Source organism: Helianthus annuus, chromosome 11, assembly GCF_002127325.2.
Source record: "Helianthus annuus cultivar XRQ/B chromosome 11, HanXRQr2.0-SUNRISE, whole genome shotgun sequence".
NCBI lineage: Eukaryota > Viridiplantae > Streptophyta > Magnoliopsida > Asterales > Asteraceae > Helianthus > Helianthus annuus.
The window spans coordinates 81661418-81733506 of record NC_035443.2 but is presented as its reverse complement, the minus strand read 5'-3'; the positions used below and the strand labels follow the sequence as shown (position 1 = coordinate 81733506).

At 40.0% G+C, this 72089-nt stretch overlaps 2 protein-coding genes and 1 long non-coding RNA gene across 8 annotated transcripts; all 3 read right to left on the bottom strand.

Moving 5' to 3' along the window:
* Nucleotides 1-11618: 11618 nt before the first annotated feature.
* Nucleotides 11619-16562, bottom strand: LOC110882737. Its single transcript, XM_022130683.1, has 4 exons — nt 16124-16562; nt 15346-16037; nt 15030-15267; nt 11619-14926 (listed from the first exon to the last, which is right to left on the bottom strand). Exons 1-4 carry the CDS (start codon nt 16560-16562, stop codon nt 11619-11621), a joined length of 4677 nt encoding a protein of 1558 aa, XP_021986375.1.
* Nucleotides 16563-16806: 244 nt separating this feature from the next.
* LOC110882738 (putative F-box only protein 15) lies at nt 16807-17865 on the bottom strand. The gene has a single exon (XM_022130685.1). The coding sequence runs from the start codon at nt 17863-17865 to the stop codon at nt 16807-16809; it is 1059 nt and encodes a 352-aa protein (XP_021986377.1).
* Nucleotides 17866-21338: 3473 nt separating this feature from the next.
* LOC110882756 lies at nt 21339-26278 on the bottom strand. Of its 6 annotated transcripts, XR_004872459.1 has the most exons (16): nt 25510-25588; nt 25327-25406; nt 25180-25240; nt 25069-25102; nt 24530-24926; nt 24347-24411; nt 24226-24275; nt 24102-24136; nt 23967-24018; nt 23710-23889; nt 23238-23461; nt 23078-23151; nt 22910-23033; nt 22704-22820; nt 22312-22480; nt 21339-22235 (listed from the first exon to the last, which is right to left on the bottom strand). It is a non-coding gene; the product is annotated as an uncharacterized LOC110882756 (long non-coding RNA). The 6 variants fall into 6 exon arrangements; XR_004872456.1 differs by having other exon boundaries at nt 22910-23151; nt 24530-24987; XR_004872458.1 differs by having other exon boundaries at nt 21340-22235; nt 22910-23151; nt 24222-24275.
* Between the last annotated feature and the right edge of the window lie 45811 nt (nt 26279-72089).

The following is a 72089-nucleotide window of genomic DNA, read 5'->3' as shown; positions in this document are numbered from 1 at the left end:
CGTACAACTTATTAATGATAATTAAAGTGCTTGATGAGTGTGCTGAATCATTTAACTGCTTTCTGATATCTGTGTTATACTTACATGTGCTTGTTAACACACTAGTAGTGTACAGAAAAGTCATTAAATAGTCCTGTGTGTTTTCCTAAGTGTTAGAAATCAAAAGTGTTACAAAAATATATATATATAAGACACTCTACGGAATAATTAAGCACTTTAACGGAACAGTGTCAAACCGAACAACCGGACATTACCCGAAACATGAAAATATTGTCAGACACATTGTTTTTATGTTCTGAGCTAGTTAGGGTCCCCGAACACCCTAACACACTATATATTATATAATACACCATAAAACACAAACTAGATACTTAATCTCCTAACTAGATTTGTAACTAAACTAGTAACCAATACTTGAGACCCAACCAAGTACCCCCCCCCCCATGACCGGTTCTAGACAAGGGCCCCACCCTTGTCTTTCTTTGATTATTTTATTAGTGTTGATGTTGGATAAAGGGACATGATGTATGTTGGACAAAGAGTATACTTGGATTATAAATAAACACACAAGTTAGACATTTCATTTCACCAAACACTCACCACCAACAACTCTCTCCTTTCCTCTACACCACCATTCGGCCGCCACCCTCCTCCACCATACCACCACCCTCACTTCACCTTCCAAGCAATCTACATACATCTAGAGGTGCAAGAGATCATACAACGAAGCTTGGCGCTCTCGGAAGTGGAAGGACCTTCTCCATTCGCTTTTAACCACCACTTTTCTTCACTCGAACTCCCCTAGTCTTGAACTAGTGGTAAGAACATAGATCCGTTCATTCTTCATGTGATTTAAGTGGTTAATAGTTGTTTGATGATGAAAATCCATGAACATTAAAGAACCATGTACAAAGTCTTGCATATAAACTAACTTGTAATGAAATATTGATGAAACATAATGTAGTGATGATAAACTGAAGTTGTCTTGATTATGTCACTGATTTACTTGCTGATCTACTTGTAATATTGATGTTTGATGTTGTTTTGATCGCTAAACATGTTAACGGAATCAATCGAACACAAGTTAAAAAGATAAAAGCTGAAACCGTAGGCTGTTTGGTTTTTACAGCCAACTTCAGTTGGCTGTAACCAGACCGTAACTTAACGAAAAACTGATTTTCTGAAGTCCAGAGTTATGTATTATGAAATACGGTTCTAATGGCACTGGAATCGTAATTTTTGGACTTCTTTTACTATTTTTAAAGTGTCATTTTGTAACAGCAGCTAGAGCTGCATTTTTACTGCTGAAAATATGCATTCTGTTGTCTGTCATAACCTGAGTTCTGTGTAGGGTTAGATCATGAAATTGGTACTGTAGATGGACACTGATGTCATAGTAATTGTCCCACTGGAATTTCATCAATCCGACTTACAATGAATTTTTAATGAATTATTCCGTGGACTGCAGTCAGAAAAAGATAAATCTGAGTGCAGTCCGGAAAATGATTTTTACTAAAATATTGATAATGAATCGGATCCCGAGATTTTTACATTGTAATATTTGGATCGTTTAGCACCTTCTGTAAAAAGTTTGGAATTTTTGAAATAAGATGACTATTTTATTAAAATGCTCGAAAACAGCCCAGTTTTGGATATTTAAGATGAAATGACATAAGTAGTAGTTTGCGTGTCTAAATGTCGAGTATGTTATCTGTGAATGATCTAACATGTTATGTGTCAATAAAAGTGTTATGTTCAATGTCATATGTTTATTTGTGAATGGGAATAGATGGGGAGTTTACATGGGCAAAAACCGTTAAAGTGATGCATGTTATGTGCTAGATGCGTGTAGGAATTTTTGTGCTTCTTTGAAGTCACTAATAAACTAAGTAGTAATCCTACTAGGACGTGATTGACCGACTTTGACTATTAGCTATATTTGAGAATCTAACCGAGCAAACCAAGGTGAGTTCACACACTTTCTAAGGCATGGGATTCCCGGTGGTTTGGGAATGGGTTAAAGAATTAAAACGGGATCTACATATCTTACTTAGGTAGGATATGTACGGCCATCCTCCTTGGGAAGGATGCCAATATTAATCCTGCGTATTCTCTTTGGGAGAACTACGTACGTTCGTCCTCCTTGGGTAGGACAACAACCTTAAAACTTACTAGACAAAACTCTATCATAAGTCCCTAATTTTATATCGACTTAATCGCATAGGCCAATGGCGAGCGGGTCATTAGTTAATAGCGCTATTAGGTTTAACAAACCACACACCGTGTCGTCCGAACAGGAGTGCACTAATGGACTAAGGCAAAGGGTCAATGCTAATAGACATTGACTTAGGGCACAACTTACTTTCGTTAGTAGTCGATATCATACCGTCTAGTAGTTCACATGGGGAAGCCCCCACTAATCATGGATATGGTTTGGGTAATAAGAATGAACTGGTTAATCATGCTTTCAACTACGGGGTAACCCCCACGGCAATTACGCCAACGAAAGACAAACCACGTTTTCAGAAAACAACTTAAAACTAAACAACCAAACGTGAACTCACTCAACTTTGTTGTTGACTCGTTGTTACATGCCTTACAGGTCACTAAATGCTTGGAGCTTGCACGAGGAATGAGTCGTTGTGGTGTACGGACTGTTATGTTCCGTGCTTAAATATTAAATCCTTATGAACCTATTAAACTTACGCCTTGGCTTTAAACTTATAACCCATGGACTTATGTTTTTGGATTTTACGTTTATACTTCCGTTGTTTAATTTAAAACTTGGTTAACTAGCTTTTGGTCACCAATCATATTGTGGTTGGCTTTATTTACTTAAATACGTTGTTCAGTATGATTGGTGGCTCGATCCTGGTCACGTCACGCCTCCAAGCGGTGGTACTCCGCATGGTGGATTTTGGGGTTGTGACAGATTGGTATCAGAGCCATTGGTTATAGTGAACTTGGTTTTAAAAAGGGGAAAAGCTTTTTGATAAAACCAGACTATAACCTGTACAGTGCTCAACGATCCACAACGACGCTTCGCTCCACGTGCAAGACTCAACATCCTAGGTGATATGGTTTATGTTTATATTACCTACTTGTTAGTTACATGGTACATTGTTCATGGTATACATTAGTTAATGTGATAACTGCTATTTGAACCTTGTGTGCTTACTCTCTTCTGTCGCTCCACACTTACGCACATTTCGACACCTTTCTTACGTGTATTCCTTCGATGTGAAGATCATGAGTGGACGTCTCGACTTAACCCAGGGTCAGCTGACGGCCTTGATTAACGAACAGATTGCTGAAGCCTTAGCAATCCAATCAGGGAGTCAACCCGTGCACCCTCAAACACGCATGGGCACCTTCAAGGCGTTCCTAGAATGCAAACCCCCCACTTTCGATGGGACACTGGAGGTGCAAGCAGCCTTCTACACTGGATCCAAAGAATCAAATATACATTCGGAGAGAGTGAAAGCCCTGCCAGCAAACGAGTAGAGTACGCTACTGGCATGTTGCAAGGGAAAGCGTATTCTTGGTGGAACGCACAAGTTCAGATGCTCGGGTTGGCAGACGCGAATGCCATCCTGTGGAGCGACTTCAAGGATTGGATTAAGGAAGAATTCTGCCACCTGGATGACATTCTGGAACTGGAAATAGAGTATTATGGTTTGAAGATGGAAGGATCAGAGATTGAGGCGTACACAAAGAGGTCCAACGACTTGGCTGCCTTATGTCCTAACATGTCACAACCCATATCTAGGCGAATCAAGCTATACCTCAGAGGCTTAGTCCCGGAAATCCAAGGGTCTGTGAGTACGGCCAACCTTCCCACAATCCAGCAAGTCGTTCATTTGGCGCACCAACTCACCAATCAGGCGGTGGAAGAGGGCAAGTTGCCCAAGCGTAGCTCTACCAATGCAAATGCTCTTATTAGTAACAAGTACATTTGGGGTGAGCACCAAGGTGAGGGTCCTAGCTCTATACGACGGGAACCGCACATTAAACTCGGGCTGAACTACCAAAATCAGGGGGGATACCTAGGGAATAAACCGAGATGCCGCAAGTACCAACGACACCACAACGGGTCATGTACGGAATCGTGTAGTCATCGGTGCAAGAAGTTGGGACATATGGCTAGAGACTGTAGGAGCCCATATCCTGCAAACCGGAACCAACGGCAACACCAGCAGGGTAATGAGAGATGTTACCAGTGCGGTGCTGATAGTCACTTCAAGAGGAACTGTCCGCAGATGAGACAGAATCATGACAACAGCGGCAACCAGGGCAACGGGAACAATAACGGAGACAATAAGGATAACCGCAGGACTGGTAAGCATGAATTCCTGAATGGACAAGAGGAAGAAGGAAACAACCCCAACGTTGTGGCGGGTAAGTTCCTACCCGACAATTTCCTTGTTTCTATTTTAGTTAATTCGGGTACAGATGTTAGATACGTGTCCTTAAAAGTTAGTCAGATGCTTAAGCGTACTCCAACACTTTTGAACACCAAGCACATCGTAGAGTTAGCAAATGGTAAAAGTTTAGAGGCTTCACATGTAGTTACGGGTTGCAAGCTTGTCCTTGCCGATCAGACCTTTTCTATCGACCTCATCCCTATCGTCCTGGGTAGTTTTGACGTTGTCATTGGGATGGATTGGCTATCTCAGCATCAAGCGGAAATTCTTTGCAACAAGAAGATTGTCCGCATCCCTCGTCCTGGTAGAGAACCCCTCGTAATTCGTGGCGACAAGAGTGGCACTGTTGTAGGCATCATCTCTTTCCTTAAGGCCCAGAAGTGTTTGCGAAAGGGCCACACCGCTATTCTAGCTCTCGTTTCGGATACATCCACGGAAGAAAGGAAGACAGAAGACATTCCTATTGTGCGCGACTTTCCTGAGGTATTTCCTGAGGAATTACCTGGTCTTCCGCCTCATAGGCAAGTCGAGTTTCAGATCGAGTTAGCCCCTGGGGCAACGCCCATCGCTCGAGCACCATATCGTCTAGCTCCATCAGAGCTCGAAGAACTGTCTATGCAACTACAAGAACTCTTGGAAAAGGGTTTCATACGTCCTAGCTCTTCGCCTTGGGGACCTCCAGTGCTATTCGTAAAGAAGAAAGACGGTACCTTCAGAATGTGCATTGACTACCGCGAGCTCAACAAGGTGACTGTGAAGAATCGTTATCCTCTTCCACGCATTGATGACTTATTCGACCAGTTGCAAGGATCGAGTTTCTATTCTATGATTGACCTAAGGTCAGGCTACCATCAGCTGAGAGTCCGAGAGGAGGACGTCTCCAAAACAGCATTCAGAACTCGTTAAGGCCATTACGAGTTTTTGGTTATGCCTTTCGGATTAACGAATGCACCTGCGGTCTTCATGGACCTCATGAACCGAGTGTGCAAGCCTTACCTGGATAAGTTTGTCATAGTGTTCATCGATGACATCCTGATCTATTCTAAGAGTCAGGAGGAACACGAGCAACATCTGAGGCTTATTTTGGAACTTCTTCGGAAAGAGCAGTTGTATGCCAAGTTTTCGAAATGCGACTTCTGGCTTCGCGAAGTCCATTTTCTAGGCTACGTGGTAAACAAGGATGGGATTCATGTAGATCCATCCAAGGTTGACTCGATCAAGAACTGGCCTGCTCCCCGCACACCAACAGAAATCCACCAAATCTTGGGTTTGGCAGGATACTACAGAAGATTCATCAAGGATTTCTCCAAGATTGCGCAACCCCTCACTTCACTGACTCAGAAGGGTGTCACCTATCGCTGGGGTGATGCACAGCAGTCCGCATTTCAGCACTTAAAGGATAGACTTTGTAGCGCACCTATCCTCTCATTGCCTGAAGGCACAGGTGATTTTGTGGTTTATTGCGACGCTTCCATCCAAGGACTTGGTTGTGTGTTGATGCAACGTGACAAGGTCATTGCCTACGCATCGTGCCAACTTAAGGTTCACGAAAAGAACTACACTACCCATGATCTGGAATTGGGAGCAGTTGTTTTCGCGCTTAAGATATGAAGACATTACCTGTACGGTACCAAGTGCACCATTTACACCGATCACAGGAGTCTCGAGCATATCTTCAAGCAAAAGGAATTGAACATGCGACAACGCCGATGGGTCGAACTTTTGAACGATTATGAATGCGCTATCAAATACCATCCGGGCAAAGCCAATGTGGTGGCTGACGCACTCAGTCGAAAGGATACTATACCCAAGCGTGTACGTGCTTTACAGCTTACCATCCAATCCAACCTTCCCGCTCAGATTCGCGATCCTGAGGTTGAAGTATTGAAGGTAGAGAACATCAGGGCCGAGTCCTTACGAGGATCGAGGCAACGACTAGAACAAAAGGAAAATGACGCCTACTATGTTAACGGACGCATCTGGGTTCCGCTGTATGGAGACTTAGCGAGCTTGTGATGGATGAAGCACATAAGTCTCGTTATTCAGTACATCCTGGTTCCGATAAGATGTACCACGATCTAAAGACTACATATTGGTGGCCTGGTATGAAAGCCAGCATAGCAACCTACGTCAGTAAATGCTTGACCTGTGCTAGGGTCAAGGTCGAATACCAGATACCATCAGGCCCACTCCAACAGCCAGAGATACCTAAATGGAAATGGGAGCAAATTTCCATGGATTTCGTTACTGGCCTGCCTAGATCTCAACGCGGTAATGATACCATTTGGGTAATCGTGGATCGACTAACCAAGTCTGCACATTTTCTGGCCATCAAGGAAACGGATAAGTTTTCCACCCTAGCAGACATCTACCTAAAGGAAATGGTATCAAGGCACGGAGTGCCAACCTCCATCATTTCTGATCGTGACGCGCGTTTTACCTCTGAACTATGGCAAGCTATGCACAAGTCTTTTGGCTCACGTTTGGATATGAGCACTGCTTATCACCCGCAAACGGATGGGCAATCTGAGCGCACCATACAAACCCTTGAAGACATGCTTCGGGCATGTGTAATCGACTTTGGTAATGGCTGGGAGAAGCACCTCCCGCTAGTGGAGTTTTCGTATAACAAAAGCTACCACCCCAGCATCCAAGCCACTTCGTTCGAGGCGTTCTATGGACGGAAATGCCGATCACCTCTCTGTTGGGCAGAAGTTGGTGACAGTTAAATCACTGGCCCATAAGTCGTAGTAGATACAACCGAGAAAATTGCTCAGATACGACAACGAATGGCGGCAGCTCGTGACCGTCAGAAAAGCTATGCTGATAAGCGAAGAAAGCGACTCGAGTTCCAGGTTGGGGATCGAGTGCTACTCAAAGTCTCACCTTGGAAAGATGTAGTTCGTTTTGGCAAACGAGTCAAACTCAACCCGCGATACGTTGGACCCTTTGAAATCATAGAGAGGATTGGCAAAGTGGCCTACAGGTTGAATCTACCTGAAGAACTCAGCGGAGTTCACAACGTATAACCTGAAGAAGTGCCTCTCAGATGAGACCCTCATAGTTCCTCTCAAGGAACTCACTATCGACGACCAGCTGCGATTCGTCGAGGAACCAGTAGAGATTACGGATCGAGATGTTAAGATTCTCAAGCGTACCAGAATACCTCTCGTCCGAGTCCGTTGGGATTCCCGTCGTGGCCCAAAGTACACCTGGGAACGAGAAGACCAAATGAAACTCAAGTATCCCCAGCTGTTTAAGAAAAACACGACCACTACTGAGACTGAAGCTACTATGGAATTTCGGGACGAAATTCCAAATCAACGGGGGGATGATGTTACACCCCAGGAAAACCAGGAAACCAACGCAACTTAACTAGCTTCCTCAGTAACCACGTGCTAAATTTCGGGACGAAATTTTCTTAACAGGGGGAGAATGTGACAACCCTCAAAATTCCATGTATTCCGTACAACTTATTAATGATAATTAAAGTGCTTGATGACTGTGCTGAATCATTTAACTGCTTTCTGATATTTGTGTAATACTTACATGTGCTTGTTAACACACTAGTAGTGTACAGAAAAGTCATTAAATAGTCATGTGTGTTTTCCTAAGTGTTAGAAATCAAAAGTGTTACAAAAATATATATAAAAGACACTCTACGGAATAATTAAGCACTTTAACGGAACAGTGTCAAACCGAACAACCGGACATTACCCGGAACATGAAAATATTGTCAGACACATTGTTTTTATGTTCTGAGCTAGTTAGGGTCCCCGAACACCCTAACACACTATATATTATATAATACACCATAAAACACAAACTAGATACTTAATCTCCTAACTAGATTTGTAACTAAACTAGTAACCAATACTTGAGAGCCAACCAAGTACCACCCCCCCCCATGACCAGTTCTAGACAAAGGCCCCACCCCTTGTCTTTCTTGGATTATTTTATTAGTGTTGATGTTGGATAAAGGGACATGATGTATGTTGGACAAAGAGTATACTTGGATTATAAATAAACACACAAGCTAGACATTTCATTTCACCAAACACTCACCGCCAACAACTCTCTCCTTTCCTCTACACCACCATTCAGCCGCCACCCTCCTCCACCATACCACCACCCTCACTTCACCTTCCAAGCAATCTACATACATCTAGAGGTGCAAGAGATCATACAACGAAGCTTGGCGCTCTCAGAAGTGGAAGGACCTTCTCCATTCACTTTTAACCACCACTTTTTTTCACTCGAACTCCCCTAGTCTTGAACTAGTGGTAAGAACATAGATCCGTTCATTCTTCATGTAATTTATGTGGTTAATAGTTGTTTGATGATGAAAATCCATGAACATTAAAGAACCATGAACAAAGTCTTGCATATAAACTAACTTGTAATGAAATATTGATGAAACATAATGAAGTGATGATAAACTGAAGTTGTCTTGATTATGTTACTGATTTACTTGCTGATCTACTTGTAATATTGATGTTTGATGTTGTTGTGATCACTAAACATGTTAACAGAATCAATCGAACACAAGTTAAAAAGATAAAAGCTGAAACAGTAGGCTGTTTGGTTTTTACAGCCAACTTCAGTTGGTTGTAACCAGACCGTAACTTAACGAAAAACTAATTTTCTGAAGTCTAGAGTTATGTATTATGAAATACGGTTCTAACGGCACTAGAATCGTAATTTTTGGACTTCGTTTACTATTTTTAAAGTGTCATTTTGTAACAACAGCTAGAGCTTCATTTTTACTACTGAAAATATGCATTCTGTTGTCTGTCATAACCTGAGTTCTGTGTAGAGTTAGATCATGAAATTGGTACTATAGATGGACACTGATGTCTAGTAATTGTCCCACTGGAATTTCGTCAATCCGACTTACAATGAATTTTTAATGAATTATTCCGTGGACTGCAGTCAGAAAAAGATAAATCTGAGTGCAGTCCGGAAAATGATTTTTAATAAAATATTGGTAATGAATCGGATCCCAAGATATTTACACAATAATATTTGGATCGTTTAGCACCTTTAGTAAAAAGTTAGGAATTTTTGAAATAAGATGACTATTTTATTAAAATGCTCGAAAACAGCCCAGTTTTGGATATTTAAGATGAAATGACATAAGTAGTAGTTTGCGTGTCTAAATGTCGAGTATGTTATCTGTGAATGATCTAACATGTTATGTGTCAATAAATGTGTTATGTGCAATGTCGTATGTTTATTTGTGAATGGGAATAGATGGGGAGTTTACATGGGCAAAAACCGTTAAAGTGATGCATGTTATGTGCAAGATGCGTGTAGGAATTTTTGTGCTTATTTGAAGTCACTAATAAACTAAGTGGTAATCCTACTAGGACGTGATTGACCGAATTTGACTATTAGCTATATTTGAGAATCTAACCGAGCAAACCAAGTTGAGTTCACACACTTTCTAAGGCATGGGATTCTCGGTGGTTTGGGAATAGGTTAAAGAATTAAAACGGGATCTACATAACTTACTTAGGTAGGATATGTACGGCCATCCTCCTTGGGTAGGATGCCAATATTAATCCTGCGTATTCTCTTTGGGAGAACTACGTACGTTCGTCCTCCTTGGGTAGGACAACAACCTTAAAACTTACTAGACAAAACTCTATCATAAGTCCCTCATTTTATAGCGACTTAATCGCCGAGGCCAATGGCGAGCGGGTCATTAGTTAATAGCGCTATTAGGTTTAACAAACCTCACACCGTGTCGTCCGGACGGGAGTGTACTAATGGACTAAGGCAAAGGGTCTATGCTGATAGACGTTGACTTAGGGCACAACTTACTTTCGTTAGTAGTCGATATCATACCGTCTAGTAGTTCACATGGGGAAGCCCCCACTAATCATGGATATGGTTTGGGTAATAAAGAATGAACTGGTTAATCATACTTTCAACTACGGGGTAACCCCCACAGCAATTACGCCAACGAAAGACAAACCATGTTTTCAGAGAACAACTTAAAACTAAACAACCAAACGTGAACTCACTCAACTTTGTTGTTGACTGGTTGTTACATGCCTTACAGGTCGCTAAATGCTTGGAGCTTGCACGAGGAACGAGTTGTTGTGGTGTACGGACTGTTATGTTCCGTGCTTAAATATTAAATCCTTATGAACCTATTAAACTTACGCTTTGGACTTTAAACTTATAACCCGTGGACTTATGTTTTTGGATTTTACGTTTATGCTTTCACTGTTTAATTTAAAACTTGGTTAACTAGATTTTGGTCACCAATCGTATTGTGGTCGGATTTATTTACTTAAATACGTTGTTCAGTATGATTCGTGGTTTGATCATGGTCACGTCACGCCTCCAAGCGGTGGTACTCCGCATGGTGGATTTTGGGGGTGTGACACCTTAATTTTCTCATCTCTTAACTCTCTCTATCTCTCTCATTTTTAATTATTTCTCCATTATTTTAATTATAAGAAATTGAAGGGCTTTAAATTTTGGTAGACCATTATGGATTACGACACTATTATTCTACATATTCAGCTAATATGTTGAAGTTGATTAATGAATATTGCATGTATTCTTATCACTCAAGAAGATGATAAAGACAAAACTATTATTTTTTTCAAATGCTTTTTTTTGAAAATATTCTATTTACAAATTATTTAATTTCCAAATATTCGTAGCACTCATTTCTTTATCTATAGATTTTGTTTTAATTTTTACTTTAAAATTGTTTTTCTTTTATTATCCGTATATATAGACTAGTCACTTACCCGCGCGATGCGGCGGGAGTGGCGATTTACAATAGGATACTCGTTTACCATTAGTTTATCCGTTGTCTCGTGATATATCGTATAGTACTTAAGTTAGTTTTCTTATTCGTGATCTTCTACAAGAATAGTACAAAACAAGGAAGTAGATGTAATTAAAAACAAGAAGAGTTGAAAACAGTCAAGTAGCTGGACAAAACAATAAAAACAAAATGCGGGGAGTCTCTTGTATCTCTTCCTGTTTTACCAATACATCCGTTCGCTTATGACTTTCTTGTATCTTCTCCTGTCCTGTACCAGATTTCGACACATAAAAAAATGTTACACGCTTACAGGTGCTTTAAAATAGTAATTAAAAAGTAATTTCTGGAAGCAAATAAGGCACAAAATCACTAACTTACCTTCGTTTTGATACGGATGCGATTAATTAATCACGCAACACTTCCTGGTAGACAACATTTGATGTGTAAACTCCGCGTTGTTTGAATTCTTTGGCGAGATGTACCAACACCTTCGTACTTTGTCTTGAAATCCCTCTTGATAACGCGACATAAAGTTGTCCATGTGAAAATACAGAATCCGGTAGATAAATACCAACGTTCGGAATTGTTTGACCTTGAGCTTTATTAATCGTCATGGAAAAGCTAAGTCGAATTGGAAATTGTTTTCTTTTCAGCTTGAATGGGAACATGTCATCTTCAGAAAGGGTTAGAGGGATTCTTGGCAAAAAAACTCTTTTTCCGGCATGTTGACCGACTGCAATTTCCGCATCAATAACATTTCGCATGAAACCCTTACATATCAACCGCGTGCCATTACACAGGCCATGTGATGGATCGATATTACGTAACAATATTATTGGGCATCCAATTTTTAAACGAAGCTTATGAGGCGGCAAACCACTAACATTTAGCGAATTTAAGAACTCGACCGGATAGAAGTTGCGCTGATCGTCTTCAGCTTCATCAAAACTGTAATAAACTTTTTCCTCCCCTTGAAAAATTTCAATCATTTGATTATTAATCTCGTCAACACTATCATTTTTAGTGGACAATATTGCTCTAGAGATTATATAATCCGAAGAATATACATTATCTTCAATTGATGGAAAGATGGCATGGATCAATTCTTTTATTGCGTTTTCTCTGTTGTTGCACTGAATTGTCATGTCATCGGGTATGCGGATAAAGTTTCCCTCGATTGGTTCTTCAGTTCCATCGCCGACTCTTAAAAGAAATTTAGAAAACCATGGATCTTTCAGCGCTCTCATATTTATGGTCAACCGCATCTTCTTAGTCAAAGACCAAAGAGGTGACATTCGTACGCTGGAGTCTACAATCTGTGCTCGAGTGCCACGTTTAATAACCGGCAACACCTGTCTGAAGTCACCTCCCATAACCATTATCTTTCCACCAAATGGGAGACTAACACCTATAATGTCTTGGAATGTACGATCGACTGCCTCTATCGCTTGTCGTTTAGCCATCGACGCTTCATCCCATATGATTATTTTGGCAGAGCGAATCAGTTTAGCGGCCCCACTCTGCTTTTTAATATTGCACATTGAATTATTTTCAAGATTAAGAGGAATCTTGAATCTCGAGTGAGCCGTTCTACCTCCTGGCATATTATTAGCCGCTGCACCTGATGAAGCTGTTGCGAGAGCAATAAGACCACGTGACCGAATTTCAGCAAGCAAGGCAATGTACAAAAATGTTTTTCCAGTTCCACCTGGACCATCAATAAAGAACACGCCTGGAAGATCATTATCAACATGCATCATGATCTCATCAAACACGTTTTTTTGGTCCGGATTAAGTGAATGTTTGGCACTCAAGTGTTCAGGTTCCAAAACAATCCCATACTCTTCTTGTAACTCACGATAACCTGCATCTTGTAAGTTAACATCGTCTGTTATCTTAGGAAGGTCGAACTCATTGAAATTTTTACCCATGGATTGTACCAAGACACTAATTTCGGTAAGAACCATATTTTGAACTCGTTCTATACTTTGACAGTGTAACCGATGATCTTCAGACAGTGAATCAAAGTGGTCATTCCATAACTTCCGAATATCTCCAGGTTGGCAAAAAATCATTATGGTCGCAAATAACCTTCTAAGAGCATTGGGAAATTGAAACGTAGAGGCTTCTTCGAGACATTGTGATAGATATTCATCGTCTTCTATTAAGCCTAACTCAAGAGCTGCTTTCCGAAATGTCGCACACTGTTGACCATTAACTGTGCAAAGATGTTCAAATGAAGTAGGCCCTCTGACATTTGACAAAAGTAGGCGTAAGTAGTACCTTTCTCCTTCGGCTGGATTAGCGGAAACGATACGACCTCTTTGTTTTTTACCGAAACGACGACTCCAACGGCGTGTGCTTCCATTCCACGTAAAGTGTTTTGGAAAATCTTTATACAAATGTACCCTTGCTGTTTCATCGTTTCTATTTATCTCAAAAAATGCTGTTAGCATGGTTCTCTTATCCCTTTCCCTATCAACAATATTAGGCATCAAGTCATCATCTCTAAATCTAACCATCTGATTATTTGGGAGATGAAGTTGTAAGGCTAGAACAGCAGGAAAGATTTGAGAAAGAGAGAAGGAAAAAATGCGCCACATAGCTTCTGGGGGCGATATGTAGCGTGCATCTTGAAATCTTTTTATCTCATTAATAACAACCCCTGGCTCACTTTGATCGACTTGAATAACCTGTTTGTCATGTCCTTTATAAACATATTTGAAAAGATATTTCACAGATTTTATACTTGAGCAAACTTCAACATTCATGTGGCAGTTAAACATCATCAAAAGCCTTGGGTTATATGGGACCACCCATCTATTATCAAGTGTTTGTCCTCGTAGGTCCACTTCTATCCCGGTGTCTCTCCTTCGATACAACGGATACGAATCTTCTCCTTGTGTCGTCTGTTCGTTAAATTGTCTAGGATAGTGAAAACGACAAATTTTAGGATCACCCTGCATACAAGGACTGCTTGATCGTAAATTGCCGCAAGGACCGTGAATCATGTGCTTGACAACCATCTCATGCAATCTGGGATGTGTTAGTTTGTTAGGAATTTCAGCACACACAACCTTATCATAATGGTCCGCGTTATTGATCTTGTGTTGCGGGTACATGATTAGGAGAAAATGTGCATGCGGCAAACCCCGCTTTTGAAATTCAATGACATAGACGTATGCCTTAACTTCCCCGAGGACATGTTTCTTGAAGAGTTGATCCTTAAGATCTTCTAATTTAGCCCGGAACACTCTTGAAACAAGGTCTGGACGATCTGTAGCAGTTTGACCAACATGTAAGTTATCACATATCTCAGGCCACTTAGGATTGCATGTCATTGTAAGGAATACATCAGGCTTGCCGTCATCTTGAACTAACGTCATCGCGTCTAGAAACCGACGTCGCATGTCGCGAGGCCCCCCGATGAAAGATGCAGGCAACACAATTCTTTTCCCGACTCTGTTTGCATGAACCTCACCAGTATTGACGCAATCCACAATACCTTGGTACAATTCGGCCCGAATCTTAGCCTGGTTTCTCTCACAAAATTCTAAGCGTGACGTCTCAATTTTGATGTAAACATCAACCACAAACTGCTGTAGCAGTCTACCACCGAACAAAAGCAAATTATCGGTAGATCGAATCTGGAACTTGTAACAGTAGTACTCTCGCATAGCCACGGTTGTTCTACCACTTCGTGTGTTTGCCTCTGAACGATGAAGATGTATTAAAAACAAACAGATAATAAAAATAAAACGCATTACGCTATTTTTATGATCTTCACTTAAAAAAGGATAACAAATTGTTGGTACCTTCCATTTCTCCTTCGATGTTGTCATTGTTGCGAACCTCATTGATTGATACTCCGTGACGTGGTATGTTAGCATGCCAACCCGACTCACCATTAGGAAAAAATAGAGGATACGACAATGGATCGTAACAGCTGAAGTACGGCTGAATTGTTTGACTATATTCAGACCTACCGTACACAACAATACTTCGTTTATACGAAGTGATATTGTCATTACCTTCAACCCAAATACCAGCAACCTATATAATTGTGAACTATAAGTACGTAAAATAAGCAATACAATTAAATAATTGCAATTAATATAATATTATATATACCTCCGATGTCGTTGGTCGGTTGTACACCCTTTGGTCAAGTTCAACCGAAGTATTCAAAGTGACTCTATAGTTGTCCAGAGGTCCTAGTTCCGCAAGTCTTCTAAATGTATCGACATATGGGTTTGTAGAAAGAACGCGTGTTAAAATCTGGGTAATACGCCGATCAAGATTTGGCCATCGGAGTCTGTGATCTAACTCAGTATCAGGATCGTAAAAATACAACTGCAAGTACCTAGGGGTCCCATCCCTCGGAACTAATTGGTCGATTCTGTGATATATTCCTTTATGTGCACGAAAAGTATATACGCCGTCTCTCATATTGTTCAATGTATCATCCAATGTCACACCCATTGAGGCAAAAGAAAAATTGGTGTTATAAGCACGGATGTTTTGCCTAAACATATCTCCAATTTCATCTTGAGACGTGAAAAGTCGGTACAATTCCCTTGGAATTTCTAAGTTTGCTAACACAGTTTTCCCACTCATACAACAAAAGGTATCAAATTCATATTGAAATCGTTTTGCTCCACAATTAGGACATGCACCTCGTTCCTTTAAAACACGATGCTCTCCAGGTACACCATTGTAAACAAAATTATAAGGATCATCTTGCACGCTCCCATCTTGGAAGGAAGGTTGATCAACTACTTCAGCAAATTGGGGTAATAAAGTACGCGGATGAATTCGAATACCTAAAAAATTGGTGTATTAAGTAATGAAGGTTGTAAAAGATGTCGAGTTCGAAAAAAAAAGAAATCATTGTTAAATAAATAGAAACCTCGTGATGTTCTATGCCTGACTACGTCAATTACAGATGGGAATGTGGTTGTCGGCGTAACATCATCTATCGGGGTTTGGTTGACTTGACTGCCAGTTGAAATACGCATTCCATTATCGTTTCGTGTATTAGAATATCCTTTATTGTACTCCTTGCGTTTTATAGTAGAAACACTTGAGGCGTTCTCATTTGTTGTTTGTGTAAATTGAGTAATATTAGTTTGTAAACTTCTTAACGGTGTCCTTTCTGTTGACCTATTACTCATTAAAGATATTGATGAAGCACTTTGGGAGGCATCACCACTCCCAAATTTAGATACTTTGTTATTTTCTTTGCGTGCAGCATAGTATCTTTTGTGATACTCTTTTCGTTTTTCAGCTTTAGTAGATCCGCTCGAGCTAGAAGCATGATTACGATGGTTTGGTTGTCCATTAGTCATTGTAAATTGACAAAGTGACAAATACCTTGCAAATTAAATAAAAGAGAGTTATCATAGATGATGAAATTCTCAAATCATTACAACATTCAAACACATGACTTAGAGAAAAACAAACCGAATGATAACATTGAAATACATAATGATAACATTAAAATACATGACTGAAGCCGAATATCATGACTTAGAGAAAAAAAAATCCTTAAAATATTGACATACATAATGATAACATTAAGTGAAAGCCAAACTAAATACTTGGTGAAACAATGGTCTCCACAAACACCGCACCCTTAAAACCTCGAAACCAAGTAACGGGATAAAAACATTCGAAGGGCTTCATATCCATTTCAATTGTAAACAACTTCCCTAATTTAGTCATCACAAACCAATTACCATTTGTCACATAATGTGTTATATCGCACCACAATGACAATGATATCGGGGGGATCGGAGGACATGATAAGACCTTAATCCAGTAATCTCCTTGTAGCGTCCATAGGTCAATTGTCATCTCAAACATGCCAGTGCTAGCAAACATGTGAAGCTCATTTTTTACATTCACTAAAACACCTTGAACCATTCCTGTAGAAGGAACGGGTGGAAAGCTTATCTCCTTGAACTGCTCCGAATTAACATCAAAACAAATCACCCTGTTCGTACCTCCAAGCCAACATTCGCAAACAGTGAAATATAGAGTACCACCACAAAATGTGCCAGCTGACCAATTGAAATGAGGGCTTAGGTACTCTTGTCTTGTTATGAAAGGAATATTTCTCCAAGAGTCTACTTCCCTAGAATAAAGATGGACACCAAGTACACCACTCCTACGCTTTATATGCAAGACCTTGTAATCATCGTCAGCGTCAACGTACAAACCAACGGCATCAAGGTTATTTATATAGAATCCATGAGAATCAGGAGTTGACAAACGCTTGAAAGCAGTAGTTGTTGGATTCCAAAGAAGCAGCTCGTATGTATGATTCAAGCAAACACACAACAATCCGTTCAAATGTGAAAGTATTGAGACATCATTATTTTGGTGATGGAATGGAAATGTAACTATGGAGCTTGGCCCATAGTCATTGGATTGAAAGATGATCGGACGAACGGAGCACGTTAGGTCGTCAATTAGTAGAACTCTCTGGTTAGATGAAACTAATGAGCGAGAACAATGTATCCTTACGAAATCTTTTGTTGACAGTAACGCGTACCATTGCTTACACACACTCTTAGAACGACCTACATCCTTTGCTGGCACCCTCGTTAATATCTCAAACACGATTGTATGAATAGGAAGGTCAGCCATGGTTATACCTTTGTTTAACACAGATAATGATTATTTAGTTGTCCAATCTAAGAAGATTATAGTTTGGTGAAAAATAGGTGTAACCATTACATGTAAATCAAGTAATATAACATAATTGTTATAACAAAGTAAAGTATACTTCTACAATTACATCAATATGAGGGAAACAAAAGGCAAAACACGAAACACCAAGAGAGACTTTAATATTCAACAACTAAACATATAACAACACCAAATGTTTCTAACTTAAACACAAACTTGGATAACGATCCATAATTTAAATATCCCGTGCCTCGACCATATCCGGTTCGTACGTAATCGTACTCAACTCCGTAGACTTCAAAATATTAACTGAAATAACAAATAAAATATAACTTTTATTAAACTACATGAGCCACTAAATCTAACTAATTATTAGAATGTTCATGTGTAAAGCATAACATACTATCTGGTAGATGAACCAACTTGAGACGTGATACATATATGATAGACCTTTCTTGCACGGCTCGAATGGAACGTATAACATCGGAAGGCTTCAGGGAAGACAAAAACAATTGTATTGTGTGACCACTGTATATTACGATTTTGGGTTAAAGTTCTTCTAATAATAATATTTTCTTACATATAATGTAAATATTATGTTTGTAATATGTTAATAATAAATAATAACGTACGTCTTATCTTGAAGAGAAAGTTCAAAACAACATCGATCACGTTTGCCTTCTGTTATTCTCCCAACCACATCTAAAACCAAATCAGTTAAATCGTATAGACCATATATAAAGTTTTATATATTTAATAAAAATTATAGATAGAGAATTAATATGTACCAACAATATCCATTTGAGGTCTCCTGTCATGCTTCAATTCCATAATGGAAGGGACCAATGGATATAAAGAAGCACCCCTTGGAATCGTAAGCGTAAGTGAAGAAAGCTTTGTATATTCGTTGATTACAATTTTCTTCTCGGACCAAACTAACACGTAATTCTGGTACTTTGGGCACTCAAGATAGTTGAGATTCTCAATTTGGAAATGATTCAAGGAAAAAAAACCACCCATCAATGACGCGTCATTATATTTGTGTATCAAATGTTGTGGGACGAACGCAACAATTTTTTGTCTCTAAAATGAAAAGAAATTTAGTGGTGGAAAAACGCTTACTCGTATAACACAAAGTAAATTAAAATAATGTTCTTACGTGTTGATCAAGAAATATAACCACTAATCTTTTTCCATCGACGTCATGCCAAATAAACTCCACCTTAACAAAGATTATATTATACCATGCTCTATCATTTCTCAATGATGAAAATTCTTCAACGGAAAAATGATCAGACATATCCTATTAAGTGTTCAATGTTAGTTAACTAAAAAAATAAAAACTCCAGAAATTAAATTTAAACTAAAACATGATTAAAATTAAACAACAACAAATTTAAATTTAAACTAATACATAATTAAAAGTTAAATAATTAAGATTCAAACTAATTCGAGAAAACAAAAAGTACAGTCATCATAAAAGTTGTTCTAAGGTTCCCAAACCATTTCTTCATCCAATGGTGGTTCGTAAACTGCCCCAGGGTCAGTTTCGTACCCTTCGGCCCAGGTCGGTAGTTCTTGTGTTTGACTGTGGTTTTCCACATAAGGGGGGTTTGAAGGTGGAGGATGCATAGGCAGTATAGGAGTGTTTGGCACCGGACGATGGCACCCCTCAATTTGTAGTCCACCAAATTGTAGTTGAGCGAAGGTATAGTCATACGCCCAATTCAGCTCTTCATCCGTCCAACCAAATGGATCATCATGTTCAGGGTTTGCCACTGGAGGTGGGGTTGAAACCGGAGGTGGGGTTGAAACCGGAGGTGGAGTTGACACCGGATGTGGGTTTGCCACCGGACGAAAAGGGTTTCTAACTTCAGGGTTTGAAGTTAGAGGGTTTGAATCAGGAAGGTTTAAATGGCGATGGGATGATCGTCCATGGTTTGTTGATCCTAGTGGTTCAACAGGAATTGGATAACCACCACCCATACCTCTCAATTGATATGTGTTTGGAGTGATTTGTAAACTGAAAAATACAAAAAGAAAAATAGATAATACTTGAATTTAGAGTATCCAATTTATTTAACTACTTACTTTTTATACTTGTGTACTAATATGGTTAGAAACTATAGGTTTACTTTTTATACTTTTTATACTCAGATGGCATAGCAGAAAATATAGGTTTACTCGACTTTAGTTTTGAGTTTTAACTTATATGGTTAGAAACTAATGCTGTTAACGGAAGATACTTTTAAATCTTATAAATTGTGGTAGTTTGATGTGTAAAAAACAAAATTGACCAGTGTGGAGTATTTGGTCAAACTTCTACTTTCTGTGAAAGCAACAGATGAGAGAACTTCTGCCTGTTTTAGATACTACACATGATGAATGATACTTTTAAATCTTATAGATTAATCAATATAATCCTAAAAATCAAGATTAAATTGTGTATTATTACTGGCTTTTTCACATTTCTTTAAAAACTGGAAATCAGTATACGGTTATACCATGAGGTGATGATTTGTACATAATATTCATTTATTGCAGTATTGTAATTGAAGTTATAACATGAGGTGATGATTTGTACAAAATATATATTTATTGCAGTATTGTAATTGAATTTATGATAGTGATATACTGTCGTTAACTATGAATATTTTTTGCGTCCATATTCATACATACATATACGTAAATAGATAATTAGTTAGAAAAGTGAAAGTTTTGTATAATGATATACATATCATTTTGAAAAATGGAAGTGCAGCATAAAAATTTACATATATGTAAATAGACTATAAATACAACGTTGGAAATTATATATCTCAAATACAAGCAACTCTTCAATTCCATAGGATCCGTTTCTCACTCTACGTATCTCTCATACATAAAATTTACAGATCTACCATATAGATCAATCAATTCAACATTTTCTCAATAAATAAACCGAAAACACACATACATCAAATCCAAACACTATTAAGAAAAATCAGATCTATCAAACGAAATCCATAGGATCCATTTCTCACTCTGCGTAATCAACAAATTAAACTCATAATCACCGGATCTAAAACTGATTTTAGAAAATAAAAACCCTACGCATCTCTCATACAACAAATTTACAGATCTATCAGAGATACATCAATTGATTCAATATTCTGTCATCAAAAACTAAACCGAAACAAACATACGTCAAATCTAAACAAAATTCAAAAAAAATCAGATAATCCAACAAATTAAGCTCGTAATCCCCAGATCTAGAACCGATTTCAGAAAATAAAAACTATATGCATCTCTCATACAGCAGACATACAGATCTATCAGATACATCAATCAATACAATTTTCCGTCAACAAAACTAAACGAAAAACACACATACATCAAATCTAACGAAAAAACAAAAAAGAAAATCAGATAAATCAAAAAAATAAAACTCATAATCAGCAGATCTAAAAACATAATCGATTTTTCCTCAACAAACTAAACCAAAAACAGACATAAATCAAATCTAAACAAAATTTACAGAAATCAACAAAATAAACTCGTAATATCTCATACATCAGATTTACAGATCTACGAAAGTACATCACTCGATTCAGCTTTTCGTCAACAAAACTCAACGAAAACACATAAACATTCGAATTTAAGAAACTCCACTAATATAAATCGAAGTATATGTGTAATAATATATTTATGTGTAATGATTAGTAATTTCTTGTTGAATTTAATAAACCAAACCAAAAAAAATAACACACAAACGTAGTCAGTAAACCAAACCTTTATTACACATGTACAACTGCTTATACAAAACATTGAATCGGAACTTGAATGAGTTTAAAAAATGCACTATCACATTAAAGATAATCTTAATCTTTCACATATGTGTAAGTTTTTTCTAGTAAGTAATTTGGGAAATAGCTGCATAATAAGATTAATACAAATAAATTAATGCTACAAACGAATTGATCAACAAAGTCACTTAATTAAAAAAATGAGAACTTACTGCAATCTTTTATCTAAACCAAATTTCTTGTTTGTGTGTAAATTACATTGATTTCAAAGAGGCAGTTAAACAAATTGAAGTACATATGTAATTATATATGTGTTGAATTAATAAAAAACAAAGAGGCAGTTAAACAAAGAGGCAGTTAATAACCCACAGTTACAACCTTCTAAAGTTAAAACCCACAGTTAAAAGTTACAAAAAAACCAAGAAATTTGAAAGAACTTACAACAATGCAAGAGGCAGATGTGAAAAGCCGACAAAAAATTTAAAACCTTGATGTGAGAGCCGAGAAACAACGCAAGATCCAGATGCAAAGAGTCGATATATTCTGAAATCGAGGTAAAATATAAGTTGTTAGGTTGATGTTTTGAAAGTAGGATTTAGTTCAACTGAGATAAACTTACAATTTGAAAGTTTAATTCGTCTCAGTTGAGTGTTTGTAGAGTGTTGATACATCTGAAGTATTTATAGAGATTGAGGCAAGCATGTTGTCTTTCACACAGTGTTTATAGAGACTGCAGCAAGCAAGCAAGCTGTCTTTCAACAGTAAAATGTTGCTTTTACGGCTGTAGACTGTAGATGTAAAAGCAATACGGTAAGTATAAAAAAACAAAAAGAACAAAAGTCAAACAATACATTCTGACATGATACGACCTCTTTCTGAAAAGGTTATATTCAAAGATATTATTATAACTAAAATCTTTGGATTATAACTTGAAGTTGGATTATAACTTGAAGTTGGATTATAACATCTGAAATAATTTATAGAAAAATCAAAAAATAAAAAGATTCTTACACGATGCAATATGTAGCATAAGCATTCTGGAAGAAATCTAACATTGGCAGCTTCACCCCATATCAAATATAGTACAGAGAGATAAAAAGTAATTTCTTTTCCCTGCTCACAGCCATACTGCAAAAGCAAAAATATATAAACTAATTAATTTCATTAATATGGAAATGACTGTCAAAAAGTATTTAAATTATTTTTAAATGCCATACTTGCTCCACATTGGCAGGATACCCAAGTAGTTGCACCACTTGATGTAGTTATCAAGAGACTTCAAAAAGACATTCTCCACAGCAGTCTCATCCGGTTTATACATAAGTTCAAAACTTCAGGTTACTAAAAAAGTTGCATTATAAAAGTTATTATATAAGTAGACAAACCTCTTCGGGAATTAACTCTTCTGCTTCCTCAGCAGAAACTTCCTTAGAAAGCTGCTCTACACACGCCTTTAACCCTGAAAAAATAAAATGCCAATGTCACATTCATGTTAATTTGGACTTGTAAAATCGTAAGGTCGACGGCTGAGATTAAAATCCGTACATTCCGTTGTAAAATCAATGTTCTTGCGCCATTTGCATCTGTGGCAGCGATCACATGTGTGACGTTATCTTTCCGGTACTTTGACACTAATGCTCCGTTAGTTCTCGCAAAGTCAACCATCGGATGTAGGAAAGCTTTCAACAGAATGCATTGCAACCCGTCTTACATGATAGCCTTCAAGTCCAGCTTTCTCCACAAGCCTCTTGCAAGCGTGAATTCCATCACTACGATCATAAGTCAGTCACAAAGATGACACAGGGTCAGTTCATTTATCTCATCATGCACTCATGTTTTTGACTTTCTAGTTTCTATAAATAATTAGTGTCAAAAACGATTTCAATAATAATATGTTTCTTGGAGAAAAAACGAATTAGAAGGCTTACGCGTTAAAAAATTACTCTCGGAATAATTTAAGTAAGATATTCGTTAGAACCAAATTGACCCCTGTATACAAATGAGTTGAAATTGGTACCTCATATAAGATCGTTCCACTTACTCTCCATCCATAAACTTCAGGAGCCAAGATGCCAAACTGATCCACAAATTCTTCAAATGGTTTTCTGGTGGGATACCCAGCACAACTTATCGGCTAAATATATGAAACCCCGTTAGCTTGTAAAGTGCACGTACCTTCTGCATCTCCATATCCAAGCTGGAACAATATGAACAACAAGAGACATTAAACCGCTAAGATAAAAATATAAATAAACAATCCACATGAAAACATACTTGGGAGGGTCTGCCCTTCTGTTCAGAAGGTAGTGATGGGTTTGTAAAATCCCTATTAAGAGAAAAACACAAAATTATTTATGTACAAAAAGCTTATACATTTGTCAAATAATATTTATGATTTGACCAACACACCTAGACTGCTCATTTTGACTTCCAACTCTTCAAGACTGGCAATAAAAGCAACCATTCAGGAATCATATTAGGAGGAAAGGAAAAAAGAGAAGCAAAAATCGTATGGTAAAAACTTAATACCTACTTTGAGAACTGAGTATCTAGTTGGCAGCAACCATCACAGATATTTCTCCCCTGAAAAGGAATTGCAAGTGTTGAATCACATTATTAATTCAAGATCAACCAGAACACAAATAAATAAATACCTGCAAAGATTTTCTTGCAGCCACAACACTTTAGCGTAACATAAATTGAATTAGTGCTTGAAAACCTACAAAGCTCAAAACATAGAAAGGCACCAGCTGAGACTTTTAATGAATGCAACTTTCTTAAATATGTGAAAACAATAAAAAACAATTTACATTGTGTTCATAATACAGTTAACTTACATAAGCTAGTTCTTCATGTACAATAGGTCTGTTACCGTCTTTCTCAAATATTTCATAGGCGTGACGGCTCTGCCTTTCCCGTTGAACAAGACCCTCGAGTTGATGGACACAAAGGGCAGCTGCACAGAACTCCTCAAAGTCCATCCTCCACATGTCTCATTTCCAATGGATATGCTCATATGCAAGAAAAGTGAAAGTGAACCTCAAGTTTCCATACGTCTTCTTCTAGCTTATCAATTTGGTTGAATGGCTCGAACCCAGAAAGTTATTTAAAAATGAAACGGGTTAATTGAGTCGAATGAATAAGTAAAAGTAATCCAACAAACCAGGGTGAAAGTAAATGAAAACATACCAAGTATGTAACCGCAAATGTAAAAGAGATTCGAACACAAAGAACCTGCAAACCAGAGTCAACACAGCTAGATAATTTGCCAAACACTCCAATACAAAACTCGGTTCTAACAAATTGTAGAAAACAACAATTAAGCATGTGAAGAAACAGAATTAACCCAAATTACAAGCAAATAGAGAATAATTACCTGGTGGGAAGCCTGTGTTGCTCTTATGAATCTCCTGTAAACAATAAACATTCATAAAGGTGCTCTCTTTACAAGAAATACAAGGAAAAACATAACTTTTTATACAGATACCCGAAAAAGCTTCTGTTGTTGGTGGTGAAGGGTGAAACAAAATTCCTCAACACGTGTGGTCCTGGTTCAAACAACAAATTCAGTTTACTTATCGGTATCAATATAAGAAATAAAGAATGCAAGAAAAGAAAAGATGCTGGAGCTTACCAAGGAGTAGATCTATAATCATCCTCATCTCCTGCCACTGTAGGAGTCATCCCAAATCAGTAGAAAACCAAACGGTAGATCTGAAAGAAAAACCAAACGGTATAGTTGATGAACACAACCAAACGGTAGATCTGAAAGAAAAACCAAAAAAAAAATGGTAGATCAGGTTAAAAAGAACCGTACCATAGTTGATGAACACAACCAAACGGTAGATCTGAAAGCAAGAAAAGAAAAGATGCTGGAGCTTACCAAGGAGTAGATCTATACAACAAATTTACAGATCTATCAGAGATACATCAATTGATTCAATATTCTGTCATCAAAAACTAAACCGAAACAAACATACGTCAAATCTAAACAAAATTCAAAAAAAAATCAGATAATCCAACAAATTAAGCTCGTAATCCCCAGATCTAGAACCGATTTCAGAAAATAAAAACTATATGCATCTCTCATACAGCAGACAATACAATTTTCCGTCAACAAAACTAAACGAAAAACACACATACATCAAATCTAACGAAAAAACAAAAAAGAAAATCAGATAAATCAAAAAAATAAAACTCATAATCAGCAGATCTAAAAACATAATCGATTTTTCCTCAACAAACTAAACCAAAAACAGACATAAATCAAATCTAAACAAAATTTACAGAAATCAACAAAATAAACTCGTAATATCTCATACATCAGATTTACAGATCTACGAAAGTACATCACTCGATTCAGCTTTTCGTCAACAAAACTCAACGAAAACACATAAACATCAAATCTAAACAAAATTCACAGAAATCAGATCTATCAGACATCACACAAAATCACAGATCTAAACAAATTAAAAAGAACCGTACCATAGTTGATGAACACAACCAAACGGTAGATCTGAAAGCAAGAAAAGAAAAGATGCTGGAGCTTACCAAGGAGTAGATCTATAATCATCCTCATCTCCTGCCACTGTAGGAGTCATCCCAAATCAGTAGAAAACCAAACGGTAGATCTGAAAGAAAAACCAAACGGTATAGTTGATGAACACAACCAAACGGTAGATCTGAAAGAAAAACCAAAAAAAAAAATGGTAGATCAGGTTAAAAAGAACCGTACCATAGTTGATGAACACAACCAAACGGTAGATCTGAAAGAAAGCGTAGATCTTGAAGCGTGGTAAAGAAACCCTAGAATCGCTAGAGAAAGAGAGGAAATGGTGGTAATGATAATGAGGAAGTCAATCTGTGTGATGATAAGAAGGAAGAGAGAAGTCGATCTCGTGTGATGAAACCCTAGAATCGCCAGGGGAGGAAGAGAGAAGATGAGGAGAGGAGCGGCGGTGGTTTTGTCCAGGAAACCCTAATTTTGATGACCCGTGTGTTTTGATGGCACGCGTGTTAAACCATTTTTCAACACCTTTATGCTTTAAAGGTTGTACAATAGGCTTTAAATGGTTGTAAAGTGGCAAATGACCATTTCTGTCCTTCATATATCCTTTATAAAGTAGTATAGATATCATAATATATTGTTTTTAAATTTTTATAATTTTCACTAAATATTGAAAATTTTCTCCGAGATTGAAATTGTAATTATTTTTGGGCATTAACTTTTTTTTTTGAATATGTGATAAAGTTATTTATTTCATAATTTTTATATAAATCTACTTGTGTGCATGCATAATATACTATATGTTGTTAATATACACGAATCTAACCATTTCTGAATATAATACACAGATGTATAAAAGTTTGTACACATGTGTATAAATTAACAGTTGTGTATCTTGTATAAACTGATAGTTAGCGAGATTGTACACATGTGTATAAACTAACAGTTGTGTATCTCATATAAACTTATAGTTTGCGAGACTGTACACATGTGTATAAACTAACATCTGTGTATCTTGTATAACTGATACTATCGAGACTGTAAACATATGTATACACTAACAACTGTGTATCTTGTATATACGGAAACTAGCGAGATTTTAGGGATTTTGATTATATTGTTTAATAAATGCAATTCATAAAAGACGCAAATACCCTTATGTCATTTATTTTAAAGGGAAGTTACAATATTATAGCTACAATCTTGCCATTGTTAAAAATCTCTAGATAATGTAATCCAATGGCTCAGATTAGTTCATACAATTCACTCTCAACCTATTGTTCACTCTAGAACCCTACCCTATATGTATATGTACGTGTATATATGATAAAGAGGGACATAGGTGGTGGCTTGAGGAGCCACCTCTCTCATGCTTTTGCCACTTGTTGAGCATAGGGACTTGTAATGATGATTATGGAAGATTTAAACAATCAAACATAATCTTTCAAAATCAAAAACAAATCTACATCTTCTCCTACTCTCTATCTCGGCTGAACACTCCCCTTTACACCTCTATTTTTGAAATTCCAAGCTTTCTTGTAAGAACCAAGCACATTTCAAGAAGTTTCCAAGTTATTTTGAAGATCCAATAAGGTTTCCAAGGTGAATACAAGAAGAAACAAGCTCCAAATATCAAAAATCTTATCAAAAACCCACTTGAATCTTGAAGGTATAAAATTTACTTTTTAAAAACATACTCTTAATTCTTGGTGATGTTCATGATGTTGGAAGGTTTCTCTTGATTCTTGGGATATTTCACAAACTTGAAACTAATATTAATGGGTTTTTATGTAAATTTAAAATGGAACTTGTGTGTACGTTGATATGGCCGAAAATACTAGTGTGTATGGATTAGAGATTGATTTTGATGTTACTTGATTTTGATGATGTGTTATATGAGAAAATTGATGCATGCATGATTAAAGGTTGATGTTATAAAAGTTCTATGATTAAAGAATGTTATGAAAAGTGAAATTTTGGATTTTTGTATGCACATGTGTGTGTATGTCGTGTATGTATATGTATGTATAGATGCATGTGGGAAATCTTGTCATATGTTCATAAATAGAGTGAATCTTGCATTTATGTTAACATGATGATGATGTGATGAAGATGATTTGGAATATTTGAACATGAGTTTAAGATGGGTATAGATGCATTTAGTTCATGTGAAATGATGACAATATGATGGCATGCATTTGAAGCTTGTACATGAGCTTACATGAGGATTTTGTGATCAAGAAATGATGAAAATATTATGATATGACAAATGTTGTTTGAATCTGATTATGAAAACTAAAAATATTATTATTTGAAGTGTTATAATGATAGGAAACTTTGTCATAGGTTAGATAGCTTTGTATGTGGTACATGAAGCTTGAAAAGTGGTAAAATGGCTGAAACTTGTATGATTTATGTGGTTTGCATGAAATCTGAGTTTTCATGAGTATGAGCATCATTTTACTCAGTAAATAACATGCATTATGTTATAATATCAAGTCATTACGATTTGGGATGGTTATAGTAACGTTTGATGCAAAACTATGCGGTAAAACAGTTAAAAATCAGCTTTTCGGAGGATTTTTATAAAACTGTTTTAGATCAGTAAGTAATATGTGTATGATGATATGTTAAGTGTTGGCATGCTTGAGAGGATTTAGACTATGCATGTGCACTTGTGTGTGTAAAGCGGTAAAGTCGAGTTAAATATGTAACCTATTTGTCGATCATGAAAATGATACATAGGTTAACTTAATAAGTTATTTCATGTATAAATGCTTTAAAAATGATAAAGTATATAAGTTGACGAGATTTCACGTGTTACGATATTAATTATATGTCACGTTTATGTTTATATATTACGACGCACATATCGTAGATATATTGCTTATAAACGGGTGTGATAACGGATATAACATAATAAGGGTCACTAATAAAATCGTTCAAGTCGCAAAGTTTTTAAAATATATATGAACTCATATATATAATTACGCCAACATAATAAAAAATAATGACTTCTCGAGAAAGTCTTAAAGTATGTGAAAAATCCTAAGTATTGGAGAAAATTAGGTATTTTGTGAATTGTTGATTACTAAATCGTGCCTATGGAAATTAGGACGTGTAGATCAATTGTGGGATTGCGCTAATATAATTACGCACCCAAAGGTGAGTGACATTAAACCCCCTCTTTTTACTGTTTTGTATATGTTTTGGGGGAAGAACATGCCTTAAAAAGGATTAAAGATGTTTTTTTTGTATAAAACATACTGATGTGCTGAAAATGGGTCAAATAATGCTAACTAAAATACCCTAATTCTAGACTCTCTAAGCTTTAAATTTATAAACTAAGACTCGACCTAAACCCTAAACACACAATCGGCAAGTGAACCGATCGAATGTAGTAAAGCTAAAGTAAGTCCGAGTATCGAACCCACAGAACTCTACTGACTACGCTAAGACTCTATCTAGACTCGGACTGACACGACATACTAAATTGTTTATTAGTTTGGGGGGGGGGTTTCTAAAAATCCTAAATAAAATAATAAAATAATACTAGCAAGCTAGACACGAACACAAGCAAAGGGTCGAATCAGTGAGAATAAAGACTACCTAGGCTAGACGCAGGCTAAACTCGGAATGGATTCCTAAATGATAATGATGTGGTGTGAAACCGGGATCTTAAAATTCTCACCTCTAGGGAAATCTAAGGACCCCTAATCCCTCTCAAGAGCACACTAAGATTCCCGAGAGGTTGTTAAACTACCGGTTTTCTAGATTTCTTGTCCGTCCTCTAGTTTCTTGAAAGTGCTTATGTAAGACGCTCTACTTTGCCGCGCGAACGTCTAAAGCAACTATGGGTTCAATCTTGGCTTGATAGACAATGGGTGGTTAATTCCTTTTAACTACTCCTAGACCTACCAATATCCTCGAGCCTTTCCGCGACGAGTCTAGCAGCACACTTGATTTTAATTAATTACCGAATATTGTTCCTAAGGTTACTAGTGCACTTTTCACCCTAGAGAATTAATGACCTATTATGTGATATAGACACTCACCTAAGTCAAAAACCCTAATTCAACTCTATTACGTGATAAAGACCGTCACCAAGAATTGAATGGAACAAATAAACGATTAACTAAGAAATCACAAGCATACAAACGCACCAAGACAAACTAACATAGTGTTTACAATGCAAGAAAAATCACAACCACATCAAAAATCATATAAAAATCCAATCTTCATTATGCCATAGTCATCGCCTAGGTAGTTTATGAGTTTTAGCCGGAAAACATAATCAGAAACAAAGTCAAAATCAAAGTATCAACTGAATTCATCGTTAACAAAGTCTAAACAAACAAAGAATGCAAGAAATAGGTGTATAAAACCCGAATCTTCACTCCCGAATGCTCAAGAATGCTTTCCCGATGATTCCTAGCTTCCGGTATGCCTCCGACACGTTCACAGCCTTCAATCAGCAGCTAAAACAGCCCCAAAGATGCCCTAGTTCGTCAATAATCGGCTGCTGATGCGAACATGTGTTTTTATAACCGAAAACCCTAACTTGCCATGCAATCCTCGTAAGTCTGCCGACATAACAACTTTAGGCGGCCCGCGTGGAATATTAGCTTGATCTTTCGCGGGTCGCCTAAGCTTAATAACTCCTGAGTTGTTTTACAAGATGCTCGCGGCCCGCCTCATGTTTCTGTTCAAGTTTACGCGGGGCGCGAGAGGATGAATTACTCTGATTCTTTATTAAGTCAAAGCGACCCGCTTGGGAATGCATGTTTAGTCAACGCGGGTCGCCTGGAAGCTCCAGAATTACAATTTTCTTCGTTTCAGCTCCCGACTTCCTCGGTTTCCGTGCCAGCCTTTCGCCATTCAATATTCCTGCTCGGTTTCACTCCTTTTGGCTGGAAAGACCTGGAAACATAAATTAAATCAATAGTATGTACGTTCTAAACTAAATCGACACTAAAACTAACTAACTAACGACTAAAACCGACGCGAATACCGATGTATTTTGCAATACATCAAATATCCCCACACTTATCTTTTTTTCGTCCTCGAAAAAGAATAATGCAAACGGAATCATAGTCAAGATAGTCGATCGGGACAAAAACTTAGATTATTTTATTAAATCGATACTCGTGTTAGCCGCGATTGCAAGTATAATGATCCTCTTAAACCCAACCCGGTTTCAAACCCTTATCATGCAATTTAGGTTCAAGTTCGGTCAATCCACCTAGGGTCTCACGCTAGAAATTGCAAGTCCACCTACTCCCCCCTCAAGCTTATAGGACAAAAGGAACCACCACTGGGTTATTTCCTAACCGCCTTATACCAAGATCAAGAGAGTTTAAAATCAAATCTATTTTTCCATTTTTTTTTCCATTTTTTTTTTTTCATTTACGAGCGTAGACGTTGCTTTCCCTAATCCTAGAGGTATTCCGGCTGTAGAGTCGCTATCCCCAACCACAGATTACATAGGCCTCGGTACTTTTTATTTATTTTGCAAGGTCGATTTCACACATTCTAGCGGTATTCCGGCTGTAGAGTCGCTATCCCCAACCACAGATTACATAGAATGGCTACTTTCATTTAGTTTCTAGCTCGCTTATTTATTTATTATTTTTTTTTCTTTTTCGACGAGATAATGACCAAAAACTCTAACGATCTTAGCTTATAACGGCATCCCTTATACTATTATTGGCGGTTTCAATTTCCCCACTTTCCCTAGATGAGAACCCACTAGTAGACCGACAATTAGGTACAATTAATATCAAAGGAACCCGAAACCGAATCAAGCCTACCCGCGCATCCCAAACTAGACACAAGCACGAATATTTTATCTCATATTATTATTATTTGAACCCGATCAAAAACCCGACTTTTCTATCATTTTCCGTTTTTATTTTGCAAACTTCTTATTTCAAAAGACATTTTTCTATTTTTTAAATTTTTTTGGATTTTTTTTTTTTTTTTAAATATGACTCACTAACTACAAGTTCCCATCCCCACACTTGAATGTTGCATTGTCCCTAATGCAAGGATGGAAAACCGGACTCCTAAAAACCCAAAACAAAAATATAATAAAATAATATACAAGTATACAAGTGGAACGACTTAGCTGAATCATATGTGAGACTGTCAATATGCCAGTCGATACCACACATGCCCTCCAATCCATAACGCGCTCAGCAAACTGTACTAACTCGGACACGCGAACGGAAGCGGCAAAACAACCTAACAATTCAAACATACCAAACCCAAAATAATATATACGATCAAAGCATCAACCAACAAGTATCATCCAACCCAAAAACCCAACCAACCAAATATATCGTATTATACAAACCGACTATCGAGGATTAAAACAGCATAAAAATAAAACAAAAGATATAACCGCTGCTATCACTGCTGCTCATCCTCATGCATCTCCACTATCCTGCTCCTCCTCTCCACCAGCGGGACCCCCCTGCTGTGGCTGCAGTGCTGGTGGTAACTGTAACTGAAAGTGGTCATACAAACCCTGAAAACCCAGCTGCATCTCATGTCTCACCTGCTCGACCCGATCATACAAACCCTCTAACGTAAGCGGCTCCGACCGCGGCTGCCTGAATGGATACTCCCTAGCTGGGAGCTGATGTCGCTGAAGTGGCACCTGGTACCGCTCCGGAATCGTAGTGGTCGCTGCCTCCTCGGCAGTCGGATCCGGAGACGGTGGTGCTGGCAAAACCTCTGTCCACGCTAGCGGCTCAATGAATGTGACAATCCCGGCTAGCTGTAGACTCCTCAACTCCACAAGAGATGGAGCGGGGCCCGCAGTCATCCTATCAGCTGGAAACCTAGCAAACACTCCTAAATTGGCGGCCAACAAAGTGATATACGGCCCACCATACAACCTGGCCGTACTACCCCCCTTCTTCGGCCTCGCCAAAGACCACGCCAGAATACTAGCTAAATTGGCTGGCCGCCTCTCAACCATGCACATCAAGCAGAACAAACTGTGCTGGTTCACCTTATCTCCCTCGTGCTTTCCTATCAGCGTAGAACATAGAATCTTATGCACGAACCTATAAACTGGATCCCTAATGTCCGACGCCACCAAATTGCTAGAAAACGGTGAAATAGCAATGGTGTGCCAGAAACGTGCTAAATCATCCTTCACAACACACGCCTCCGCTGGATCCCTCATCACCTGCCTCAGTAAACTCCTAAACTCAGCTGACCCAACCTCCTCAGCTGAATACAACCCTGTCGCCTCTGCAAACTGAATCAGGCTCATATTGTAAACCTGTTTACCTAATGCAAACGACACTACATCTGACTGATCAAACCCCCCTGGGTGCCTATAAATAAACGTGGAGTGAAACTCCATAGTCAGCTCTAAATACTGTGGCCACTCACACTCCACTGCCCACCTAAACTTATCACCCAGCAACTCCTGAACTCTCTCAACCTGCCCTAACCTCCTAAGCAACTCCCAGTCAACCCGCTTACTTTCTAACAACCTCACATTCTTCAACGCCTCAAATTTCATAAACTCGTACGATCCTACCTCAAACCGCAACAACGGACTCTGAACCAACCTATCACTCTGTCCATGTGGGGTCCCAGCATCCCTATACCTAATCTCCCGAAGCACTGGAGTACCCGGCTGCTCTGATGCAGCCGTCTGCGAACGAGTAGTGCGCCTCTTGCGCTTTGTGCCCGACGACGTTCCTTCACCTGACATCCTGTTCACAAAGAATCAAACAAACAACGCAAAACAGGTGAACCGTTAGTAATCACAAACTATTTTTGTTCTTTTTGAATTTTTTTTTTTTTTTTTCTTTTTTTTTTTTATATATATAATAAAATAATATTATAATAGTGTACAATCGGACGACGGCCGTATAGCATTTCGTTCGCGGCCGTCGTTCGACACAAGTGCATATCACACAACAACTCGAAACTAGGCCAACCTCGCCCGAATGGAGATTGAGTACGGGCGACGCGGCCTAAAATCGAACGGTGCAATAGTACGCGCACGACATGACTTAACAAGACGCAACTACGACTCGAAACAAGTAAAAGACCCTAAATGACGCGAAACTAGACGCTACGACACTTAAGACTCATTTTACAAAAATTTACAACATATACCCCCTCCCGGTACCTTGCTCGCCCCCGAGCAATCCGAAGTGCCGAGAAATAGAAACAACTCACGTGTGGAAGCAATGGAAACGAGGCGCGTGATGTTGTTGAAAGAATTGTGCATTTTATGTGAAAAGCGCGCCTACGCTTCCCCACACTTATCCTATAACGACCGTCCGCGCCAAATAACATGACCACAAAATTTGCGGACAAAACCACCCCCCTTGATTACCCAAAATCACATCCCGTTCGCACGCCTCTCAAAACAAGCAATCATCACAATAAACCAACCCCGGGCCCTTCCGCACCCTCACATTATTTAAAAAAAACAAATCAGCATATGGTCTGGCTACGTGACAATCCCAAAAACGTCGAACAAAACTCGATACCCAACAAAGTACTATAGTGTACTGCAATAGACTAACCCGACACAGAAATACAACCTACTAACCTAACTTTAAAACTCACTGACCCGACTCAAAAAACTAAACTGAACTCGACTCAAAACACTGACTAACTACTGACTCGAAAACAAACAGACCTAAAATACGGACTCGACACAAGAGTAGAGTGCAAGAACCATACCTGGTAACCGACGACTCAGAACCCGATGGTAAAATAGATGGCGGATGCACAGCGGATATGGTGGTTCAGTGACAGGTGGTGCGTGGTGTACGGTGGTCTCGGGGGGTATGACGGTGGTAGGGGGATGGTCGTGACGGGTGGCTGATGGATGGGTGGATAGTGGTGATGGCAGTGGTGGATCGATGGTGGTTTAAAGTGGACGGGATGATGGGGGTTGGTGTATGGCAGTGGTGGAGATCGGTGGTGATAGTGGTTGTCGGTACAAAGTGGTGGATAGAGGGTGGCAGGTGGTGGACAACGGTGATGGAAATGGCGGTTATGAGGTGTTGGTTCGCCGGAGGGGAAGGTGCAAAGGAGTTAGGGTTTCAAATAATGCATTTTGGGGGTTTTGAAAGGGGAACCGACTGAGATGATGTACGCGACCCGCATGAAGTGTGAAGCAAATATGAAGCGGGTCGCTTCATCTTTATTAATTTTTTTTAAATCTTTTAACCACCAGGCGACCCGCGTGAAAGTAAGAGTTAGTGTAGGCGGGTCGCGAGTGGTTGTTGATTGCTGAAAACGTTTGTAAGTCCAGGCGACCCGTGTGAACTAGGGAATAACACTACGCGGGCCGCTTGGACAGTGCAGAACTGCACTTTTGTCAACAGTAACAGCATGTTTGAACTACAAATCGTTTTCTTTAATTCCCATTTTACCCCCTGCGTTAATTTCCGAGTTTTTAGCGTTAAACGTACCTGCATCACTGTTGGTTGATCGATGTCGGCTCCGATAAAGGCGATGAATCCTGCAAAAACACTCAAAACACACACACGACGCAAAGACACACAAAACGACACAAATGACGCAAAAACGCACAAAAACTAAACTAAAGACACGACACGGATAACGACGCAATATACAAACTCTACACTTGAGTTTTCACTCAAGAACCTACGTGGCGGTGCTAGGCGGGTCCGAAAGAGGAACGGTTTCCTCTTCGGTGGTATCGATGGGGCCTCCTATGTAATGCTTCAACCTATGCCCATTTACCTTCCACACATGCGAACTCTCCTCATCAAACAACTCAATGGTACCATACGGGAAAACCTCCTTCACGACGTACGGCCCGGACCACCTCGACTTCAACTTCCCGGCGATCAATTTCAACCTCGAGTTGAATAATAGCACCCGATCGCCCACTTTAAACTCCTTCAACTTCCGCAACTTCCTATCATGCAACGCTTTCGACTTCTCCTTGATACTCCAAGAACGATCATACGCGGCGTCACGAAGCGCCTCTAACTCATGGAGTTGGAAAAACCGTCTCCTAGCGGCCTCGGTCAAATCTAAATTCACCGTTTTGAGCGCCCAAAGAGCCCGATGCTCTAACTCGACCGGTAAGTGGCACGCTTTCCCGTAGACGACCATAAACGGTGTCGTCCCTAATGGCGTCTTGTAGGCGGTTCGGAAAGCCCACAACGCATCGTCCAACTTGTCGGACCAATCTTGCCTACTCTTCCCTACCGTCTTTTCTAAGATTCGCTTCACTCCCCGATTCGCATTCTCCACTTGACCGCTCGTTTGTGGGTGATACGCGGTAGACAAGCGGTGCGTAACCCCGTATCTCTCCAACGCCTTCTCCATAACCGCATTGCAAAAATGCGTGCCGCGATCACTAATAATGGCTCTAGGCGTACCAAATCGCGTAAACAACTTCTTCAAGAACCTCACCACCACTCGTGCGTCATTAGTGGGCGAAGCTTGAGCTTCCACCCACTTCGAAACGTAATCAATAGCAACGAGGATGTACCGATTTCCATTCGAAGATGGAAATGGTCCCATGAAATCGATGCCCCAAACGTCAAAGACTTCTAACACTTGAATGGGATTCTGGGGCATCTCATCCTTGGATGAGATGTTACCGGTTCGCTGACACCGGTCACACTTCCTCACAAACTCGGCCGCATCATCTACTACTGTCGGCCAATAAAAACCACAATCAAACACCTTTTGCGCGGTCGCATGCGCGCCATGGTGTCCGCCAGTCAATCCCTCGTGCACGTGCCTCAGGATACTCTCGCCCTCTTCTCTACTCACACATCTCCTCAAGACTCTATCACCGCCTATCCTGAAGAGATAGGGATCGTCCCAAATGTACTTCCTAGCGTCCCTCGTCAGCTTGCGCTTCTCCTGCAAGCTCCAACTCTCCATCACAAACCCGTCGGCCAAATAATTGGCTATGTCGCTAAACCACGGGAGGTCTACGGCTCCTGCCGTGACAGCATCAATGGACTCGTGAGGGAATCTATCTCCTATCGCCTCCTCACGAATCTCCTCACGCTTCGGATCCTCTAATCGGGACAGGTGGTCTGCTGCCACATTCTCTGCCCCCTTCTTATCCTTAATCTCAATGTCGAACTCGGAAAGAAGCAGAATCCATCGTATGAGACGCGGCTTCGCGTCCTTCTTCTGAAACAGATGACGCAGAGCAGAATGATCAGTGAACACGACGGTCTTTGAAAGAACGAGATATGATCGGAATTTATCGAACGCGAACACCACCGCCAACAACTCCTTCTCCGTGGTGGTGTAATTTTCCTGGGCATCATTCAACGTTTTACTCGCGTAGTAAATCGGGTGAAAATGCTTCTCCCGTCTCTGCCCTAACACCGCACCAACTGCGTAGTCACTCGCATCGCACATCAGCTCGAATGGTAAGCTCCAATCAGGCGATACGAGGATCGGTGCACTCACTAACCTCTCCTTCAGAAACTCAAACGCTCGAAGGCACTCCTCGTCAAAGACGAAAGGAACGTCCTTCTCCAACAGTCGTGTCATGGGGCGAGTGATTTTGGAAAAATCCCTAATGAAGCGCCTATAAAATCCCGCATGACCGAGAAAACTACGAACCGACTTGACACTAGTCGGCGGAGGAAGCTGGCTAATCGTATCTATCTTCGCTCTATCAACCTCAATACCTGCTCGCGAAATCTTGTGCCCTAGCACAATCCCCTCGGTCACCATGAAGTGACACTTCTCCCAGTTCAGCATCAACTTCGTCTCTACACATCTCTTCAACATCCTCTCAAGATTCACTAGACACTGATCGAAAGAATTACCGTACACTGAGAAATCATCCATAAACACCTCCATCGAACTCTCGACCATATCCTGAAAGATCGCGATCATACAACGCTGAAATGTAGCAGGAGCGTTACATAATCCAAACGGCATGCGTCGGTACGCATAGGTGCCATATGGACATGTAAAAGTGGTTTTCTCCTGATCCTCTGGTGCAATAGGAATCTGGAAATAACCCGAAAACCCGTCGAGAAAGCAATAGAACTGCTGACCCGCGAGACGCTCAAGCATCTGATCAATGAATGGGAGCGGAAAATGATCTTTACGAGTGGCGTCATTTAACTTTCGATAGTCAATGCATACACGCCAACCCGTAACAGTGCGAGACGGAATAAGCTCATTCTTCGAATTCAGAACAACCGTCATCCCCCCTTTCTTCGGGACAACCTGCGTAGGACTCACCCAAGCTGAGTCAGAAATGGGGTAGATCAACCCAGACGCTAACAACTTCATCACCTCTTTCTTCACTACCTCCTGCATGTTCGGATTCAACCGACGCTGTGGCTGTACTACAGGCTTGAAAACGTCCTCCATCAGAATGCGATGTGTGCAAAAGGTAGGGCTGATGCCCTTGATGTCGGATAGCCTCCATGCAATCGCATCACTGTGCTCTCTAAGCACCTCAATCAGCCTCGACTTCTCCTCCTCTGTCAACTTCGACGAAATGATGACAGGCATATCCGGCTTCTCTCCTAAGAACGCGTACTCGAGATGGGATGGAAGAACCTTAAGTTCTAAGGGCGGTGGAATCTCTACCGGAGTACTCTCATCACTAATCGCATCTAGCCCTAATGGCTCAGCACTAACCTCATCGCTCTCATCTAAACACTCCTCCTCTACCTCGTCTACCTCATCCTTAGAATGCTCGTCAACAACTCCCTCACCTACCAGATCGGCTCCACTAATGTACTCGAAGCACGTGTCGACACAAGACATGAATGAATTAAGAAAATAGACGGAATGACACGGCCCACTAACATCATCTCCACAACTAGGATGCTGCATCGCTCTATCGATCTCAAATGTGACAACCTCGTCACCCGCACGAAGAGAAATCTTACCGTCAAAGACGTCAATGATCGCCTTTGCGGTTCGGAGGAATGGACGGCCAAGAATAATAGGAACTCTCTCATCGGCCTCCATATCAAGCACAACGAAGTCTACTGGGAACACAAACCTATCGACCTTCACCAACAAATTCTCTACTACCCCCCGAGGATACTTGACTGATCGGTCAGCCAAGGACAATGACATGCGCGTGGGGGTAAGCTCTCCTAGACCAAGACGCTCATACAACGAGAATGGCATCAGATTGATGCTGGCTCCTAAATCGGCTAAGGCGTGAGAAGGGGTAGCGGCTCCCCCGAAGAAACATGGAATCGTGAATGTGCCGGGGTCAGTCAACTTCTCTGGTAGTTTATTCAAGACTACCGCAGAACAACCCCCTGTCAGTGGAATATTCGAAAGCTCACCGATTCTCTCCTTACGCTTCAAAAGATCCTTAAGAAATTTCGCGTATTTAGGCATAGACTGAAGCGCCTCGACGAACGGAAGATTTATCTTCAACTGAGTAAACATCTCAAGGAATTTCCCGTATTCCTGAGCATATTTCTGTTGCCTGGCACGGGCGGGAAATGGGAGGCGGGAATGATCAATCACGGGTGCCGGCCGACCTCTCGTCGGCTGTCTCTCCACTCTCTGCTCTACTGGCGACTCCTCGGCGTGTGCTGTACTTGCTGGGGCTAGCCTCGTGTGCACCTTGCCTGGAGCCTCCATCTCAATCTCCTCATCAACCTCTTCCTCTACCTCTTCGACCTCTCTCTCTCTAGCTACCTCTCCTACACTCCTCCCACTACGGGTCGTAATCGCCTTCGCTGACTGATTCGCTGGATTCGGGAAAGTGTTGCCCGAAAACTGACCCGGTGGGTGCTCCTGTAACTGCTGAGCAATTCCGCCTACTGTCCTCTGAAGGTCGAGGAGGGCGGCCTGCTGATTTTTGAACTGAAGGTCATTATTCTTATTGATTTGCTCCTGATTTTTCATGAATGCATCGCTACGCGTCATCATCTGAGCAAACATCTCCTCTAACCTACTCGTGCTAACCTCAGGGGCTTTCGCACCCCCCTGACTCTCCTGAGGCGGTCCCCTATTCGAAAACTGACCACTAGACCCCGACCCACTAAACTGCCCTGAACTAGACTGCGTGTAAATACCGGGCCCTCTACTCTGATACTGACCAGAAAACCCAGGAGGGTTTCCAGACGAACGATACCCACTCGAATTACCACTACCTCGCCAGTTGGAACTAGAATTATTGAACGGATTCGTGGGACCCCTAGGCTGACCAGCTATATACTCTACTTGCTCAAGAGTGAGCGTGGGGCAATCTATGGTGTCGTGACCTCCTCGACAAACTTCACACCTATCGACTTTCTTCTTTATCTCACTCAACTCCTGCCTCATCTCCTGCCTAATCTCCTCTTTCGCCCTCTCGACCGCAGCAGCTACCGATGAATCCAAGCTAACTTGGTTTACCCCTCGACCGGCCGAGGTGGTACGCACATGAATGGAAGTCCTGCTGGTAGTGCTGTAGTCCATATCGGAGTGGGCAAAACTCTCAAACAAATCGTTGCACTCTGCAACTGTCTTCTTCCCCATAAGCTGACCTCCTGCTGAGGTGTCGAAACGAGCCCTGATCTCTGGAGTAAGTCCATTGTAGAACTTCTCCACTAACGCCCAATCAGATAGACCATGCTGAGAGCAACGGGTGATCAGGGTCTGAAAACGCTCCCAAGCCAGATGATACGGCTCATCTGGCTCCATACGAAATGAGTGGATCTGGTCACGAAGGCGAGATGCCTTGGCTGGCGGAAAATATTTGGCTAAGAATGCATCGCGAAGGCCTGCCCAAGTACGGAAAGTGCCAGCAGGCTGGGAATCGAACCAGACGGCTGCGCGTCCAGCAAGTGAGAACGGAAAAACCTGAAGATACCTAGCATCAAGATTGACACCCTCAATGGAGAAGGTGCTGCAGAGACGAGTGATGCGATTGATATGGGCGGGGGCATCCTCGTCGTCACGACCATGGAACTGGCAGGAATTGGTGATGGCGGTCATAATGTAGGAAGGTATCTGCCAAGACCGATCGTTCGGGATCTCAGGAAGGGTGATGGGGGAATTACCACCGGCAAAGCCGGTGGTAGCCTGGTCGTAAACTGTCCTACGGGCCATGTGAGCTACGGGTGGTGGACTAGGTGGGCGGGTGGGTGGTGGGGAATTGTGGGGTGAAGATTTTGGTGTAAGATCGAAAAATGGGGTGGACTGAGAAAATGAAGTAGAGCTAGAAGCACGTACCTCAGACGTAGATGACGAGAAGGAAGACCTGAGTGCAAGCGGCAGCGGCGGCGGTCCCTGCGAGCGCGTATGGGGCATCCACTGCAAAAACCGAAAACAAACAAGTAAGAAGACTCTACTAAACGACTCGACTAACTATAAAAGACACTAAAAATACTTAGACACCTACGACTCAAACAAAGAAACAAAATAGCACGTAATATATCAAGTAAGTCCAAACAAAGTAATCAGCGCAATCGCCAAGAGTCCCCGGCAACGGCGCCAAAAACTTGATGTGCTGAAAATGGGTCAAATAATGCTAACTAAAATACCCTAATTCTAGACTCTCTAAGTTTTAAATTTATAAACTAAGACTCGACCTAAACCCTAAACACACAATCGGCAAGTGAACCGATCGAATGTAGTAAAGCTAAAGTAAGTCCGAGTATCGAACCCACAGAACTCTACTGACTACGCTAAGACTCTATCTAGACTCGGACTGACACGACATACTAAATTGTTTATTAGTTTGGGGGGGGGGTTTCTAAAAATCCTAAATAAAATAATAAAATAATACTAGCAAGCTAGACACGAACACAAGCAAAGGGTCGAATCAGTGAGAATAAAGACTACCTAGGCTAGACGCAGGCTAAACTCGGAATGGATTCCTAAATGATAATGATGTGGTGTGAAACTGGGATCTTAAAATTCTCACCTCTAGGGAAATCTAAGGACCCCTAATCCCTCTCAAGAGCACACTAAGATTCCCGAGAGGTTGTTAAACTACCGGTTTTCTAGATTTCTTGTCCGTCCTCTAGTTTCTTGAAAGTGCTTATGTAAGACGCTCTACTTTGCCGCGCGAACGTCTAAAGCAACTATGGGTTCAATCTTGGCTTGATAGACAATGGGTGGTTAATTCCTTTTAACTACTCCTAGACCTACCAATATCCTCGAGCCTTTCCGCGACGAGTCTAGCAGCACACTTGATTTTAATTAATTACCGAATATTGTTCCTAGGGTTACTAGTGCACTTTTCACCCTAAAGAATTAATGACCTATTATGTGATATAGACACTCACCTAAGTCAAAAACCCTAATTCAACTCTATTACGTGATAAAGACCGTCACCAAGAATTGAATGGAACAAATAAACGATTAACTAAGAAATCACAAGCATACAAACGCACCAAGACAAACTAACATAGTGTTTACAATGCAAGAAAAATCACAACCACATCAAAAATCATATAAAAATCCAATCTTCGTTATGCCATAATCATCGCCTAGGTAGTTTATGAGTTTTAGCCGGAAAACATAATTAGAAACAAAGTCAAAATCAAAGTATCAACTGAATTCATCGTTAACAAAGTCTAAACAAACAAAGAATGCAAGAAATAGGTGTATAAAACCCGAATCTTCACTCCCGAATGCTCAAGAATGCTTTCCCGATGATTCCTAGCTTCCGGTATGCCTCCGACACGTTCACAGCCTTCAATCAGCAGCTAAAACAGCCCCAAAGATGCCCTAGTTCGTCAATAATCGGCTGCTGATGCGAACATGTGTTTTTATAACCGAAAACCCTAACTTGCCATGCAATCCTCGTAAGTTTGCCGACATAACAACTTTAGGCGGCCCGCATGAAGTATTAGCTTGATCTTTCGCGGGTCGCCTAAGCTAATAACTCCTGAGTTGTTTTACAAGATGCTCGCGGCCCGCCTCATGTTTCTGTTCAAGTTTACGCGGGGCGCGAGAGGGTGTATTTCTTCTGATTCTTTATTAAGTCAAAGCGACCCGCCTGGGAATGCATGTTTAGTCAACGCGGGTCGCCTGGAAGCTCCAGAATTTACAATTTTCTTCGTTTCAGCTCCCGACTTCCTCGGTTTCCGTGCCAGCCTTTCGCCATTCAATATTCCTGCTCGGTTTCACTCCTTTTGGCTGGAAAAACCTGGAAACATAAATAAATCAATAGTATGTACGTTCTAAACTAAATCGACACTAAAACTAACTAACTAACGACTAAAACCGACGCGAATACCGATGTATTTTGCAATACATCACATACCTTTGACTATATTAAATGTATATTTTCGTGGAAAATATATGGTTTTGATGATATAAATATGTTTCGGGTAGAAACGGTTTTGATGAATAAATATGTTTCAGGGAGAAACGGGGATTATAACCGTGTTTGGGAGAAAACGACCGTGTGGATTTAAAAATGCTTAAACCAAAAGTTGGGACGAATTTGCTTGATCTCAAGAGAATAAGTATCGGATATAGGCTTATGTCTCGGTGGGGACTTTGAGGAATTCGTACAACACAATATATTAAATTTATCAGTATTAGTATGATATATATATATATATATATATATATATATATATATATATATATATATATATATATATATATATATATATATGTATTGTTCATGAGGCAAGCATTATAGATGGCCAGTTATGGGTGCATGTGCAAGTATTGTCGTTTAATCATTTAAGTATTGCACGTGTGGAATTGTTGATAGATCTATCGGGTTGACCACCATATCGTGACCGGTAGCTCCGTGTCAAGTCAAGCGACGAATTGATCTTTTGTTGTTGTCTAACTTTGATTATACCTTCATTGTTAATATATAGCTCGTAATGTCTTGCAAACTTACGAATCTGAAAATATGATGCTATCAATTTAATATGTAAACTTGGGAAGATGCTTTTGGTCGAAGGTTATTGGGAAACGCTTGCGACGACTGACCCTCGGATTTTTGTTAAAGAAATAAAATGACTTTCTTCAAATTATATGGATGTTTTGATAATACACACATAATTAGAAAGTTTTTCTAGGATCAAATTGTTTATAATTTAGATATGTGAACTCACCCTCCTTTGTGTTGACACTTGATTTTAACGAGTTCTTCAGGTACTTGAGTTCGGCTTCGGGAATTTTGGTGTATCTTGTGGTTGTTGGTGCATGTTTTGTTTAAATAAATGTTTTGGACAACTTTTAAAACTTTTGGGACCTATGTAATAAGATCCGTAAAGATCAAGACAACTTAACTATGTTATGGTTGTGGTGTGCTTTTAAACGTTAAGCTTTAAAATATGTTTTAATTAAGTTGAATGTCCAACATTAACAACGCATCGTTCACCAAGATATTTATGGGCACCAACTTCCATCACCACTACATTTATATTTCCGCTGCGACGTTTTTGGGGTGTGACACTCTGGCTTTTGTTGCACCTTTGGTTTTGCTTTGGAATAAGGCTGCAACTTTCTCAAATTATCTTTCTCCCCCTTTTTGGCATCATTGCATCTTCATCTTGAAGGACTGTTGCAGGGGTAGAGCCAGTAGTTTTGACCAAATGTTCCCTTATGGCCTTTATGTCTGCTTGAGTCACCTTGTACCTAGCCTCAACCATTGTCACACCCCCAAAATCCACACGCGGAGTATCACCGCTTGGGAGCGTGACTGACCAGGACCAAGCCACCAATCATATAGAACATTGTATAAAGTAAAAGTAATTGCAATATAATTCAGAACAAATCCATATGAAAGGTGTTTCCAAAACATAAGCCAGTTATCAATGTTTAGCGGAAGCGTATATATAAAAATATCCAATGTAAAAGTGTATCAAGTATCATATGGGTTCCATATGATGTTCACGATCCAAGTCCACAACGACCGCGCCTCCAGTGCAAGCTCCCAGTACCTAACGATCTGCAAGGCATGTAAAGGAAAGGATCAACAAAATAGTTGAGCGAGTTCACAGTACGTAAATGCGTAATAGTAAGTAACGGGTGGCTCTACCGGGCCAATAGTAAGTTATACAGGTGGGGGCTTCCCATGTTAAGTGACCACTAGACTATTCGTATTATGACCACGTAGGTGTTATCCCAACCTACGGAAGAAGTAAGTAATGCGTACACGTATGTCTTACGTGCGTATCCTTTGTATCGAGGATAGTAATTTGCATATGACCACGTAGGTGTTATCCCAACCTACGGAAGAAGTAAGTAATGCGTACACGTATGTCTTACGTGCGTATCCTTTGTATCAAGGATAGTAATTGGCATCTGACCACGTAGGTGTTATCCCAACCTACGGAACCACGTAGGTGTTTTCCAACCTACGGAACCGTCCTGACATCCGAGGACTATGATAGGTGATAGTCTAGGAAAAGCGTAGTGTATGTACGTTATTAGTTTATCATCAAGCCTTTAACCCATTCCCACAACCCGGGAATCCCATGCCTTAGTAAGAGTGTGAACTCACCTTGGTTTGCTCGGTATGCTAGGTTATGTACTCACAAGTAATTAATCACGTCCTATTGTATGCATGTATAACAAATCAGTTCATGTTCGCAATGATACGTATGCAAATCGAGTGTCACACAATTGCAAATGTAAACATTCATCATCAAGCATGGCATGTCAAGTAAATCAAACATACATTCCACTATCTTTCGAAAGATGTTTATAACCTACCATCCTTCGAATCCAACCTTATCTTTCGACACATTAGTGATCCTTCGACACATACTAAATATCACAGTTACCTTTCGGACTGGTTGTTATGTTTCGAACCACCAGTCATCTTTCGACCAAATGGCATCTTTCGGTCAACCTAATTATGTTTCGGTCAATTCTATCCTTCGGTCAACAGATATCTTTCGGTCACAACTATGCTTCGACAACTATGTTTCGACTACAAGTATCTTTCGACACATATCAGTTACGTCAACAACAGTTACAATTTCAGAAACCCTAAACATGCTAACAGCCGTCAACAACATTGTCGATCAAACAACAATCATGCAGCAATCATAGGATCAAATCATCAACCAATCCAAATCATCATCTATGTGTCATGTAAACATAATTATCATTTGGTTCAACAATCTAACATACATCTATACGCATATCATCCAGTTGCTTAGCATAACGTATTACATAATCGAACACTATTGACATGCTAATCTGTTTTCGAATCCTAATCACATCAATATCATTCAACCCATTCAATACTATGCATTCGATCCTATCAATCTAGATCAACATGTATTTCGTATGCAGTTACATAATAAATTAATCATGTATGATGAAATCAAGAACAAAACACGTAAATCACTAACCGAAGTTAAGAATGAACAGCACAAGAGATTTGGCTTCGGATGTTGAGGGTTTGCCGTCGCACACACACACAAAGGAGCTAGGGTTTTTCTTAGGAAATCCTTATCAGTTTACATGCATTCCCATATTTAAACGTATCACAGAAATGGGCCAAGCCCATCAGAAAAGGCTGGGCCGAAAGATGTCGAAGGATATGTTTCGTGCTCGAAGGATGAAGTCCTTGGTCGAATGATATGTTTCGAGAATCTTTAATTCGAAGGTTGATCCTTCGGATCGGAAGTTATCTTTCGTGGTCCTTCGAATCCTTCGAACTGTATGTCAGGTTTCGTGATCTAGACTAAGTGTTTTAATGATAATTCTAATATTAATTCTAATATTATTTTCTACCACAACAAGTAATCACATATAGGCAAAACAACAATACGTTTCATTAAAACACCACGCGTACAATTCAAGTTCACAACCCAAGCAACTAAGCAGTCAAAGTCAACGCGCATTTAATGCGAAAGCGAAAGTCAGAAACTCGAGTTGTCACATTATCCCCAACTAATTGGAAATTTCGTCCCGAAATTTGGTATGCACTCACTGAGGAAGCTAGGTAAGCTGTATCGTTTACTGGTTTTCCTGGGGTGTCACATCATCCCCCCGTTGATTTGGAATTTCGTCCCGAAATTCAGTAGTAGTAGCTTCAGCCTCAGTAGTGGTTGTATTGGTTTCGAATAACTGGGGTACTTTTCTGTCATCTAATCCTCGCGTTCCCAGGTGTACTCTGGGCCACGTCGGGAGTTCCAACGAACTCGAACAAGAGGGATTCTCTTGTGTTTGAGGACCTTCACATCCCGGTCCGTGATTTCAAGTGGTTCCTCGACGAACTGCAACCGCTCGTCGATAGTGAGTTCCTTAAAAGGAACTATGAGGGTCTCATCTGACAGACACTTCTTCAGATTCGACACGTGGAATACGTTGTGAACTGCACCGAGTTCAGCTGGTAGGTTCAACTTGTAGGCTACCTTGCCAATCTTTTCTGTAATTTCGAATGGTCCGACGTACCGCGGATTTAGTTTGCCCCGTTTGCCAAAACGTACCACACCCTTCCAGGGTGAAACTTTCAATAAAACCCGGTCCCCGACCTCAAATTCCAATGGCTTTCTACGCTTGTCCGCGTAGGCTTTCTGACGGTCGCGTGCTGCCGCCATGCGTTGTCGTATCTGTGCAATCTTTTCTGTGGCGTCCACTACAATCTCTGGACCCGTGATTTGACTATCCCCCACCTCTGCCCAACAGAGAGGTGACCGGCATTTACGTCCGTACAATGCCTCAAATGGAGCGGCTTGAATGCTGGTATGGTAACTGTTATTGTACGAGAACTCCACCAAAGGGAGATGTTTTTCCCAGCCGTTGCCGAAATCAATGACACATGCCCGAAGCATGTCTTCAAGTGTTTGGATCGTACGCTCAGACTGTCCATCCGTCTGAGGGTGATAGGTTGTGCTCATGTCTAGCCGTGAGCCAAAAGATTTATGCATTGCTTGCCATAGTTCCGACGTGAATCGTGCATCGCGATCCGAAATGATAGAATTTGACACTCCGTGCCTTGAAACAACTTCTTTCATGTAGATGTCTGCTAGAGTAGAAAACTTATCCGTTTCTTTGATTGCCAAGAAGTGAGCAGACTTTGTGAGTCGATCAACTATGACCCATATTGTATCGTTTCCATGCTGAGATCTGGGTAAACCCGTGACGAAATCCATGGAAATTTCTTCCCATTTCCATTGAGGTATCTTAGGCTGCTGAAGTAAGCCAGCTGGTTTCTGATATTCAACCTTGACTCTCGCACCGGTCAAGCATTTTCCGACGTACGTAGCAATGTGGGCCTTCATACTAGGCCACCAATATGCAGTGCTGATGTCGTGGTACATTTTATCCGACCCTGGATGTACCGAGTAACGAGACTTGTGTGCTTCGTCTATTACGAGTTCGCGTAAACCGCCATAGAAAGGGACCCAACTCCGGCCCGTGACATAGTAGGCGCCGTCCGCCTTTTGTTCCATTTGTTGTCGTGAGCCGCGTAAGGCTTCAGCCTTGACGTTTTCGGGCTTCAGGGCTTCTGTCTGAGCAGCTCGTATCTGAGCAGGAAGGCTAGACTGAATCGTAAGCTGTAGCGCTCGCACGCGCCGTGGTAAAGTGTCCTTTCGACTAAGGGCATCCGCCACAACATAGCGCATTCGTAATCGTTAAGTAACTCGACCCATCGTCGTTGACGCATATTCAAATCCTTCTGCTTAAGGATATGCTCGAGACTCCTGTGATCGGTGTAAATCGTGCACCTGGTACCGTACAGGTAGTGTCGCCATATCTTAAGCGCGAAAACAACAGCTCCCAGCTCTAAATCGTGCGTCGTGTAGTTGCGCTCGTGAACCTTGAGTTGACGAGAGGCGTAAGCGATAACCTTGTCGCGCTGCATTAACACACATCCCAGTCCCCGAATGGATGCATCACAATAAATCACGAAGTCGTCTGTGCCCTCTGGCAATGAGAGGATAGGTGCACTGCAAAGTCTATCCTTTAGGTGCTGAAAAGCAGTCTCCTGGGGCTCTCCCCAGCGATAGGTAACACCCTTCTGTGTCAGTAGCGTAAGTGGTTGCGTGATCTTTGAAAAGTCCCTAATAAACCGTCTGTAGTAACCCGCCAAGAATTGGCGTATTTCTGTCGGTGTACGTGGTGCTGGCCAGTTTCTGATCGAATCAACCTTGGATGGATCGACATGAATCCCATCCTTGTTCACCACATGGCCTAAGAAGTGGACTTCATGAAGCCAGAAGTCGCATTTTGAAAACTTGGCGTACAATTGTTCCTTTCGAAGAAGTTCCAAGATAAGACGTAAGTGTTGCTCGTGCTCCTCCTGACTCTTGGAGTAGATCAGAATGTCGTCGATAAAGACAATAACGAACTTGTCAAGATAAGGTTTGCGCACCCTGTTCGTAAAGTCCGTAAATACGGCAGGTGTGTTCAATAATATCAACCCATCCATCACATCAAACATAAAATATAGTAGTTAAAATAATTCATAAAACCCAACATGATTAATGTTCAAACCAAACTTTGTTTGAGTAGCGTAAACATAATAATAAAAATCCAAGACAAGTTATGAGTTCAATTAGCGTTCATTGCGTCTCCTCCTCCTAACATGAAAACTCGACCTCTTGCCTCGTTGCCATTGTTATTGTTGTTTCCCCCGTTGTTGTTGTTATTGTTCCCGTTGCCCTGATTGTTGTTGTTGTTGTTCTGGTTCCTGTTTAGCTGCGGGCAGTGTCTCTTGATGTGACCTTCAGCACCACAATTATAGCACCCCTTGTTGCCCTGTTGCTGATTCTGCTGAGCGTGTGGCTGCTGCTGACCCTGGTTCTGGTTCGCAGGACGAGGGCTCCTGCAGTCTTTGGCCTCATGACCCATCTTGAGGCATCTTTGACAACGACCTCTGTTACACTGGCCGCTGTGGTGCCTGTTGCAGTTGTTACATTTCGGAAGATTTCCCCGATATCCTCCCTGTTTGTGACTACCCGAAGAGTGCTGACTGGGGCTTTGATAACCTTCAGTCTTTCGTTGCTGAGCCTGGGACTGGACTGACGCTGATGCTTTACTTGAATCCCCCTCCCATTTTCGCTTATTGTCACTGGGAGTAGCAGTAGTAGCAGACGTAGTGGCAGTAGCAGTAGCGCTGATGCGCTTAGGCAGGCGATTCTGATCCACGGCCTGATCTGTGATGCGATGAGCGAGACGCTGGATCTCCTGGATGTTGTCGAGGTTAGCTGAGGTAACATGGCTCTGAATTTCTGGAGCCAAACCTTTGAGATACAACTCGATACGCTTGTATGGAGGGTCCACCATAGTTGGACACAGCACGGCCAGCTCATTTGACCGTTTAGTATACGCTTCAATCTCTGATCCAACCATTTTCAGATTATACAGCTCGTCTTCCAACTTGTGAATATCTTCACGTGTACAATACTCTCTCTTGATAAGTTCTTTGAATTCGTTCCAGGGTGTGGCGTTAGCGGCTGCCAACCCGAATATCTGCACTTGCGCGTTCCACCAAGTTAACGCGATTCCCTCTAGGGTACCGGTAGCGTATTTCACCCTGCATTCCTCAGGGCATTCACACATTTCGAATACTGATTCTAGCTTCTCGAACCAGTGAAGGAGTCCAACTGCTCCTTCTGTGCCGCTAAACGTGCTGGGACGGCATTCCATAAAGTTCTTGAATGTGCAGGCAGGTTGTTGCTGAGCGGGTTGACCTATTGTGTACGAATAGGGCAAAGTTAAATACGAGAATTAATGTAGGATCTAAAGATCCTAGTGCCTATACTGCAGGGTATACTACCTGCTTGGGCGGCTGCAACTGCCGCAGCAACGAGAGCCTCTAGCTGGGCTTGAGTCATGGTAATTCGTGCGGCCATTGATCTTCAAATCAAAGGCAACGTAAGTAAGAAAAAGGGTTCGCGAGTAGTGCGATGACAGAAGAGTGTAGGCACGTAAGTGTTCTCAAGCAATAACAAGTTGTGAGCAAGGTAATGTAAGCATACTACGAGCAAAGTTCTATGCAATTCTAGCATGTAGGAAATAAACATAAACCTTATTACCTAGGATGTCGAGTCTTGCACGTGGAGCGAAGCGTCGTTGTGGATCGTTGAGAGCACTGTTCTGGTTATAGTCTGGTTTTAATAAAAACGTTTTTCCATATTAAAACCAAGTTCTCTATAACCAATGGCTCTGATACCAATCTGTCACACCCCCAAAATCCACACGCGGAGTATCACCGCTTGGGAGCGTGACTGACCAGGACCAAGCCACCAATCATATAGAACATTGTATAAAGTAAAAGTAATTGCAATATAATTCAGAACAAATCCATATGAAAGGTGTTTCCAAAACATAAGCCAGTTATCAATGTTTAGCGGAAGCGTATATATAAAAATATCCAATGTAAAAGTGTATCAAGTATCATATGGGTTCCATATGATGTTCACGATCCAAGTCCACAACGACCGCGCCTCCAGTGCAAGCTCCCAGTACCTAACGATCTGCAAGGCATGTAAAGGAAAGGATCAACAAAATAGTTGAGCGAGTTCACAGTACGTAAATGCGTAATAGTAAGTAACGGGTGGCTCTACCGGGCCAATAGTAAGTTATACAGGTGGGGGCTTCCCATGTTAAGTGACCACTAGACTATTCGTATTATGACCACGTAGGTGTTATCCCAACCTACGGAAGAAGTAAGTAATGCGTACACGTATGTCTTACGTGCGTATCCTTTGTATCGAGGATAGTAATTTGCATATGACCACGTAGGTGTTATCCCAACCTACGGAAGAAGTAAGTAATGCGTACACGTATGTCTTACGTGCGTATCCTTTGTATCAAGGATAGTAATTGGCATCTGACCACGTAGGTGTTATCCCAACCTACGGAACCACGTAGGTGTTTTCCAACCTACGGAACCGTCCTGACATCCGAGGACTATGATAGGTGATAGTCTAGGAAAAGCGTAGTGTATGTACGTTATTAGTTTATCATCAAGCCTTTAACCCATTCCCACAACCCGGGAATCCCATGCCTTAGTAAGAGTGTGAACTCACCTTGGTTTGCTCGGTATGCTAGGTTATGTACTCACAAGTAATTAATCACGTCCTATTGTATGCATGTATAACAAATCAGTTCATGTTCGCAATGATACGTATGCAAATCGAGTGTCACACAATTGCAAATGTAAACATTCATCATCAAGCATGGCATGTCAAGTAAATCAAACATACATTCCACTATCTTTCGAAAGATGTTTATAACCTACCATCCTTCGAATCCAACCTTATCTTTCGACACATTAGTGATCCTTCGACACATACTAAATATCACAGTTACCTTTCGGACTGGTTGTTATGTTTCGAACCACCAGTCATCTTTCGACCAAATGGCATCTTTCGGTCAACCTAATTATGTTTCGGTCAATTCTATCCTTCGGTCAACAGATATCTTTCGGTCACAACTATGCTTCGACAACTATGTTTCGACTACAAGTATCTTTCGACACATATCAGTTACGTCAACAACAGTTACAATTTCAGAAACCCTAAACATGCTAACAGCCGTCAACAACATTGTCGATCAAACAACAATCATGCAGCAATCATAGGATCAAATCATCAACCAATCCAAATCATCATCTATGTGTCATGTAAACATAATTATCATTTGGTTCAACAATCTAACATACATCTATACGCATATCATCCAGTTGCTTAGCATAACGTATTACATAATCGAACACTATTGACATGCTAATCTGTTTTCGAATCCTAATCACATCAATATCATTCAACCCATTCAATACTATGCATTCGATCCTATCAATCTAGATCAACATGTATTTCGTATGCAGTTACATAATAAATTAATCATGTATGATGAAATCAAGAACAAAACACGTAAATCACTAACCGAAGTTAAGAATGAACAGCACAAGAGATTTGGCTTCGGATGTTGAGGGTTTGCCGTCGCACACACACACAAAGGAGCTAGGGTTTTTCTTAGGAAATCCTTATCAGTTTACATGCATTCCCATATTTAAACGTATCACAGAAATGGGCCAAGCCCATCAGAAAAGGCTGGGCCGAAAGATGTCGAAGGATATGTTTCGTGCTCGAAGGATGAAGTCCTTGGTCGAATGATATGTTTCGAGAATCTTTAATTCGAAGGTTGATCCTTCGGATCGGAAGTTATCTTTCGTGGTCCTTCGAATCCTTCGAACTGTATGTCAGGTTTCGTGATCTAGACTAAGTGTTTTAATGATAATTCTAATATTAATTCTAATATTATTTTCTACCACAACAAGTAATCACATATAGGCAAAACAACAATACGTTTCATTAAAACACCACGCGTACAATTCAAGTTCACAACCCAAGCAACTAAGCAGTCAAAGTCAACGCGCATTTAATGCGAAAGCGAAAGTCAGAAACTCGAGTTGTCACAACCATATTCCTGATGAGTTCCATGTGGGTGTTATGGTTGATGTCAGCCAAATTGCACAGATTTCCACAGCTCATTGGCAATTTGCTAAGTGCTAGGCCGACTTTTAGAATGTTCCACCATTTGTTTCATCATTCTTTCATCTCATTCACTGAAGACTCCATGGAAGACATTCTCTCTGTCAATTCTTTATATCTCAATTCATCACCTAATTTAATAGGATCGTCTGAATCCCTACCTGAGGTAGTTGTATTTGGTTTGATATAGGAGAAGTCTCCAAATCATCAAAACCAAATTCCCTTTTGTCTTGGTACTGGGGACTTCCAACTGCAGCAGAGGATATAATTGTAGGCTCAATAGTTGTTGCCTTCAAGGGAGTCTTAAAGATGTAACCATTGTCCAACTGAAAACCAATGGGTTCACCAGTTGTAGTGGCTGCTCCACTTGAACTACCACCAAAAGTTTCTTGAAACTCAAGGGGAGTAGCCTCCTTAATTTTTGTTTGGGGGTTAGCAGATTGAGATTGTTTAGACTCAATCACTTGTGCGAGTGTACTCTCAATAATGGGTGGTTGAGAGGAACAGAGTTGTATCTGAGTTCCAATTGCATCAAGCAAAGGTATGAATGTGGGTTGAATTGATGGAGAGGGTTGTGGAGTGGAAAGAGACATTGCCCTGGGAGAGGGGCTTTTAAGCATACTTTCAAGTGAAAGGAATGCTTCTTGATGTGGTGTCCCTGTGCTTACAACATGATCCTTTTGTAAGGATTCATGAGGAGTTTGTTTGGGTGGAGATCTTACCATCTGTTGTGAGAAAGTAGCAACAGTGGTTTCCAGTGACTTTTGGGATCTCATCTTCCAAAGGACCCTTTTTATTTTGTTTTGTTTTGGTGGGCTTTTTGGAGATGGAAGGTTTCTTTTTGGTTTTTGCTGGTGTGGGTTTCACAACATCGGTTGTTTTCACACCCCGACCGCTTAAAACAACAAACCGCGGCGGAAACGTCGGGGAGTGGAGTGGCAGAATTGTTGTTTCACAACCATGGTATTTAAAGTTTCATTTTATTTATTAACAAAGTGGTTACATTATCTTAAAACAAAGAAAACAAAGAGTACATAACATAATTTAAACTAGTCTTGCATCTTTTATTGTCACTAAGGCCCAAGTCCGCCTAAGTGTATCTTGAACAACTCTATGCATCAGCACCTGAAAACACATGTGAAAATAGGTACGACAGCATAAAAATGTCTGTGAGATACATAGGTTTATTAATTTAAGATTCATGACTTGTAATTGAAAGAAATGTTTAACAAAAGTTAGTTATGAACCTTAGAAAAATGTTTTCTTTTATAAATCATTCGAAAATCAATAATAAAATCAGATGATATATAAAAGAATACTTCTTGGTTAAATAAATAACCAGGTAACAATGAATTTGTAAAAGTTGTGTCGTTTATAAAACAATATCTCGTGAAAATATGTTGTTTGAATTAGATATATTATGTCTTGTTGAAATGATTTAAATAACGCCACGATATATAATATCATAAAAGCACTTATATATAGGAAGTACCAACGACGTATCCATGTCACACCCCCAAAATACCACATGTGGAAACCCCTGCGAGGCGTGTGACGTACAAGGATCTAGCCACCAATCATATTGAACTTATAAAGATAAAATAAAACTTTCATTTATTTAAAATAAAAGTGTTACAATACAAGAGTTATTATCCAACGGAAGCATATTACATTTTGTATGAGTTTCGTAAAACAGGTGTATAAAAACCATCAGACTTGTCTTGTGATTCCTTGTAACTAGACCCATGACCACTCCAGCATCCCAGACAGCAAGTTCCAACAACATGTACCTAAAGGCCTGCAAGGCATGTAACAACGAGTCAACAACAAAGTTGAGCGAGTTCACAGTTGGTGTTCATTTTAATGTTGTTCCAAAAACGATGAGTTCATTCGTAAACCATGAGTTAACCAATTCCTTGTTTCCCAAACCATAACCAGTGGGGGCTACCCCATGTTGTGAACCACTAGACTTGTTATATACATTGGCGTCCTTCCTAACCGAGGACGGAGGTACGTATTCTACCCATCCGAGAATACGCAGGGTAAATGTAGTCGTCCTTCCCAATCCGAGGACGGAGGTACGTATTCTTCCCAATCCGAGAATACGCAGGTTTAGTGTAGGCGTCCTTCCCAATCCGAGGACGGAGGTACGTATTCTTCCCAATCCGAGAATACGCAGGTTTAATGTAGTCTATTAGTGGTGAATATACAGGTTTCATCTTAGCTTCTTAATCCCATCCCCAACCCACCGGGAATACCATGCCTTAAGAGTGTGAACTCACCTTAGATTAGCTCGACAGATTAAGTTATGGAAAGAAATACGTGAGGTGGAACCAGTCAATCACGTCCTAACATGATTTTCGTTTAAGGGTTAGTGGGTGTGCTCACACAGAAACACGAATCCTACACGTATCTAGCACGTAGCACATTTTATCATACAATATCAATATCATGCATGCATTTATCACGACATAGCTTAGCGACAACACAAGTGTCACGAAAGACTTAAAATACTCTTCAATAAATATTCAGCCATATAGTGCATTTTCGGCAGTTTTCGGATTGTTATCTGGAATAGTTTGTGTATAACAAAATTCCTAAAAAATTACAGAATGTGTTAACCGATCCAAATATTATTGTGTCAAAATCTCGGGATCCAATTCATCACCAATTATCTTATAAAATTCATTTACCGGGCTGTAATCAGATTCGTCACTTTCTGACTGCAGTCCATGGAAAAATTCATTTAAAATTCATCGTAATTCCGATTGACGAAATTCCAGTTAGGGAATTACAACGACATCAGTGGCCATCTACAGTACAAATTTCATAGAAAAACTCCAATTACGCAGCAAGTTATGACCCAAAAGATATGACCCATTTACTGCAGATTTTCGCAGCTTCAGTGTTTGTTCGTAAATAATTCGTTAAACATATCAAACGGTGTCGAAAAATTACGATTCCAGTGCCATATGATTCGTATTTCAAAATAACACGTTATAGACTCAAGAAACTCCAAAATTCGTCAAATTACGACCCGGTTATAGCCAATGCAATTTGGCTGTTAGTTTCTAATAGCAGACTGTAAGTACACAGCTTTCGTTTAAGTTGTGTTTTAATATTTATTGCCATGTTTACCGACTAAAGTCACCTATAATATGTCATAACATCGGATTAGACATCAAGTATTCATATCACAAAATCATACTGGTCGTTCTCGTACAGTAAATACGTACGTACGTGCAATAATCGTCATCATAGAAGAACAGTTTCATGATCCGCTTAGCAGGTCCATGAAACCATTCGTACTCGATTTGCATAACATTATACTTGGTTCGCATATACGATCTTTCATACAGTTTGCACACACAATCATCCTTAAACAATATTCATTGTGACTTAATAGCATAGTAACTTCCGAAACCGATTTGCAATTTATCAACAATAAGGTGCCACCAATTTTAAATCTGATCCTAGTCATAAACATCAAGTTTAGTAATTAAAACATACAAGAACCATTCATCATACTGTTAGCATTAAATCCTTCATTAGCACTCATGATATCAGCATCATCGAACACCCTGTCACAAGAGTATTAATCATTATGGTTAGCAATTTGTAACAGCCTATGAACAACCAACCTTATCATGTAAAACAAATATACCTCGTACATAAACAAAGTAACCAATCAAGATCATATTTAATACAATAAAATTATACTAACCGAACTAGGGATGTTGCTTTTCATGAGAGGATAGCTTCAAGGGGGGGGGGGGTTTCTGTCGCCGGCCACCAGGTTGCAAGAGGGGTGCACTAGGGTTTTTATTCTTTTTTTTTGTGTTCATATCAAAAGAATGCATGTAATCATATACATATATCAATCGGAACAAGTGGGCTGCCAAACCCACTTGTGTTTTTACTAATTGTTTGGGCTTCTAGGTGGACCGTGGTTAAGACTTAAATTGAGGAGGGTGTGTGTGGCCCACCCATGTGTCGCGGCCCAAAAGAAGTGTGTTGCGGCCCAATTTTCATATGTGGCTTCTATAAATAAATTGACACCCGAACTGACCCAATCACAAACTCAGTCATACTGAAATACGATTACACTCGACAATTTCATCATAACCAAATGTTCAACAAAAGTTTAATATAGCAAGAACGTGGAATGAGATGATTATGAGGAATTAGGATCATGAGGCTAACGACACTAACCTTTAAAGTTCGGGTTGTCACATCATCCCCAACTTAAAAGAAACTTCTTCCCAAAATTTGACAAGCAAGCATAGAGAAGTGAGGTGATAGATCAAGATTGCTGAAGATTTTCCTCAGGTGCCACATCATCCCCAACTTGAAATGGAATTTCATCCCGAAATTCACCAGTAGTACCAGAATTAGATTGGTCACCAGGAAAGAGTTGAGGATACTTAAGTTTCATTTGATCCTCATGCTCCCACGTGAACTCCGGTCCACGTCTTGAGTTCCAACGAACTCTCACGATCGGGATTCGGCTATGCTTACGAACTTTGACCTCCCGGTCCATAATTTCGATAGGTTCCTCGACAAACTGCAACTTGTCGTCAATCTTGAACTCTTGGAATGGCACAACCAGTGTTTCATCAAACAAACACTTCTTCAGTTGCGAAACATGGAATACATCATGAACATTCCCCAACTCAGCAGGTAACTCGAGCTTGTAAGCCACTTTACCGATTCTCTCAGAATTCTGAATGGCCCATCGTATCGTGAATTTAAGTTTACTGCGCTTCCCAAGCGTACCACACCCTCCCAGGGTGAGATTTTCAACATGATACGATCGCCCATGGCGAACTCCCAGTGTTTCCTAAGCTTATCATCCTTCCTAGCGGTCACGCGTTACGGCCAAATGATTCCCGATCTAAGCAATCTTCCCAAGAGTTTCAAGTATAAATCCTGGACCTATGATTAGGTTGTCACTCACCTTAGTCAACAAGAAGATGGATATTATCGTCTCTGCCATGCCTCGAGCAGTGCTGTCTGAAATACTAGAATGGTAACTGCTGCATTAAAACTTAACCAAAGGTAAGTGTCCTTCCCACTTTCACTAATGTCAACCACACACATGCTCACATCATGTCTTCGAGTGTCAGGATGGTTCGCTTACTCTACCCGTTTATCCTACAGTGATAAGCAATGCTCATGTCTATACGTGAGCCAAGGGTGTTGTGTTTTGCCGGTCATAAAGCAGGTATAGATCAGAGTCAGAGATAACAGGAGTTGGCACCTCGTGCCCAAAAGCCGCGTCTCTCAGAGGGACATTCACAAGCTGCGAAAACTCGTTGGTTTCCTTGATTGCAAGAAAGTGTGCTAGTAACGTGAGTCCATCAACGATCATCCAGGTGATAATGTTTCCGTTTCGAGTTGTAACTAGACCAGTGATAAAACCCATGGCAGTCTGTTCTCATTTCCATATATGTGTTTCTGGTTGCTAATATCCCACCTTGACCTTCCCACAAGTTAAACATTGTTCTCATGCGTTGCTATGTGGGCCTTCAGGCCCGATCATCTGTACATGGTCTTTGGGTTTCAATACATCCTATCAAAACTCAGATGAATAGGATATCGAGACCCGTGTGCTCCGCCAACACCAGTTCCCTAATGTTGTTGTATAGTGAGGTCCATATTCATTCCACGAAGTAGCAAATATCGTCCGACTTGCTGAAAGTTGCTCTTCCATGCCCCGCATGGACCAAACTTGAAAATTTTCTTCCTTCAGTGCTTCGATTTGGACAGGGAAAATCTGATCGTGTAGGCTAGATTCGATGGTGAGTTGCAAGCTCATACGCGCTTAGGTTCCATAGTCGAAATCATTCAGAAGTTCCATCCAGAGATGCCATCACTTGTTTAGCTCTCCTTCAAAACAAGGGTACACGAGAAGCTCTTGTGATCGGTCTAAGTAGTGCATCTGGTACCGTCCAAGTAATGCCTCAAGTAAAACCAAAGAGCACGGTTTCCACCCCCAGGTGTGTGTTGTAACTCCATTACGTAAGTGATCACTCTCTCGTGTTGCATCGACGTGTAACTGGGACTCTGATTCGAACTATAAAGATATGCCACTAAATCACCCGCGCCCTCGGGTAAAGACGATGCTCAGTGCATTGCAGAGTTGGAGTTCGAAAGCTGAAAAGACGTCCCCCTGTTTCGTCTTTCACGATCACATCACGAAAGACTTAAAATACTCTTCAATAAATATTCAGCCATATAGTGCATTTTCGGCAGTTTTCGGATTGTTATCCAGAATAGTTCGTGTGCAACAAAATTCCCAAAAAATTATCGAATGTGTTAAACGATCCAAATATTATTGTGTCAAAATCTCGGGATCCAATTCATGACCAATTATTTTATAAAATTCATTTACCGGGCTGCAATCAGATTCGTCACTTTCTAACTGCAGTCCATGGAAAAGTTCATTTAAAATTCATCGTAAGTCCGATTGACAAAATTCCAGTTAGAGAATTACGACGACATCAGGGGCCATCTACATTAGAAATTTCATAGAAAAGCTCCAATTACGCAGCAAGTTATGACCCAAAATATATGACCCATTTATTACAGATTTTCGCAGCATAATTCGTTAAACATATCAAACGGTGTTGAAAAATTATGATTCCAGTGCCATATGATTCGTATTTCAAAATAACACGTTATAGACTCAAGAAACTCCAAATTTCGTCAAATTACGACCCAGTTACAGCCAATGCAAGTTGGTTGTAAGTTTCTAATAGCAGACTGTAAGTACACAACTTTCGTTTAAGTTGTGTTTTAATATTTATTGCCATGTTTACGGACTAAAGTCACCTATAATATGTCATAACATCAGATTAGACATCAAGTACTCATATCACAAAATCATACTGGTCATTCTCGTACAGTAAATACGTGCGTACGTGCAATAATCGTCATCATATAAGAACAGTTTCATGATCCGCTTAGCAGGTACATATGTATGTATACCAGCCTATACCCCTAAATATATACACATAACATGTAGGAGCATGCGATCTTACCTACTTATACGGACTCGGTTTCAGATATACGTGCAGTTACACCTATGGCTATGGTGCTACATATTGGCATACATATATACGGATACTCACGGTTCGCCGACTAAGCATACATACCTTCAGTCTAAATGAAACCATTCGTACTCGATTTGCATAACATTATACTTGGTTCGCATATACTATCTTTCATACAGTTTGCACACACAATCATCCTTAAACAATATTCATTGTGACTTAATAGCATAGTAACTTCTTAAACCGATTTGCAATTTATCAACAATAAGGTGCCACCAATTTTAAATCTGATCCTAGTCATAAACTCAAGTTTAGTAATTTAATCATACAAGAACCATTCATCATACTGTTAGCAATAAATCCCTCATCAGCACTCATGATATCAGCATCATCGAACACCCTGTCACTAGAGTATTAATCATTATGGCTAGCAATTTGTAACAGCCTATGAACAACCAACCTTATCATGTAAAACAAATATACCTCGTACATAAACATCCTAAGCGAACTAGGGATGTTGCTTTTCACGAGAGGATAGCTTCAGGGGGGGGGGGTTCTGTCGCCGGCCACCAGGTTGCAAGAGGGGTGCACTAGGGTTTTTATTCTTTTTTTTGTGTGTTCATATCAAAAGAATGCCTGTAATCATATACATATATTAATCGGAACAAGTGGGCTGCCGAACCCACTTGTGTTTTTACTAATTGTTTGGGCTTCTAGGTGGACCGGGGTTAAGACTTAAATTGAGGATGGTGTGTGTGGCCCACCCATGTGTCACGGCCCAAAAGAAGTGTGTTGCGGCCCAATTTTCATATGTGGATTCTATAAATAAATTGATACCCGAACTGACCTAATCACAAACTCAAGCATACTCATATACGATTACACTCGACAATTTCATCATAACCAAATGTTCAACAAAACTTTAATATAGCAAGAACGTGGAATGAGATGATTATGAGGAATTAGGATCATGAGGCTAACGACACTAACCTTGAAAGTTCGGGTTGTCACAATCCACCATGCTTTTATCATATTACACGTCGCCTCGTTATGTAAATCATTTATTAATAACCATCAAAATGTCTTGTTTATACAAATGTTGAAATGTTTACGTATGAATGAATGTCCAATTGTTAAATGTAACCATGTCTTGTATAATCGAATGTTATGTATGGCAAGTAAAAAGTAACTACTCAAACCATATGTAAAATGTTTATGTGTAACCAATTGTTATGTGAAATCAATGCTATGTACGGTGAATAAACGAATTTACTTAACCTCGTACGTAAAATGTACAAAACAATGTATTTGAAATAAATCATAGTTTAAATCAAAAGTTATGTTTTGCAAAATCCATGCTTTACTGATACAAACACTTATGTGGTAATGTTAAACGCATACATTCAAGCCTTGAGACTGAAGGATAAACCCTAGAACAAATCAAAGGTTTATCAAAAATGTTTTCGGATTCAGTCATCCCTTACGTCCAAACAAACCTAGGATTCCAGGGATGGGAGTTGTCAATTCCTATGGTACTACTACATACAACCGAGCGGCGTGATCAACGTAAATGAACATATTTCAGTTTTGTTATACAAACCAAATGCCATACCAAATGTAAGCATGTTATGTGAAAACAATGAACTAAGTATGCTAAATGAACATACGTAGCAAAAATGTGATGTAAATCAATGTGTATATACGCTGAAATAAACATATGAAACAAATGTGTTTATGAAATCAATGTACTAGCATGTTAACTAAACATACATAGCATAAATATGGATGAAATCATGTACTATGTGTGTACTAATGAACATAGCAAGCATAAGTTATAAAGGTCTGAAAAGCAAGAAAGTAACAAGTAGGCACATGTGTTACACCCCAAAATATTTGAAAACAGTAAAAGAGGGGACTATGTACTCACTTGATAATGCTTAGAATTCTTGTAATAATAACCAAACAAAGCTATAAGGATCACGGAATCAATCGGCACCTAATATAGGTAACTACGTTAATAAACCGGACCTAAATCGGAAGATCGGATAAAATGAGGTTTCGTAAACCAAATGAGGATAGGAACTCATGTAATATGGTTTAACAAAGCCTACATTCTAAATCGGAACCTATCCTAAGTGCTTACGACCCATTACGACCCGTTTAGGTAGCTTATGCTACTTTAACGCGTTGTTCGCGTAAAACGCGTTCGGACCGCCTAACTAGTCCTATGACAAGTATTATATGCCTTAACATGTCTAATAATATTTCCTAATCAGTTTAGATGTCAACATTTAGGTTACATATGCTTAGAATGAAATTATGAGTAAAAAGGGCATTTTGGTCATTTTCCTAAGGCGTATAAACTACCTATCATACAACTAACTAAACGAAGTGACCATAAGGTATAACCTCGGAAGGTTATTCCCTATACAACTATGGTCACAAAATGTGTTTGGTCGGATCCTAATGATCGACCAAACGGGTCGGGTTCGAAAGTCTAAGCGGTTGTTTAGACCGCTTATCTTACGACCCTATATAAGCACTAAACTTAAAGTGACGAGTTAAACATGTTAAAACATGTTTAACTAAGTTAGAAAACAAGTTTGATATCAAAACAAAGTGTTTTGATACCCAAAAATAGCTTCGTTGCAAAATACGCGTAAACACGTATTTTGACCGAAACTTAGACTCGTCACTACGTCTAATCAACGTGGTAATCAGTAGGTATAGTCACAATGGACTATAACCATCGTGATTACGCTCACGTTGCAAAGTTCGAACGAACTTTGTGTTGACCATAAACTGGTCAAAGCAGAAAGTCAAACACTGTTTGACTTTCATGCTTAAAATACATAAAAGCATGAAAGAAGCTTACAAGAGGTCCAATGCTTGAAGATAGAACAAGAAGCCAAGAAGATTGGGACCTTCAACCAGAAGGGATAGTCCCAATATAGTAGAGAATGAGAGAAAAACTGATTTGAGCAAGTGTGGAATGAAAATCCTTGGGTATTTATAGATTTCGGACAACCGTTAGGATCGTTTCTCGGTTTTTGAGCTTCAATCTGAACCATCCAAGTGTTACCCACTGTTTTATAATACTAGGGGTGTCCAAAACCAGCTCAAGGTTTGTTAAAACCATGCATAAAACCTAGAAACCAGCTGCTGTTGCTGAAAAACTGATTTTTGCAGTTCTGGGGAGCTCTCGCACCCCGCGTAGGCTGAGGCCTACATTTACGCGGCCCGCGACCTAAGGTCAGTTCAGCAACAGTTTTAAAAATTACATGTTTAGTCCCTGCATGCATATTTAAGCCATTTTTGACACGTTTAAGCCCTCTTAAGCCATTTTTAAGGCTCTATAATAATGCCAAAGTGTAGGGGACATGAAATATGCTTGAGAATATCTCGGATGTCGGTTCGTTTGGTCGTACAGTCATGATGTTCGGTTAATTACGACGAAACACGAACGGACGCGAAAAACGATCCAAATTACGCGACGAATGGAATTTTATCATGCCAATCACTAAAATAAAATATTTTAATGATTACAAAAAATTTTTGGATATCCGGATATGTTTAGAACGTAAGATATGCGCGTAAATGCAAACTTATGCATTTTTTGACGCTTTTAGTCCCTATTGATCAAATAAGTTTATTTTAGCATACCGAACCCCTCAAAGCCTATTTTTAAGCTATGTAGAGGATATTTAGGGTATATGATCAAGTTCTGGAATGCTCGTTATTACACGAATCGACATAGTTTTGCAGTTTGTCGCAAATAGTCCCTGAAAGCGAATAAACTTGATTTTCCCTTACCAAACCCTTCAAAACTTATTTCTAGGTTATTTAAGGTATGTTAAGCATATGTTGATGTTTTGGAGTGTTTGTCGCGTTAAATTGATTACGTTTACGCATCAGTTTGCATATAACTTTCCAGAAAGCGATATAGAGTTTGAAATCGAACAAAAATCAAAACGTGCAAAATGTCAAACATAAATAAACAAATATTGGGGTCAATTAACATTGTTTTATTGATAATAGAACTGTTTAGAGTTTATACAATGATTACAAGCACAGATGTCACAGTCTCCCCTACTTTAGGAAATTTCGTCTCGAAATTTATTTAGAGGAAACTTGTGAGAATAAATGTGGATATTTCGCCTTCATTTGATCTTCGCGTTCCCAAGTAAATTCTAGTCCATGTTTAGATTCCCAACGAACTTTGACAAGTGGAATGCGCTTGCGTTTGAGCCATTTGACTTCGCGATCCAATATTTCCACAGGCTTCTCAACAAAGTGCATCGTGTTATCAACACAAATTTCATCAAGTGGTATGTGGAGGTTCTCATCAGCTAGACACTTTTTAAGATTGGACACGTGGAAGGTTGGATGAACATTTCTGAGTTCAGGAGGTAACTCAAGTCTGTAGGCTACCTTTCTGATTCTTTCAATGATCTTGAATGGTCCAACATATCTAGGTGCAAGTTTTCCTTTCTTTCCAAATCTAATCACACCTTTCCAAGGTGAAACCTTGAGTAGAACGCGATCACAGACTTGAAATTCCAAGGGCTTGCGTCGTCGATCCGCGTAACTCTTTTGACGACTTCTAGTTGTCTAAAGGTTATCGCGAACTTTCTTAACCTTATCTGTTGTCTCTAGAATGAGGTCAGGTCCAGTAAGCTGAGCCTCACCAATCTCATTCCAGCAGACTGGTGAACGAAATTTTCGACCGTAAAGAGCCTCGAAAGGAGCCATGTTGATGCTGGAGTGATAACTATTATTGTAGGAGAATTCAATCAATGAAAGTTACGAATCCCAACTACCACCAAAATTGATCACACAAGCTCTAAGCATGTCTGGATTGTTCTTTCAGATTGACCATTCGTTTGCGGATGATAAGCTGTGCTCAAATTAAGTTGGGTTCCCATAGCAAATTGCATGGTTCTCCAAAAGCGAGATGAGAATCGAGCATCTCTGTCAGAAATAATGTTCAAAGGAACACCATGATGGGATACAATCTCATCCACATAGATTTTAGAAAGCTTGTCAGCAGATAGATCCTCACGGATTGGCAAGAAATGTGCTGACTTTGTAAGATGATCAACAACTACCCAAATGGCATCATGACCTTTCTTAGTGCGTGGAAGTTTGGTAATAAGATCCATAGCAATGTTTTCCCATTTCCAAACTGGAATCTCTGGTTGCTCCAATAATCCAAAGGGATGTTGATGTTCAGCCTTAACCTTAAGACAAGTAAGGCATTTGGATACGTATAAGGCAATGTCTTTCTTCATACTGGGCCACCAGTACTGGGTTCGAAGATCCTTATACATTTTATATACACCAGGATGAATAGAATAACGAGACTTGTGAGCTTCATCCATTAGCAAGGTGCGAAGATTGTCGTGACTTGGGACCCACAAACGGTCCATGAAATAAGATGATCCATTGTCCTTCAGTTCAAGATCAGGCTTAATGTGACAGGGTAATTCCTTACCCATGAAACCTTGTGAAACACAAGTATGTTGAGCCTGAGAAACGCGGGTTTGAATATCAGATCAAACTTGAACACAGTGAAGCTTGACTCGCTCTTTACGACTTAATGCGTCAGCTGCAACATTCTCCTTACCAGGATGGTAGCCAATTTCGCAATAGTAGTCGTTTAGAAGTTCAACCCAACGTCGTTGCCTCATGTTAAGTTCTTTCTGATTGAAAATATGCTGAAGACTTTTGTGGTCAGTGAAAACCACACATTTTGTACCATACAAGTAGTGTCTCTAGATTTTGAGAGCGAATACAACTGCACCTAACTCAAGATCATGAGTGGTGTAGTTCTTCTTGTGAACCTTTAACTGTCTCGATGCTTAAGCTATGACTTTGTTCCTTTGCATAAGAACACAGCCAAGACCCAAATTGGATGCATCACAATATACCATGAAATCATCATTGCCCTCAGGTAAAGATAGAATAGGTGCATCACAAAGTTTCTGTTTCAAGGTCTGAAATGCTTCTTCCTGTTTGCATCCCCATTCAAAGGGTTTATTCTTCTGAGTTAGTGCAGTGAGAGGAACTGCAATCTTGGAGAAGTTTTCGATGCAGCGGTGGTAATAACCCGCGAGACCAAGAAATGAACGAACCTCAGTTGGAGTAGTAGGTGTATCCCAATCCTTAATCGCACTGATCTTGGAGGGATCTACATGAATACCTTGTTCGTTAATGATATGTCCCAAAAATTGAACGTCCTTAAGCCAAAATTCACACTTGGAGAATTTGGCGAAAAGTTGTTCTTTCTTTAGGAGTTCCATAGTAAGACGGAGATGTTGTTCATGATCGGCTCATGTCTTGGAATAAATCAAGATATCATCAATGAAAACGATGATGAACTTGTCTAAACAAGGCTTACAAACCCTATTCATTAAGTCCATGAAAACAGCAGGAGCATTAGTCAAACCGAATGGCATAACAGTGAAGTCATAATGACCATATCTCGTGCGGAATGCAGTCTTGGGAATATCTTCTTCAAGCACTCGAAGTTGATGATACCCAAACGTAGATCAATCTTTGAAAAACAAGTAGCACCCTGTAACTGATCAAGGAGATCATCAATGCGAGGTAGGGGATATCGATTCTTGATGGTAAGCCTGTTAAGCTCACAATAATCAATGCACATTCTGAAAGAGCCATCTTTCTTCTTGACAAAAAGAACGGGAGCACCCCAAGGTGAAAAGCTAGGACGAATAAAACCTTTGTCAGAAAGTTCCTGAAGCTGCTTAGATAATTCTTGCATCTCAGACGGTGTAAGACGATACGGAGATCTATCGATAGGATTAGCACCAGGTATAAGATCAATACGAAACTCGACTTGGCGTGCTGGGGGTAAACCAGGTAATTCTTCAGGAAATACTTCAGGATAATCCCGAAAAACAGGGATATCTTGAATAGACTTACCTTTGCCTTTCTCCTCTACGACATGTGCCAAGAAGGACATATAGTTCTTACGTAGGTACCTCTGAGCTTGAGTACAAGACATGAGTTTGAAACTACTAGCAGGTTTCTCACCACGAACCTCTAAGATCTCACCAGTCGAAAGAGGCATTCATACAATCTTCTCAAAACAAACTACCTCTGCATGGTACTTGGCTAACCAATCCATTCCCACTATAATGTCGAAACTTCCAAGTTGCATTGGCGTGAGGTCGATAGGAAAAAGATGGTTATTAAGGTTCAACTTGCAATTTTGAAGAACAGAATCTAGTACAATGGGTTCACCACTAGCAACTTCTACTGTCAAAGGCTTTCCTAGTTTCGTTCTAGTCATGCGAAGCAAAGTTTCAAAAGATAATGACACAAAACTCTTATCGGCACCTGAATCGAAAAGAACAGATGCAGGCTGATTGTTAACAAAGAATGTACCATTCTCCACCTCGTTGTCTGCTCGCGCCTCGTTTGCATTCATGTTAAAGACTCGACACGAGCCTGCGCCTGATTTGCATTGGCCAACCTAGGACACTGATTTCGATAGTGGGTCAGATCCCCACAATTGTAGCACAAACCAGGAGGATAGTGAGGTCGTGCAGCTGGTGCTTGTTGTTGAGCAGGCGGTTGAGCAGGTTGCTGAGCTGGGTTCTGTGCAGCTTGGTTCTGGTTAGCAGGAAGACGACATGTGGCGGCAAGATGACCAGATCTTCCACAATTGGTACAATAACGACACTAAATATGTGGCTGATGATGACTGTTACACCTGTTGCACAAAGGTGCATTGCCAATGTATTTTTTCTTGGCAGGTGGTTGCGCTGCCTGATTTGCCTGCGCTGTAACAGCGAAATTCTCGGAAGCCTTGCGCTTCCTAGACCTTCTTGAAGACCCAGATTTCTTACCCTTCTAATTTTCGCTCTTGTCAGACGATTGATTTTGTTTCTTATCACCCTTCCTGTGTAGTTTAATCTTTCTGATTTGCGACTCAGTCAAAGTCGCAGCCAACTCGATTGCCTGACGATCTGTGGTAGGGTTGCTACCAGTGACGATATCTTGCACGGGGTCAGGTAAGCCATCGACATACCTCTCGATAACTTTATCAAGTGGGGTAACCATTGTGGGGCAAAGCAAACACAACTCCTCATACCTGTCAGTATAAGCCCGGTGTTCACCACAATCCTGTTTCAGATCATCAAACTCTCTTTCCAACGCCCTCTATTCGTGACGAGGACAAAATTCCCTCATCATAAGAGCCCTAAGCTCTTCCCAAGTCTGACCCAAAGCGACATTAGCACCACGATCCCTCATGACTCCATTCCACCAAGTAAGAGCCCTCTTTTGAAACACACTAGAAGCGAACTCGACTTTGCGATTATTAGGACACTGAACATGACAAAAAGTACTCTCAATGCTTTCAAACAACTGTAGGAGCCCAGTTGCTCCTTCAGAACTACTAAACTTGAGCGGTTTAGCCGAATTGAAACTTTTAAAGTTGCATGGAGCATTATTGTTATTGTTGGCTTGGTTAACTTGAGCAAGGATATTCGGGAGTGCAGCAGCCATTTGCTGCGCAACGATTGCTGCCAGTTCGGCATTAGGTAACTGATTGTCGCGTCGTGGAGGCATTCTAAAAGATGAAACATGAGAGAAAACGAGTGAGATGATTAGATGAAAAATGAGATGATACAAATATCGACAAAAGCATGGATGGTGGTCATTCGTTCGTACCACAAAGCAAACAAACGACACACAGTGACTAATCAAAGTAAATGAGTCATAATAATGTATCGCGAAGACATGTTTTAGCCTATAAGTGGACACTCACCCCAAGAGTTCCCAGGTAAGAGTGACTGGTCCGATTATGTGGATTTGTACGAACACTCTAGCCTAGACAGAAAACTCAAGATACAGGCATCCACCCTTCCAGATTGCACGTGTTCACATTATTTAGACCCAAACCTTGACGAGATTTTGAAAACTTAAAGGGTTCAAAACCTTATAACAAATCATCTAAGACTAGATGATTGATTTTCAAAAATCGTTTTGGAAAATTGTGTTCTTGTTTTGGTAATCACCTAAAGATAGGTGACGGTAATGTTATAAGATCTAAACACAAGATAAATTGTGTTGGGGTCCTAGAAAAGTTATAGTCTAGGTCAAAGCAATACTAATAACCTAATTCCCTATAACCATTGGATCTGATACCAACTCTTCTATCACACCCCGACCGCGTAAAACAACAAACCACGGCGGAAACGTCGGGGAGTGGAGTGGCAGAATTATTGTTTCACAACCATGGTATTTAAAGTTTCATTTTATTTATTAACAAAGTGGTTACATTGTCTTAAAACAAAGAAAACAAAGAGTACATAACGTAATTTAAACTAGTCTTGCATCTTTTATTGTCACTAAGGCCCAAGTCCGCCTAAGTGTATCTTGAACAACCCTATGCATCTGCACCTGAAAACACATGTGAAAATCGGTACGTCAGCATAAAAATTCCTATGAGATACATAGGTTTATTTATTTAGGATTCATGACTTGTAATTGAAAGAAATGTTTAACAAAAGTTAGTCATGAACCTTAGAAAAATGTTTTCCTTTATAAATCATTCGAAAAGCGATAATAAATCAGATGATATGTGACAACTGTGTTCTGTAATCGATGTATAATGTAAAACAATATAAATTATCAATAAAACAATGTTTTTTGGTGTTATTATATGTGTTTGATGATTTTACGATTTGATTCGATTCAGATTTCAAGCTTTAAATCGCTTTCTGGAAGGTTATACGCAAACTGGTGCGTAAACGTAATCAGTTTAATGTGACCAACACTCTGGAATAGTGAAATAGGCTTAACATACCTTAAATAACCTTTACATAACTTAGAAATAAGTTTTGGATGGTTTGGTGTGTTGAAATCAAGTTTATTCGATCGTAGGGACTATTTGTGTCAAACTGTGAAACTATGCCGATTTGCATAGTAACGAACATTCCGGAACTTGATCATAAGTTAAACATACCCTAAATATCCTCTACATAGCTTAGAAATAGGTTTTGAGGGGTTCGGTATGCTAAAATAAACTTTATTGATCAGTAGGGACTAAAAGCGTCAAAAAGTGCATAAGTTTGCATTTTCGCGCATATCTTACGTTCTGCTTTGACCAGTCTATGGTCAACACAAAGTTCATTTGAACTTTGCAACGTGAGCGTAATTGTGACAACTGTCAAATTCGCATGCATCCGTACAGTTAATTAATATTTAATTAGTGCTTAATTACTGTGCTAGATTACAACTGATGATTTAACTGCCTTCTGATTAATGTTACATACATACACATGCATCATATTTTATTACTATCACTCCATTTATTACACACAAACAATAGTGACAAACTTGATGCATAAAAGCATAGTTAGCACCGTGAGCGGATAACCCAGTAAACATGTTGACATTGCCAGCACTAGACAGACATTGTTTCTGAGGCCAGTATGTGCCGGGAGTAGATTACTACACTAGTAGGGAGTGTAGGAAGGTGAGGATCATAAAACTGCGTCACTAGGTGATAGTTATAGTGACCGGAAGTGTCTAAAACATACCTTAATTACAAAATCCTGCACTTCATACAAAAATTCAGCATTTAACATAACTAGTAAAGTGCAAAAACTTGGTAAAATAATACTAGACACTTTCCAAAGTGTTGGAAATTTATTGTATCACTAAAAATAATATAAACGACACTTTATAGCTTTACTTAACACTTTAACGGATCAATATCCAACCGAACAACCGGACTTTACCCGGAACATAAAAATTTTGTCAAAGACATTGTTTTTACTCTTCTGAGCTAGTTAGGGTCCCCGAACACCCTAACACCCTTTATATTAAATAACACACTTAAGCTACTAACTAGAATCTTTAGTTTTCAACCAAATCACTAACTATATCATCACCACCCAACCCTTACCCCCCCTCTCCTAATTGACGGTCACCCCAAGGGGTGACCCACTTCCATTTCTTTGATTATTTTAAATGCTCATGTTGGATATTTTGTGACATATTACATGAAGGATAATTGTGAAACATGGTTTATAAAAAGGTTTAGAAGGTAACCCTTCTCTTTCATCACAAACACCCAACATCAAAGCTTTCTCTTCTTCTCCTCCTTTGAAGCTTCGGCCGAACATAGCCCTATCACCACCACCATTTTTGCTTCTTGTTCAATCATTTTACATACATACAAAGGTGTAAGGAGTCCAACAAACAAGCCCGGTGCTTTCGAAAGTTCAATAACCGCTCTAGATTTCTTTTATCCACCACTTTTACGCCTTGTTTCTTCCCTAGCCTTGAGCTAGTAGTATGTGTTTCTAATCATCATCTTGATCTTGTTTATGGTGGTTAATAGGTGATTTAATGGTTAAAAATTAAGAACACTAAAGAACATAACTTAAAG

Coding starts and splice junctions, on each gene's coding strand:
- LOC110882737 (XM_022130683.1), bottom strand. CDS start 16,562: ATGACTAATGGACAACCAAACCATCGTAATCATGCTTCTAGCTCGAGC. Junction 15,268..15,345: donor ACCGACCAACGACATCGGAG/GTATATATAATA, acceptor ACAATTATATAG/GTTGCTGGTATTTGGGTTGA. Junction 14,927..15,029: donor CATCGAAGGAGAAATGGAAG/GTACCAACAATT, acceptor TTCATCGTTCAG/AGGCAAACACACGAAGTGGT.
- LOC110882738 (XM_022130685.1), bottom strand. CDS start 17,865: ATGGCTGACCTTCCTATTCATACAATCGTGTTTGAGATATTAACGAGG.